At 45.3% G+C, this 60948-nt stretch overlaps 4 protein-coding genes across 4 annotated transcripts; 3 read left to right on the top strand and 1 right to left on the bottom strand.

Moving 5' to 3' along the window:
• The first annotated feature begins 27577 nt into the window (after positions 1-27577).
• LOC109732568 (small ribosomal subunit protein eS12) lies at positions 27578-29997 on the top strand. The gene is made up of 5 exons (XM_020291743.4): positions 27578-27723; positions 27828-27875; positions 28800-29103; positions 29529-29594; positions 29703-29997. Exons 2-5 carry the CDS (start codon positions 27871-27873, stop codon positions 29760-29762), a joined length of 435 nt encoding a protein of 144 aa, XP_020147332.1. The 5' UTR covers positions 27578-27723; positions 27828-27870; the 3' UTR covers positions 29763-29997.
• Positions 29998-30675: 678 nt separating this feature from the next.
• On the bottom strand, positions 30676-33164 carry LOC109732567 (accelerated cell death 11). The gene is made up of 4 exons (XM_020291742.4): positions 32829-33164; positions 31780-31952; positions 31485-31630; positions 30676-31120 (listed from the first exon to the last, which is right to left on the bottom strand). Exons 1-4 carry the CDS (start codon positions 33027-33029, stop codon positions 31014-31016), a joined length of 627 nt encoding a protein of 208 aa, XP_020147331.1. The 5' UTR covers positions 33030-33164; the 3' UTR covers positions 30676-31013.
• A 171-nt stretch (positions 33165-33335) lies between these two features.
• On the top strand, positions 33336-39676 carry LOC109732566 (zinc finger CCCH domain-containing protein 16). Its single transcript, XM_020291741.4, has 9 exons — positions 33336-33724; positions 34368-34526; positions 34630-34764; positions 34908-35066; positions 36127-36219; positions 37610-37726; positions 37920-37994; positions 38154-38380; positions 38461-39676. Exons 1-9 carry the CDS (start codon positions 33395-33397, stop codon positions 39431-39433), a joined length of 2268 nt encoding a protein of 755 aa, XP_020147330.1. The 5' UTR covers positions 33336-33394; the 3' UTR covers positions 39434-39676.
• Positions 39677-39824: 148 nt separating this feature from the next.
• Positions 39825-41375, top strand: LOC141023079 (uncharacterized). The gene is made up of 2 exons (XM_073499388.1): positions 39825-39864; positions 40343-41375. Exons 1-2 carry the CDS (start codon positions 39825-39827, stop codon positions 41152-41154), a joined length of 852 nt encoding a protein of 283 aa, XP_073355489.1. The 3' UTR covers positions 41155-41375.
• Positions 41376-60948: the final 19573 nt, after the last annotated feature.

A 60948-nucleotide genomic window follows, 5' to 3' on the forward strand; every position in this document is an offset into this window, starting at 1 on the left:
GCAGATATTTCCTCAGGGTATCATACCAGGCCCGAGGGGCTTGCTTGAGCCCATACAAAATCTTATTCAACCTGAAAACTTTATTAAGGAACTGAGAATTTCAAAGCTCGACGGCTTTCTCACATAAACTTCCTCATCAATCTCACAATTGAGGAAAGCACTTTCCACATCCATTTGATATAGCAAGATATCACTGTAATTTGCATAAGCAAGAAGAATGTGAATTGCATCAAGGCGAGCAACAGGAGCATATGTTTCACTGAAATCAATGCCTTCTACTTGTGTGTAGCCTTGAGCAACAAGACGTGCTTTGTTTCTCACCACAATGCCATCTTCATCTTGTTTGCTTTGGAAGATCCATTTGGTACCAATGATATTGTGCTTCTTAGGATTCGACCAATCGACCAATTCCCACATATCATTTAGTTTGAATTGCACCAACTCTTTTTGCATATCATTCATCCAATCAGGATCATTCATGTCTTCTTCATACTTGGTAGGTTTTGCTAATGAGACAAAAGAGAAACTGCCACAGTAGTTAGCCAAATGAGTGCAAGAGAGAGTGGTTGGTCTGTAACCTAGATTCTCAAGATCTTTGAGAATTAATGTAGGGTCAACTCAATTTGAAACTCGTGGATGAGGATTTCCTTCTGGATGATCATTTTCCTCAGTATCAGCATCTAGATTTGCATCGCCATTTCCATCGGGATTCCCATTTTGCTCGGCATTTTCATTAAGATTGCCATTTGAGTTTGGAGTGGCCTTTTCTTCGGCGGTAGCTCGACGTGTTCTTCTTCGAACAGTAGGAGTATCATCATCGGAGGAATCAGGAGCATTTCCTTCTACTGGCCTAACGTCGCAAATAGCCATCTGCCGAATAGCATCCGAAATAAGTGGTTCATCTATCACATTTGGTAGGTGCTCTTTTTGAGAGCCGTTAGATTCATCGAACCGCACATTTACCATTTCCATAACTTTACTATGATGAGAGTTGTAGACCAGATAAGTATGCGAGTTCGAGCCATAGCCAAGAAGAAAACTGATACATCTCCAATGTATCTATAATTTTTGATTGTTCCATGCTATTATAGTATCAATCTTGGATGTTTTATATGCAATTATATGCTATTTTATATCATTTTATGGGACTAGCCTATTAACCCAGTGCCTAGTGCTAGTTGATGTTTTTTTTTGCTTATTTTTGGTTTTCTAGGAAATCATTACCAAACGGAGTCCAAACGCTGCGAAACTTTTTGACGATTTTTTCTAGACAAAAGAGACCCTAGAAGCTTCGGGAGGAGACCAGACAGCAAGCAAGGAAACGACAAGGCAATAGGGTGTGCCCTATTATCTTGTGGGCCCCTCGTGTCTCCGTCTGACCTGATTCCACATCTATAAATTCTCTAAAATTAGGAAACCAACAGAGAGCCACCCAAAACACTTTTTCCGCCACTGCAAGTCTCTGTTCTTCCGCGATCCCATCTGTAGGCCTCTTTCGGTACTCTGCCGGAGAGGGAATCAATCACAGAGGGCTTCTACATCACCCTTGCTGCCTTCCGATGATGCGTGAGTAGTTCACCACAGACCTACCGGTCCATAGCTAGTAGTTAGATGGCTTCTTCTCTCTCTTTGATCTTCAATACAATGTTCTCCTCGATGTTCTTGGAGTTCTATCCGATGTAATCTTCTTTTGCGGTGTGTTTGTTGGGATCCGATGAATTGTGGTTTTATGATCTGAATATTTATGAAATTAATGGAGTCTTTTTGAACTTTATTATGCATGATTGTTATAGCTTTGTATTTCTCTCTGATCTATCTGTTTGGTTTGGCCAACTAGATTGATTTATCTTTAGTGGGAGAGGTGCTTTGTAATGGGTTTAATCTTGCGGTGCTCTATATTCCGGTGACAAAGTAGGGGACAAGGCACATATTTGTATTATTGCCATTAAGGATAAAACAATGGGTTTTATTCATACTGATTGGGTTTACTTTGTCTACATCACGTCGTCTTGCTTAAGGCGTTACTCTGTTTTTCATGAACTTAATACCATATATGCATGCTGGATAGCGGTCGATTGGTGGAGTAATAGTAGTAGAAGCAGGCAGGAGTCGGTCTACTTGTCTTGGACGTGATGCCTATATACATGATTATTGCCTTGAATATCTTCATAACTATGCATTTCTCTATCAATTGCCTAATAGTAATTTGTTCACCCACCGTATGCTATGTGTTCGAGAGAGAAGACTCTAGTGAAAAGTATGGCCCCGGGGTCTACCTTAATCATATTACGAAAACCTAAATTCCTTTGTTGCAATTCTTTTATCTTCTATTTTGTTTTGCAATTTATCCATCTACCTATACAAATATTTGATCCTTGCAAGTAACGAGTTCAAGGGGGTTGACAACCCTCTTGCCCGCGTTGGGTGCAAGTATTTATTTTTGTGTGTGCAAGTGTTGTTCATGAGGCATTTTGTGATTCTCCTACTGGATTGATACCTTGGTTCTCACTGAGGGAAAAACTTATCTCTACTTTGTTGCATCTCCTCTCCTCTTCGGGGAAAATCCCAACGTAGCTCACAAGTAGCACCTTTCAAATACATACAATGAGATACAGTGGGAGGAATGCGAGGAGACTCAGGCGACGACCGTTCAAACAACTTTGGTGCCCATTAGGGAGGTGGTGTTGGAGGCCCGGCTAAGGTCGGTGCCCCATCCCTCACCCCTCAACCATCCAGCCTTCCTTCTCATCCTTTCATAGGTATTGTCAACTCAATTGTTTTTCACGATTGGGCACTGCTAATTGATTTCATCATATGACCACTATTTCTCCCGTTGCAACACATGTGCACATTTGCTAGTTTGAATCTAAACGGTGGCATGACCTATATACAGAATAATCCCTTACATTACACAAGTACCACACCCCCTAACAATGTGAGGCAACATTGCAAATCGATGATAGGCCAAACATTACAAATCAAATTCATTATCAATTCCCGGTAATAATCATGGTCGGGACATTGCTCAATCTAATACAATAGTGGTTAGTCGCGTCCTCTTAAAATTTTAGCAGAGCCTTATTTTAGAAAAGCCTAACATCGGTTAGCCCCCCGAAATTGCGAAACGTACGGGCCAATACCCTACGGAACAGACATATGAGGTTACACCTAGAAAAAAAATCTCCGTAACAAAAAATCCGTAGGTGTAATATTACTCTTTGACACCATATGCTTCAAGCCATATGTAATTTTCTCAATTAACCTTTTTCTTCTGCAATAAACAAGTGATTATGCTAACCGCTAACGTACATGCTAACCGCTTATTGTGGGTTCCAACATCATTGTGTGCCTATGTCCTTAATGCAAGATATTACAAGGAGGGCAACATTCTGAATGCAACATGTCCGGCTAGTGGATCCTATACTTTTAGAAGTATTTTGCATGGGAGGGATTTTTCGCAAGAGGGATTGGTGTGGGGGGTGGGTGGATCACAAATGAAGATCCACCATGATAACTGGATCCCGAGGAGAGGACGTCTCCCGCCATTGGGCCAAGTTTACATTCCCGGGCTTACCGATGTTGGTGATCTACTATAAGAACAAGGGGATTGATGGGACAGAGATAAAATCGAGCAGATGTTCACGCTCGATGATGCACAGGATATCATGCAAATCATGGTGGGAGGGGTCAGCAAGGAGAATCACCTTGCCTGGAACTTTACAAAGGATGGACAATTTAATGTGAAGTCAGCCTATCATCTGCGGATGGCCATGAACCGTATGAAGGGCGGACAGCCGGGACCTTCATCCACGGTGGCAAATCATAGAGGATGGCTGAGCCTGTGGGATACCGGTGCACCTAACAAAGCCAAGATACATACCTGGAGGTTAATGCGAAATGGATTGGTTGTCGGTCTGAACTACTTCATCGCCGGATTAAGGCGGGCATTTTTTGTGCTGCATGTGGAAGAGAAGAGATCCTGTATCATAGGTTCTGGGAGTGTCCGCATTCAGCCCTGTTTTGGAAAGTTTTGCACTCAGAACTGAGAGCTCCGGTGGTGATCCCACCGGTTTTAGTTAGTTCTTAGAGTGCCCTTTGTGGCTAGATGTTGTCTTGGTGTGGCCTCAGAGGAAGAAAGAGCTGTCATGGTGCAAGGAGTGTATGAACTCTGGCTTGCTAGAAACGACACAAGAGATGGGAAAAGGATTGCTGATGCAAAAGGGATAACAAGATTGGTTATTGCCCATCTGGAGGAATGACACGCAGTGCATCACAAGGAGGCTCCACGGACAATGCAAAATCTGAAAGATCCATGGAGGAAGCCGGACTGCGGCTGGATTAAAGCCGACGTAGATGGAGCTACCTCAAAATCCGGGGACCTAGCGGCTGGGGATGTAGTGTTTAGAGACCATGAAGGAGCCTTTAGAGGAGGTGCGTGTCAAATCTTTGAACATGTCTCCAATCCTGAAGTGGCGTAGCTCCTCGCATGCGTGTTAGCAGTCAAGCTTGCATTGGAGAAGAATGTGCAACGCTTGCACATTAAAATGGACTACAAGTCTGAATCTGTTTATGAAACTTGCTATGTTTACATGGGTGCCATCATATCTTCTGTGCCTTTTTGGCTCGTGATCAGTAAGGGACTTTTGTTCTATGCAATTAGTAGATTCATGCCATGCCTTTGTTTGCTATGATCTATTCCTGTAGCATGTTGTTTGATAGCTCTAAACTTAGCAACCTGATGTTATTTCTGCCATGTCCAGTGATTTCTGCTAAGTCTGTGAAACTGTTATTATTTGCAATCTTGCCATGTCCTTTTGAGCATGCTCTAGTGATTTCTGGAGATAGCTCAGTGTTCATGTTTTGTCATGCTTTACCTGTACATCACGTCCATGCCTTTTGTTTTCATGTTGAGGTGCTGTAGCATATTGTTGTGATGCTTGCAAAATGCCTAGTTGCTGTTTTGGACAGATTGTTGTTATATCTTGTTTGGAGTGTATGTGTTGCACCGTTGCTCCGTTTTGAGTATTCTCTATATGAAACTTGTTTAGAATTGCATGTAGTTTCATATTACCTTGTTGCATCCTTGTTTTGAGAGTGTTTGCTTGATGTTTGAATGCATTTTGCATCAATGCCATGTTTAACTTGTTTTGCTCATATCTTCTAGGTCGTAGCTCCGAACTAAATGAACTTTATATGTAACTTGACTAGAATTTCATGTAGATCATCTTGGTGCATCTTAACTTGCTGTTTAACAACTTGAACATAAGGCTTATTCAGATCTGGACCAATTTCTAAATTTGCATACGAGGACTTACCGGAATTGTCATATGTTGTTTCCGGCCTCATTTAAACTTGCTTTGATGTGTTGCTCTTGTATGCATCATCTCTTGCCATGAGTAGCTTCATGTAGCTTTGTCATGCATCCGGCTTGGTTGAGCATCATGTCTTGTTTATGTGTTGTGTGTTTACCTTGTTGTTTGCTTCTTTCTGGTTGTGCTTCTTCTCGATAGTTCCTGTTTCGTTGCGATCGTGAGGATTCGTTCGTCTACGCTTGGTTCGTCTTCGTGGCTTCATCTCCTTCATGGACTCGTTCTTCTTCCTAGCTGGATTTCAGGCAAGATGACCGTTACCCTGGATCTCACTACTATCATTGCTATGCTAGTTGCTTCGTTCTATCGCTATGCTGCGCTACCTATCACTTGCTCTTGAAGCCTCCCAGATTGCCATGTCAGCCTCTAACCTTTTTCACCCTTCCTAGCAAACCATTGTTTGGCTATGTTACCGCTTTTGCTCAGCCCCTCTTATAGCATGCTAGTTGCAGGTGAAGATGAAGAAGTTTGTTCCTTGTTGGAACATGGATATCATGAACTTTGTTGGGATATCACAATATCTCTTATTTAATTAATGCATCTATATACTTGGTAAAGGGTGGAAGGCTCGGCCTTATGCCTGGTGTTTTGTTCCACTCTTGCCGCCCTAGTTTCCGTCATACCGGTGTTATGTTCCTTGATTTTGCGTTCCTTACGCGGTTGGGTGTTATGGGAACCCCTTGACAGTTCGCTTTGAATAAAACTCCTCCAGCAAGGCCCAACATTGGTTTTACATTTGCCTCACCTAGCCTTTTTCCCTTGGGAGTCGCGCTCCCGAGGGTCATCTTATTTTACCCCCCCCCCCGGGCCAGTGCTCCTGAGAGTGTTGGTCCAAACTAGAGCACCGTGCGGGACCATCCCTTGGCAACTTGGGTTACGTCGGTACCTGTACGCTTAGCTTATCCGGTGTTGCCCTGAGAACGAGATATGTGCAGCTCCTATCGGGATTGTCGGCACATCGGGTGGCTTTGCTGGTCTTGTTTTACCATTGTCGAAATGTCTTGTAAACCGGGATTCCGAGACTGATCGGGTCTTCCCGGGAGAAGGGATATCCTTCGTTGACCGTGAGAGCTTATAATGGGCTAAGTTGGGACACCCCTGCAGGGTATAAACTTTCGAGAGCCGTGCCCGCGGTTACGTGGCAGATGGGAATTTGTTAACGTCTGGTTGTAGAGAACTTGACACTTGACTTAAATAAAACGCATCAACCGCGTGTGTAACCGTGATGGTCTCTTTTCGGCGGAGTCCGGGAAGTGAACACGGTTTTTGGGTTATGTTTGACGTAAGTAGGAGTTCAGGATCACTTCTTGATCATTGCTAGTTTCACGACCGTTCCGTTGCTTCTCTTCTCTTTCTTATTTGCGTATGTTAGCCACCATACATGCTTAGTCGCTGCTGCAACCTCACCACCTATCCTTTCCTTACCCATTAAGCTTTGCTAGTCTTGATACCCATGGTAATGGGATTACTGAGTCCTCGTGGCTCACAGTTTTCTACAACAACAGTTGCAGGTACAGGTTTTGCGATGATCATGACGCGAGAGCGATTTTGCTTATTTTGGAGTTCTTCTTCTGCTTCTTCTTCGATCAGGGGATAGGTTCCAGGTCGGCAGCCTGGGCTAGCAGGGTGGATGTCGTTTGAGTTCCTGTTTGTGTTTCATCCGTAGTCGGATGTTGTTCTTATGTATGATGTATCGATGTATTCTTGCGGCATTTGTATGCCTTGTATGTATCCCCATTTATTATGTAATGTTGATGTAATGATATCCACCTTGCAAAAGCGTTTTCAAGATGAGCTTCTATCCTTGGTGGGACCTTCGAGTTCCTTTAGGATAGGGTCGCATCTTGGGCGTGACAAGAATGCCAAGGGGGCCTCGGTTCTGAATGGAGGAAGAGGATGCTTGCTGTAGATTTAAGGAATCAGTCTCAAAGTGCACTTGCCCATACCTTGAGCTTCAGCGAACTAGATTGCTTTGAGAAGAGCTTCAGTTTCTGCTTGGAGTGCACTAGCCTGGTCCCCTAGTTTGCCGGCGGCCGCCATAATTACCTCGCCTGTACTATCACGTGCGATTATACCCCAACCTCCAGAGCCCGTGTTGGGCAAGAAAGCTGCATCAACATTAATTTTAACAATATTAGGTGGGGGTGCCGACCATCTTGGGACCGGGGCATGACTGTTCTTCTCCTTCTTTCCTAGGAACTCAGACCATTCAGTGGTCAGATACCCAACACGTTCCTGGAAAGCTTCAGCCGTAAGCCTCTGCTTATTATGATTAACGTTGTTCCTCTCAGACCACCAAGTCCAAAGCAAGCAGATAGTGCGCAGCTTTACTACTTCTGGGAGCTTAAAAACAGCATCAAGCAAGTCCCTAGGAGACTCGCATAGAAGTAATTTCCTCCTGATATGCTCCAGATCATAGCACCTCCACATTTTCTTTACTTCTTTGCAGCGCAGGAATAGATGACCACCATCTTCAGATTGTCGATGGCAGAGGAAGCATCATGTGTCCAACTCAATTGTAAGTCTCTCAATATTGTGCAAAAGGGGATGGCTATTATGTGCAAACCTCCACATAAAATGATGCACCCTAGGTGGACATCTAATCTTCCAAAGCATGTTCCAGAAATTTGTGATACTCTCCTGGCCGGCTGAGCTCTCACCCACTTGACGTACTCTCTGTTGCTGTAGCAAATGCACATGTACCCTGTACGCCGACCTGACTGAAAACATCCCCTTTTTGTCAAAGTGCCACGCACCAAAATCATCGTATTGATCACATATTGGGATGCTCAGAATGGTTCTCACATCCTCGGGGCAGAATGTTTGTCGGACCAAAACCCTGTCCCATCGATTTGTACTTGGGTCAATAAGCTCAGAAACTCTAGTGAGTAGATGTCCTCCTTGGAGCGTACGGGGGCACCGGGTATCATTTGAGGGTAACCAAGGATCAGACCATATATTAATCTTTTCCCCCGACCCAACCCTCCATATCATGCCTGCCTTTATCACCTCGACGCCTTGCAGCAGACTACGCCACACATAGCTCATACCCGGTTGTGGTACTGCCGTCAGTACATCTCCGTGGGGGAAATACTTTGCTTGCAGCATGCGTGCACCCAACGATTCGGGCACTTGTATCAGGCGCCATATTTGTCGGGCTAGCATCGCAATATTAAACGAGTATAAGTCCCGGAACCCCAGTCCTCCCCGCTCCTTTGGCTGCACCATCTTCTCCCAACTAACCCACTGATGATTAGTGTCCTCCTCCTGGTTAGCCCACCAAAATTTGCAAACCATCTGACTTATACTTTCACATAGGGACTTTGTGAGATCAAAACAAGACATAGCATAAGTGGCAATGGCCTGTATCACTGCCTTAATAAGTACCTCCTTGGCTGCCTTAGAGAGGAGTTTAATCTTCCATCCTTTCAAAATCTCCCAGATCTTTTCTCTGATGTATTCAAAACACTTCTGTCTAGACTGCCCAATATAACTAGGAAGCCCCAAATATTTTCCTTGAAGGCTTTTTGCCTGTAGCCCCAAAAGGGATAGGAGTTGATGTTTCATACTGGCTGGGGTATTTTTACTAAACAAAACAGCAGACTTGTCCCAGTTGATAACTTGACCCGACCCCATTTTGTATACTTGCAGAATATGATTCACTGTTTGTATGCTCTCTGGATTTGCCTCAAGCAGGAGTAAAGAGTCGTCCGTGAACAGCAGGTGGCTCACCGAAGGGGCCCCCTGTACTAACTGAATGCCCTTAATTTGCCCCACATCCTCAGCATGTTGTAGCAGTGTAGAAAGTACCTCGGCGCACAGCAAAAAAAGGTACGGAGAAATCGGATCACCTTGTCGTAGACCACGTCCAGGGATTATTTGGTCCGTACAGGAACCATTAACTTTGAACCGATACTTCACGGTTCGTATGCATTTGCTAATCAGACCCACAAACTCTTGTGCAAAACCTAGCTGCACCATAACCTTTTCCAGAAAGCCCCACTCCACACGGTCATACGCCTTACTCATATCAAGTTTGAGAGCAATAAAAATTCCTCCCAGTTCTTTTCCTCTTCAAGAAGTGTGTCATTTCATATGAAAGGATTGTGTTGTCAGAGATAAGCCTACCAGGGACAAAAGCACTTTGATTTGGTGATATAATATCTCCCAGGATGCACTTGAGCCGGTTAGCAATGACCTTGGACACGAGTTTGTACACAACGTTGCAAAGGCTAATAGGGCGAAGATCCTTCAACTTCTCGGGGTTCTGAACCTTGGGGATAAGCACCACAAGGGTGTCGTTCCATCCCTCCAGTAGACTGCCACCATGCAACACATGCAACACCTCTCGTACCACAACGTCGCCCACCAGCTCCCAATAATGTTTATAGAAGACCGCTGGGAGGCCATCCATACCTGGGACCTTGAGATCCCCAATATCATCCAAAGCTCTTTTAACCTCCTCTGCACTGAACTCAGCAGAAAGAAATTCATTCATCTCCGGGGTCACTTTCGGAGCAATATGATTTAGTATATCACTAGCATCTGCACCTGCCACAGGTGAAAACAAAGAAGAAAAATAGTTAGTGATTAAGACCTTCATCCCTTCCTCCTCCTCCACCACTACCCCATCATCCCTTCTCAACTTCTTAATGATGTTTTTCTTTTTCCTCTCTGATGCGAATGCATGAAGAAACTTTGTGTTACGGTCTCCTTTGACAAGTCAGTTCGCATGGGCACGTTGCCGCCAAACAAGATCCTCCTGTTCCTCTAGTTTCTCCAATTGAAAGCAAAGAGTATGTTCCCTCCGAACTTGCCTATCTGACAACAGCTGCCTCCGAACTAACTCCAGCTCCTTTTTAATTTTTTTAATTCTCTTCTGGATGTCACCCAAAACCTCACGGCTCCAAGTATCCAGCGCCTTTACAACAGTATTTAGTCTGTCCCGAACATCAGTACCATGTGCACCCTCCGAGGCTTCTTGCACCACGCCATCACACATCTCTTCCAATAGCCAGCGTGCTTCAAAACGTATCAGTCGCGGCCCACCCACAGCTCGCTGCACCCTCGGACTACCATCCCTTAGCACCATCACAGGCCGATGGTCTGAATGATGGGGGTCCCCATTCATGATTTTGTATGCAGGAAAGCAATTACACCACTCCGGTGTTGCAACCACACGATCAAGGCGTTCGCGAATATACCCATCAACATGGTAATTTTTATTCCTCCAAGCGAAAATTTCACCCTCGAAACCGAGGTCATGTAGATTGCAATAGTCTAGTGCATCACGAAAATTTTGCATATATCTATGAGCACGAGGTACACCACCCTGTTTTTCATGATTAAATAGTACTTTTTGAAATCGCCAAAACACACCCACGGGAGTTGAATTTGGTGGTGCAACGTACGAAGGAGCCGCCATGTCTCAATGTAACGCCCGGATAATTAAGCTACATTAATCCCACGCTAATGATGCCACGTCACCACGGTTACTGTTGTTAACCTCGCGATGATTCGAAACCGTTTCAAAATTTAAATTCAAATTAATGTCAATAATAAAAGTTTTCAAAAATTTAAACAAAAATGTTCGGTGGGTGCCAGATATTGCACTGATAATTATTATGGAGAGAACATATTTTTAGAAAATGCCTAACTATTTTAAAATGATGTAAAACAGAAAAGAAAATAAATAAAAAGAAAAGAAAATGCAACAGAGAAAACAAACTGGAAAAAAAAGAAGAAAGAAGGAACCCCCCTCCCCCCACTGGACCCTGGGCCAACTGCCCCCCCCCCCCCCACACACTGGACCCTGGCCCAACTGGGCCAAACCCCAGGCCCAGCCGGCCGCCCCACTCCTTATCCACTTCCCCCCCCCCCACTCACCACCGACGGCCACCCACTCCCCCCCGAAATATCTCCTCCTCCCTCCCCCGATCCAGATCGGGATCGAGAGGAGACCACCGTCGCCGGCCGCGCCAGTACGTCGCCGCCGCACGGAGCGCTGCCTCGCCGGCCTGCCTTCGCCTCCTCGCCGGCCTGCTTCCCCTCCTCCCCTGCGTCGCGTCGTCCCCGACCCCCCTCCACGAGCCCCGCTGCCCCGTCCCTACAAACCTCGGTGAGGCCACGGCCTCGTCCTCCTCTCTCTCCCTCGCCCCCGCGCTCACCGCGCCCCGCGACCACCGCGGCCGCCCTGGCCACCGGCCTCGCCTCGCCGCACCCTCTGCGGGGGAGCGCCCGCCCCACGGGCCCCCCTCCATCGCCGTGCACTCGCCGACCCGGGGCCCGAACGCGCTCACCGCACCCCCCGCCTTCCCCTCCTCTCTGTCCCGCACGCGCTCCGACCGCGCGCACGCATCTCGCCGCCGGCCCACGCGCGCCTGCGTTCGGCCACCACGACCCGGCCTCCTCCCCCGTCTCTCCCTCGGTCCCGTGGCCGCGCCACCGCGCCTACCCCTCCGCGCCACTCCGACCGCACCGGCGCCACCCCTCGTCTCCACCCGCCATGGCCCCTGGCCGCGCCGGCGAGCCCCGCCATCGGTGCCCCGACGTCCTCGTCCCGCCCTGCGGGCGAGCGCTCGCTCGGGTGCGCCCGCACCCGTGGACCAAACCCGCAGTGCCCCTTGGGCCACTGCCAGGTGGGCCTCGCCCCCCCTGAGCCACTGCCCCCCGGGCCCGAACCCTCCTGGCCTATGACAAACGGGGCCCAGCCCACAGAACAAAAATAAAAAAAAAAGGAAAATGAAATGAAAATAATAATAATAATAATAATAATAAACTAGTTAATAAAAATTAATAAATAAATAAATAAAATAATAATAAAACAATAATAAAAATAAATTTAATTAATTAATTAACTAAATTAATTAAGTTAATTAATCCTGTTTAAATTAATCTAATTAGATAATTAATTAACTAAACAATAGTTAATTAGGTAACAACCCCTGACAGGTGGGACCCACCTGTCAGGTTGACCAGGTCAACGGTCAACGTTGACTGCTGACGTCAGCATGACCTCATGCTGATGTCATAAATACAAATTTCGAATTTAATTAAATAATTAATTAAATTCCAGAAATTAATAAAATCTTTAGAAAATCATATCTTTTAATCCGTAACTCGGATTAAAATATTTTCAACATGAAAGTTGCTCAGAACGACGAGACGAATCCGGATACGCAGTCCGTTCGTCCAACACCTCTCTAACCTATCGAACTCGCAACTTTCCCCCTTCGGTCCATCTGTCCGAAAACGCAAAACATCGGGAATACTTTCCCGAATGTCCCCCCCCCCTTCGCCGGTACCACCTACTGTCGCGTTAGGACACACCTCGCACTACTCATTGTCATGTCACGCATCGTCATGTTTATGTTTGCATTGTATTTACTGTTTCTTCCCCCTCTTCTCTCCGGTAGACTACGAGATCGACACTGCTGCTGCCCAGTCCGACTACGGAGTTGACGACCCCTCCTACTTGCCAGAGCAACCAGGCAAGCCCCCCCCCTTGAACACCAGATATCGCCTATTATTCTCTATACTGCTTGCATTAGAGTAGTGTAGCATGTTACTGCTTTCCGATATCCTATTTTGATGCATAGCCTATCCTTGCTACTACTGTTGTGACCTTTACCTGCAATCCTACATGCTTAGTATAGGATGCTAGTTTTCCATCAGTGGCCCTACATTCTTGTCCGTCTGCTGTGCTATACTATCGGGCCGTGATCACCTGGGAGGTGATCACGGGTATATACTTATATACTATATACATGACACATGTGATGACTAAAGTCGGGTCGGCTCGTAGGAGTACCCGCAAGTGGATCTTTGTGGCGGAGCGACAGGGCAGGTTGAGACCGCCTAGGTGAGAGGTGGGCCTGGCCCTGGTCGACGTTCGCGGTTACTTAACACGCTTAACGAGATCTTGGTATTTGATCTGAGTCTGGCCATTTGGTCTATACGCACTAGCCATCTACGCGAGAGTAGTTATGGGTATCCCGGCGTCGTGGTATCAGCCGAAGCTCTTTTTGACGTCAGCGACGGAGCGGCGCGCGCCGGATTGGACTGGAACGCCACTAGGCTAGGTCTGCTTCCGGCCGCCCTCGCAACGTGCAGGTGTGCATAGGGCGATGGGCCCAGACCCCTGTGCGCATAGGGTTAGACCGGCGTGTTGACCTCTCGGTTGAGCCTAGGTGGGGCTGCGACGCGTTGATCTTACGAGGCCGGGCATGACCCAGAAAAGTGTGTCCGGCCAAATGGGATCGAGCGTGTTGGGTTATGTGGTGCACCCCTGCAAGGAAGTTTATCTATTCGAATAGCCGTGTCCCTCGGTAAAAGGACGACCCGGAGTTGTACCTTGACCTTATGACAACTAGAACTGGATACTGAATAAAATACACCCTTCCAAGTGCCAGATACAACCCGGTGATCGCTCTCTAACAGGGCGACGAGGAGGGGATCGCCGGGTAGGATTATGCTATGCGATGCTACTTGGAGGACTTCAATCTACTCTCTTCTACATGTTGTAAGATGGAGATGGCCAGAAGCGTAGTCTTCGACATGACTAGCTATCACCCTTTTATTCTGGCATTCTGCAGTTCAGTCCACTGATATGCCCCTTTACCCATATACCCATGCATATGTATTGTAGCTCCTTGCTTGCGAGTACTTTGGATGAGTACTCACGGTTGCCTTTCTCCCTCTTTTCCCCCTTTCCTTCCTATCTGGTTGTCGCAACCAGATGTTGGAGTCCAGGAGCCAGACGCCACCGTCGACGACGACACCTACGACACTAGAGGTGCCTACTACTACGTGCAGCCCGCTGACGACGACCAAGAGTAGTTAGGAGGATCCCAGGCAGGAGGCCTGCGCCTCGTTCGATCTGTATCCCAGTTTGTGCTAGCCTTCTTAAGGCAAACTTGTTTAACTTATGTCTGTACTCAGATATTGTTGCTTCCGCTGACTCGTCTGTGATCGAGCACTTGTATTCGAGCCCTCGAGGCCCCTGGCTTGTATTATGATGCTTGTATGACTTATTTATGTTTTAGAGTTGTGTTATGATATCTTCCCGTGAGTCCCTGATCTTGATCGTACACATTTGCGTGCATGATTAGTGTACGGTCAAATCGGGGGCATCACAAGTTGGTATCAGAGCCGACTGCCTGTAGGAATCCTCCTTTCCACACTCCTTGGCCGAAGTCGAGTCTAGACATTACAAAACTTTTACTAACATGGCTGTGTGTCTTACGGGCCCACGTCGCCATTGGGTGGTACTAGGATCTTTTTACTCCTCGACCTTTACTCTGGGACTCTGAACTCTCTTCTACTCGGGTTAAACGAATTTACTAACTCTAACACTAGGATCCCGTGACCGCATTCACCCCAAAGTTGGATAAGCCATAGTTGTTTCTTAGAATAGTATTTTGAACAATTCACACAACGTCATTTGACTCCTTTGAAACGTCTTTGCTTTCAGATGGAACCCACGAGGCAGGTCGTGCGCCACACGACGGCCATTGGTGCCTCGGGATCACCTGCGGTGCTAGCTGAGATGATGACCTATCTGGGTTATCGCTGGCACCCTGAGTACACCGTCTACGAGGAGTAACAGGACTTTAACCAGGAGCAGTACCGTGCCATCGTCCACCTCTACTCGCGGGAGTATGACTCCACTACTGTGCTGCACACCGCACATGGTGTCGGTGTGACCATCGATATGGCTGTCCACGATGCTGCCTATGCTGCTCTGACACGTCTTCGTGGAGAGTATCGGGAGTTGGACACCTCCCCTTTCAGGCACATTGCTATCGCATCTGATGTTGGTGCGGAGGGATACTATACTGCTGCCTACTCCACTGTCACCCGAGAGCCCTTCTACCATCAGAACCTGGTTCTGCATGCTAATGGGCTGGATCGAGCTAACCGAGCTCTTCGCCACGAGATGTACACCACCCGTCAGCACCTTTACCATGCTCTGACGCTGCTGCACCCCTTTGTCCGATCTGGACAGCTACCGCGTACTGCGATCTACCCAGCCAGGACCTGATGCCCCACGGTGTCGGTTGGCCAGAGGTGGGAGGCTACTCTCCCACACTTGGTCCTCTTCTGCCACCTGAGCGTCGGGCTCTACACCTAAGTATCCGCGGCCCCCAGTCTGCTGATGTGGAGGGCTATCCGTTACCTCACTACCAGATGTCGGGCTACGATTACCTCCACAGTACCTCTTGGGACTGATGTAGGCTTGCTTGTAGTGTTAGATGCATTCGCCGCGAGCCTGTGTGCCGCCTATGATGTTTTAGTCTATGTACTGAACTCTATGTACTGAACTCTATGCATGACCCCTTTTGTAAGTTGTGCCGACTACTATGTAGTAGCTATCGTGCTCCTTTCATTATGCATGTTTCATCATGAATGATTCTTGTCTTTGCAAATTTCTCAATGCTGAACTATCCCTGTTATATATTAGCAGGATGGTTAGACCAGGTGGTCGTGGTCGTGGTGGCAATGCCCCACCACCACCTGAGTACATGGCTGGTATGATCCAACAGTTTGAACTGAACCGCCAATTCATGGAAAATATGATGGCTCAGTTTCCTCGCCCCAATATGGACCAGCAACCAACCCCAGTAACTCTGCAGGATTTCATGCGCCTGAACCTGTTGGAAATATGCCCTAGAGGCAATAATAAATGGTTATTATTATATTTCTTTATTCATGGTAATTGTCTATTATTCATGCTATAATTGTATTGTCCGGAAATCGTAATACATGTGTGAATACATAGACCACAACGTGTCCCTAGTAAGCCTCTAGTTGACTAGCTCGTTGATCAACAGATAGTCATGGTTTCCTGACTATGGACATTGGATGTCATTGATAACGGGATCACATCATTAGGAGAATGATGTGATGGACAAGACCCAATTCTAAGCATAGCATAAAAGATCGTGTAGTTTCGTTTGCTAGAGCTTTTCCAATGTCAAGTATCTTTTCCTTAGACCATGAGATCGTGCAACTCCCGGATACCGTAGGAGTGCTTTGGGTGTGCCAAACGTCACAACGTAACTGGGTGACTATAAAGGTGCACTACGGGTATCTCCGAAAGTGTCTGTTGGGTTGGCACGGATCGAGACTGGGATTTGTCACTCCGTGTGACGGAGAGGTATCTCTGGGCCCACTCGGTAATGCATCATCATAATGAGCTCTATGTGACTAAGGCGTTAGTCATGGGATCATGCATTGCGGTACGTGTAAAGAGACTTGCCGGTAACGAGATTGAACAAGGTATTGGGATACCGACGATCGAATCTCGGGCAAGTAACATACCGATTGACAAAGGGAATTGCATACGGGATTGATTGAATCCTCGACACCGTGGTTCATCCGATGAGATCATCGTGGAACATGTGGGAGCCAACATGGGTATCCAGATCCCGCTGTTGGTTATTGACCGGAGAGGCGTCTCGGTCATGTCTGCATGTCTCCCGAACCCGTAGGGTCTACACACTTAAGGTTCGGTGACGCTAGGGTTGTAGAGATATATGTATACGGAAACCCGAAAGTTGTTAGGAGTCCCGGATGAGATCCCAGACGTCACGAGAGGTTCCGGAATGGTCCGGAGGTGAAGAATTATATATAGGAAGTCCAGTTTCGGCCACCGGGAAAGTTTCGGGGGTTACCGGTATTGTACCGGGACCACCGGAAGGGTCCCGGGGGTCCACCGGGTGGGGCCACCTATCCCGGAAGGCCCCATGGGCTGAAAGTGGAAGGGAACCAGCCCTTAGTGGGCTGGGGCGCCCCCCTTGGGCCTCCCCCCATGCGCCTAGGGTTGGGAACCCTAGGGTGGGGGGACTTCCCCCTTGCCTTGGGGGGCAAGGCAACCCCTTCCCCCCCTTTGGCCGCCGCCCCCCCCCTTTGGATCTCATCTCCAGGGCCGGCGCCCCCCCAGGGGGCCTATATAAAGGGGAGGGAGGGAGGGCAGTAACCTACAGCCTTGGGCGCCTCCCTCCTCCCCTGCAACACCTCTCTCTCTCTCGCAGAAGCTCGACGAAGCCCTGCCGGAGACCCGCTACATCCACCACCACGCCGTCGTGCTGCTGGATCTCCATCAACCTCTCCTTCCCCCTTGCTGGATCAAGAAGGAGGAGACGTCGCTACACCGTACGTGTGTTGAACGCGGAGGTGCCGTCCGTTCGGCACTCGGTCATCGGTGATTTGGATCACGGCGAGTACGACTCCGTCATCCACGTTCATTGGAACGCTTCCGCTCGCGATCTACAAGGGTATGTAGATGCACTCCCTTCCCCTCGTTGCTAGTACACTCCATAGATGCATCTTGGTGAGCGTAGGAAAATTTTAAAATTATGCTACGATTCCCAACAGTGGCATCATGAGCCAGGCCTATGCGTAGTTACTATGCACGAGTAGAACACAAAGCAGTTGTGGGCGTTGAGTTTGCCAATTCTTCTTGCCGCTACTAGTCGTTTCTTGTTTCGGCGGCATTGTAGGATGAAGCGGCCCGGGCCGACCTTACACGTACGCTTACGTGAGACAGGTTCCACCGACTGACATGCACTAGATGCATAAGGTGGCTAGCGGGTGTCTGTCTCTCCTACTTTAGTCGGAACGGATTCAATGAAAAGGGTCCTTATGAAGGGTAAATGGAAATTGGCAAATCACGTTGTGGTCAAACGTAGGTAAGAAACGTTCTTGATAGAAACCTACAAACCACGTAAAAACTTGCAACAACAATTAGAGGACGTCTAACTTGTTTTTGCAGCAAGTGCTATGTGATGTGATATGGCTAGAAGATGTGATGAATGATATATGTGATGTATGAGATTGATCATATTCTTGTAATAGGAATCACGACTTGCATGTCGATGAGTATGACAACCGGCAGGAGCCATAGGAGTTGTCTTTATTATTTTGCATGACCTGCGTGTCATTGAATAACGCCATGTAAATTACTTTACTTTATTGCTAAACGCGTTAGCCATAGAAGTAGAAGTAATCGTTGGCGTGACGACTTCATGAAGACACAATGATGGAGATCATGGTGTCATGCCGGTGACGAAGATGATCATGGTGCCCCGAAGATGGAGATCAAAGGAGCATGATGATATTGGCCATATCATGTCACTAATTGATTGCATGTGATGTTTATCATGTTTTTGCATCTTATTTGCTTAGAACGACGGTAGTAAGTAAGATGATCCCTTATAATAATTTCAAGAAAGTGTTCACCCTAACTGTGCACCGTTGCGAAGGTTCGTTGTTTCGAAGCACCACGTGATGATCGGGTGTGATAGATTCTAACGTTCGAATACAACGGGTGTTGACGAGCCTAGCATGTACAGACATGGCCTCGGTACACACGCAATACACTTAGGTTGACTTGACGAGCCTAGCATGTACAGACATGGCCCCGGAACACGGAGGACCGAAAGGTCGAGCATGAGTCGTATAGAAGATACGATCAACATGGAGATGTTCACCGATCTTGACTAGTCCGTCTCACGTGATGATCGGACACGGCCTAGTTAAACTCGGATCATGTTTCACTTAGATGACTAGAGGGATGTCTATCTGAGTGGGAGTTCATTAAATAATTTGATTAGATGAACTTAATTATCATGAACTTAGTCTAAAATCTTTACACTATGTATTGTAGATCAAATGGCCAACGATGTCCTCAATTTCAACGCGTTCCTAGAGAAAACCAAGCTAAAAGATGATGGCAGCAACTATACAGACTGGGTCCGGAACCTGAGGCTCATCCTCATAGTAGCCAAGAAAGATTATGTCTTAGAAGCACCGCTAGGTGATGCACCAATCCCTGAGAACCAAGACGTTATGAACGCTTGGCAGCAGCGTGCTGATGATTACTCCCTCGTTCAGTGTGGCATGCTTTACAGCTTAGAACCGGGTCTCCAAAAGCGTTTTGAGAAACATGGAGCATATGAGATGTTCGAGGAGCTGAAATTGGTTTTCCAAGATCATGCCCGGGTCGAGAGATATGATGTCTCCGACAAGTTCTTCAGCTGTAAAATGGAGGAGAACAGTTCTGTTAGTGAGCACATACTCAGAATGTCTGGGTTGCACAACCGCTTGACTCAGCTGGGAGTTAATCTCCCGGATGACGCGGTCATTGACAGAATCCTCCAGTCGCTTCCACCAAGCTACAAGAGCTTTGTGATGAACTACAATATGCAGGGGATGGAAAAGACCATTCCTGAGGTATATTCAATGCTGAAATCAGCTGAGGTAGAGATCAGAAAAGAACATCAAGTGTTGATGGTGAATAAAACCACTAAGTTCAAGAAGGGCAAGGGTAAGAAGAACTTCAAGAAGGACGGCAAGGAAGTTGCCACGCCCGGTAAACCAGTTACTGGGAAGAAGTCGAAGAATGGACCCAAGCCTGAAACTGAGTGCTTTTATTGCAAGGGAAGTGGTCACTGGAAGCGGAACTGCCCCAAATACTTAGCGGACAAGAAGAAGGCCGGCAACGCCAAAGGTATATGTGATATACATGTAATTGATGTGTACCTTACCAGTACTCGTAGTAGCTCCCGGGTATTTGATACCGGTGCGGTTGCTCATATTTGTAACTCAAAACAGGAACTACGGAATAAACGGAGACTGGCGAAGGACGAGGTGACGATGCGCGTCGGGAATGGTTCCAAGGTCGATGTGATCGCCGTCGGCACGCTACCTCTGCATCTCCCTACGGGATTAGTTTTAAACCTCAATAATTGTTATTTAGTGCCAGCTTTGAGCATGAACATTGTGTCTGGATCTCGTTTAATTCGAGATGGCTACTCATTTAAATCCGAGAATAATGGTTGTTCTATTTATTTGAGAGAAATGTTTTATGGTCATGCCCCGCTGGTCAATGGTTTATTTTTGATGAATCTCGAACGTGATGTTACACATGTTCATAGTATGAATACCAAAAGATGTAAAGTTGATAACGATAGTCCCACATACTTGTGGCACTGCCGCCTTGGTCACATAGGTGTCAAGCGCATGAAGAAGCTCCATGCAGATGGACTTTTGGAGTCTCTTGATTACGAACCATTTGACACGTGCGAACCATGCCTCATGGGTAAGATGACCAAGACTCCGTTCTCTGGAACAATGGAGCGAGCAACCAACTTATTGGAAATCATACATACCGATGTGTGCGGTCCAATGAGTGTTGAGGCTCGCGGAGGATATCGTTATGTTCTCACTCTCACTGATGATTTAAGTAGATATGGTTATGTCTACCTAATGAAACACAAGTCTGAAACCTTTGAAAAGTTCAAGGAATTTCAGAGTGAAGTTGAGAATCAACGTGACAGGAAAATAAAATTCTTACGATCAGATCGTGGTGGAGAATATTTAAGTCACGAATTTGGTACACACTTAAGGAAATGTGGAATAGTTTCACAACTCACGCCGCCTGGAACACCTCAGAGAAATGGTGTGTCCGAACGTCGTAATCGCGCTCTATTGGATATGGTGCGATCTATGATGTCTCTTACCGATTTACCGCTCTCATTTTGGGGCTATGCTTTAGAGACTGCCGCATTCACTTTAAATAGGGCTCCGTCGAAATCCGTTGAGACGACACCGTATGAATTATGGTTTGGGAAGATACCTAAGCTGTCGTTTCTAAAAGTTTGGGGATGCGATGCTTATGTCAAGAAACTTCAACCTGAAAAGCTCGAACCCAAGTCGGAAAAATGCGTCTTCATAGGATACCCTAAGGAAACTATTGGGTATACCTTTTACCTCAGATCCGAAGGCAAGATCTTCGTTGCCAAGAACGGGTCCTTTCTGGAGAAGGAGTTTCTCTCGAAAGAATTGAGTGGGAGGAAAGTGGAACTTGATGAGGTGATAGTCACCCCTTCCGAACCGGAAAGTAGCGCAGCGCAGGAAAATGTTCCTGTGGTGCCTACACCGACTGGGGAGGAAGTTAATGATGATGATCATGAAGCTTCGGATCAAGTTACTGAACTTCATAGGTCCACAAGGACACGTTCCGCACCAGAGTGGTACGGCAACCCTGCCTGGAAATCATGTTGTTAGACAACGGTGAACCTTCGAACTATGAAGAAGCGATGGCGGGCCCGGATTCCGATAAATGGCTGGAAGCCATGAAATCCGAGATAGAATCCATGTATGAAAACAAAGTATGGACTTTGACTGACTTGCCCGATGAGCGGCGAGCCATAGAAAACAAATGGATCTTTAAGAAGAAGACGGACGCGGATGGTAATGTGACCATCTACAAAGCTCGACTTGTCGCTAAGGGTTATCGACAAGTTCAAGGGGTTGACTACGATGAGACTTTCTCACCCGTAGCGAAGCTGAAGTCCGTCCGAATCATGTTAGCAATTGCCGCATACTATGATTATGAGATATGGCAGATGGACGTCAAAACGGCATTCCTTAACGGCTTCCTTAAGGAAGAGTTGTATATGATGCAGCCGGAAGGTTTTGTCGATCCTAAGAATGCTAACAAAGTATGCAAGCTCCAGCGCTCAATCTATGGGCTGGTGCAAGCATCTCGGAGTTGGAACATTCGCTTTGATGAGATGATCAAAGCGTTTGGGTTTACACAGACTTATGGAGAAGCCTTTGTTTACAAGAAAGTGAGTGGGAGCTCTGTAGCATTTCTCGTATTATATGTGGATGACATACTATTGATGGGAAATGATATAGAATTCTTGGAAAGTATAAAGGCCTATTTGAATAAGTGTTTTTCAATGAAGGACCTTGGAGAAGCTGCTTATATATTAGGCATCAAGATCTATAGAGATAGATCAAGACGCCTCATTGGTCTTTCACAGAGTACATACCTTGACAAGATATTGAAGAAGTTCAGTATGGATCAGTCCAAGAAGGGGTTCTTGCCTGTATTGCAAGGTGTGCAATTGAGCACGGCTCAATGCCCGACCACGGCAGAAGATATAGAAAAGATGAGTGTCATCCCCTATGCCTCGGCCATAGGGTCTATTATGTATGCCATGCTGTGTACCAGACCTGATGTAAACCTTGCCGTGAGTTTGGTAGGAAGGTACCAAAGTAATCCCGGCATGGAACACTGGACAGCGGTCAAGAATATCCTGAAGTACCTGAAGAGGACTAAGGATATGTTTCTCGTTTATGGAGGTGACGAAGAGCTCGTCGTAAAGGGTTACGTCGACGCTAGCTTCGACACAGATCTGGATGACTCGAAGTCACAAACCGGATACGTGTATATTTTGAATGGAGGAGCAGTAAGTTGGTGCAGTTGCAAGCAAAGCGTCGTGGCGGGATCTACATGTGAACTGGAGTACATGGCAGCCTCGGAGGCAGCACAGGAAGCAGTCTGGATGAAGGAGTTCATTACCGACCTAGGGGTGATTCCCAATGCGTCGGGCCCAATGACTCTCTTCTGTGACAACACTGGAGCTATTGCCCTTGCGAAGGAGCCCAGGTTTCACAGGAAGACCAGGCATATCAAGCGTCGCTTCAACTCCATTCGTGAAAGTGTTCAAAATGGAGACATAGATATTTGTAAAGTACATACGGACCTAAATGTAGCAGATCCGTTGACTAAACCTCTCCCTAGGGCAAAACATGATCAACACCAGGACGCAATGGGTGTTCGATTCATCACAATGTAACTAGATTATTGACTCTAGTGCAAGTGGGAGACTGTCGGAAATATGCCCTAGAGGCAATAATAAATGGTTATTATTATATTTCTTTGTTCATGGTAATTGTCTATTATTCATGCTATAATTGTATTGTCCGGAAATCGTAATACATGTGTGAATACATAGACCACAACGTGTCCCTAGTAAGCCTCTAGTTGACTAGCTCGTTGATCAACAGATAGTCATGGTTTCCTGACTATGGACATTGGATGTCATTGATAACGGGATCACATCATTAGGAGAATGATGTGATGGACAAGACCCAATTCTAAGCATAGCATAAAAGATCGTGTAGTTTCGTTTGCTAGAGCTTTTCCAATGTCAAGTATCTTTTCCTTAGACCATGAGATCGTGCAACTCCCGGATACCGTAGGAGTGCTTTGGGTGTGCCAAACGTCACAACGTAACTGGGTGACTATAAAGGTGCACCACGGGTATCTCCGAAAGTGTCTGTTGGGTTGGCACGGATCGAGACTGGGATTTGTCACTCCGTGTGACGGAGAGGTATCTCTGGGCCCACTCGGTAATGCATCATCATAATGAGCTCTATGTGACTAAGGCGTTAGTCACGGGATCATGCATTGCGGTACGAGTAAAGAGACTTGCCGGTAACGAGATTGAACAAGGTATTGGGATACCGATGATCGAATCTCGGGCAAGTAACATACCGATTGACAAAGGGAATTGCATACGGGATTGATTGAATCCTCGACACCGTGGTTCATCCGATGAGATCATCGTGGAACATGTGGGAGCCAACATGGGTATCTAGATCCCGTTGTTGGTTATTGACCGGAGAGGCGTCTCGGTCATGTCTGCATGTCTCCCGAACCCGTAGGGTCTACACACTTAAGGTTCGGTGACGCTAGGGTTGTAGAGATATATGTATGCGGAAACCCGAAAGTTGTTCGGAGTCCCGGATGAGATCCTGGACGTCACGAGAGGTTCCGGAATGGTCCGGAGGTGAAGAATTATATATAGGAAGTCCAGTTTCGGCCACCGGGAAAGTTTCGGGGGTTACCGGTATTGTACCGGGACCACCGGAAGGGTCCCGGGGGTCCACCGGGTGGGGCCACCTATCCCGGAAGGCCCCGTGGGCTGAAAGTGGAAGGGAACCAGCCCTTAGTGGGCTGGGGCGCCCCCCCTTGGGCCTCCCCCCATGCGCCTAGGGTTGGGAACCCTAGGGGGAGCTTCCCCCTTGCCTTGGGGGGCAAGGCAACCCCTTCCCCCCTTTGGCCGCCGCCCCCCCTTGAGATCTCATCTCTAGGGCCGGCGCCCCTCAGGGGGCCTATATAAAGGGGGGGGGAGGGAGGGCAGTAACCTACAGCCTTGGGCGCCTCCCTCCTCCCCTGCAACACCTCTCTCTCTCTCGCAGAAGCTCGGCGAAGCCCTGCCGGAGACCCGCTACATCCACCACCACGCCGTCGTGCTGCTGGATCTCCATCAACCTCTCCTTCCCCCTTGCTGGATCAAGAAGGAGGAGACGTCGCTGCACCGTACGTGTGTTGAACGCGGAGGTGCCGTCCGTTCGGCACTCGGTCATCGGTGATTTGGATCACGGCGAGTACGACTCCGTCATCCACGTTCATTGGAACGCTTCCGCTCGCGATCTACAAGGGTATGTAGATGCACTCCTTTCCCCTCGTTGCTAGTAGACTCCATAGATGCATCTTGGTGAACGTAGGAAAATTTTGAAATTATGCTACGATTCCCAACACCTTGCTTGCGAGTACTTTGGATGAGTACTCACGGTTGCCTTTCTCCCTCTTTTCCCCCTTTCCTTCCTATTTGGTTGTCGCAACCAGATGTTGGAGTCCAGGAGCCAGACGCCACCGTCGACGACGACACCTACGACACTGGAGGTGCCTACTACTACGTGCAGCCCACTGACGACGACCAGGAGTAGTTAGGAGGATCCCAGGCAGGAGGCCTGCGCCTCGTTCGATCTGTATCCCAGTTTGTGCTAGCCTTCTTAAGGCAAACTTGTTTAACTTATGTCTGTACTCAGATATTGTTGCTTCCGCTGACTCGTCTATGATCGAGCACTTGTATTCGAGCCCTCGAGGCCCCTGGCTTGTATTATGATGCTTGTATGACTTATTTATGTTTTAGAGTTGTGTTGTGATATCTTCCCGTGAGTCCCTGATCTTGATCGTACACATTTGCGTGCATGATTAGTGTACGGTCAAATCGGGGGCGTCACACTCAACCTTTTTCTCCATATGTGATTCACCATAGATACCAGTCAACCTCCACTTGAAACCATCCTCCTCCTCCACAATCGCATCAATGTGCATACGACCCATCCATCTCACCGTAACATTTATTCCCCGTCGCCAAAACAACTTCAAACCACCACTCTTTCCATCATTATTCCTCACTGACATATGATACAAACCTAACTTGTCCCGGAAATTTCCCATCCTCCACTTATCCAATTTGGTTTCGGACAAAAAGAGAATGTCGGGGTCCTTCTTCTTCTGGAGATCCAGAAGACCACGAACTGCCGGCCTATTCCCCAAACCCCGGCAGTTCCATGCGATAAGCTTCATTGCATCTCGCAGGGCTGTCCCAGCAGCCCCGCGTTCGTCCGTGTATGCAGCTCACCCTCCTTCACCTCCGACTCTATCTTTTGCTTCTTTACCCCCTCGTCCAACTCAAGCTCCATGTCAACCGCATCGCGCTTCCTGCCACTCCCCTTTACATCTGTTATCCTCACATTCTTATCCTTTGCTAAACCTTGCCCATCTCGGCCTTTTAATTTCTTGTAGCGTCCCCCAGTTTTGTCACTCACACCTTTCTGATTGGAGACCTTCTCTACATTCCTTTCACTGTCTTTGTCAATTTGCATACCTACCTCTTGCATGGCGTCAATATTCCCAGGCTCACTTTGGCTCAGCATAGTTCCCTTGATCATATCCTCTCCCTTGGTCGTACTATGCCCATAGCCGTCAACCAATGAGAGCCATATGCGTTGCCCCCACCAAAGTTCCTCCTGAACCCGCATGCACATCAATCTGCGTGTTCTTTAGCTGCAATGCCTCGGTCGCTGCACCCTGACACCCACTCCCATCCTTCCCAAACTCCATCGGTTCTTGCTGTTTTCCTGTCACTCCACTCTCCGGCAAAAAGCCAGGCGATTCGGCATGCCCCGCCCTGCTCCAGCCCCTCCCTTCACCAAATGAGCTACCTCTTTCCTTCTCTCCTCCTCGTCAGCAATATCGCTCCAGCCTTTTGCATTCTTTCTCCAAGACGGCGCGTCACTCCCCGACAAAGATCTCCCCTTCCATTGATCCAAACCCCCGCTGCTCATTCCCCGCCCCCTCGAGCTTGACCGGCTATCTCCCCACTTATTCCTTCCTTCTACATACCCCCGCTTTGGCATGAACGCTCGCAGCCACGAGCCAAACTGTTGTCTTTCTCCCTTCTTCAGTTTTATGCCGCACACCTTGTCCACATGACTGATGATCCCACAGGTATAGCAAAAATCAGGAAGGTACTCGTACTCAAACGGGCACCAATTCTTCTCCTCCTCTTCCATCGTCACTCTATGTTCTCTAACGTCACTGCCACCTGTATCCTCCTGTCCATCATCCAATATGAAACCCCGCATGAGAGGAACTTTGATGTTCATCCTAACCTTTATCCTGAGAAATTTGCCCACCGCTTTTCCATCATCCCATGCATCCACTTCCTAGACCTCACCAATCTCCGCACCAATTTTTTCACCTGCATCTCTACACATCAGTCCTAGCGGTAGTCTCATCACACGAACCCAGATTGGGATGGTCTCAAAAGCATAATCTTCCAGCCGCTTGCTCGCATCAAAATCTTCAAACACAAGAAGATCGTTGCCAAATTCCCATGGACCTCCCTCCACCGCCATCCTCTTACCCGATTCTTGCCCAAACGTGAACAAAAAAGTATTCTCCCCAACTTCCTTACAATCCACCCCCCTGATAGGGCACCAGATCCTGCCCAGTGTCTCCGCCATCGCCTCCTCGAACACTGGTTTCTCCGACAGTAGCTTTGCTAGGGCTTGCGGCTCCACAACCCCCTCCTTCCCAGATCCAGTCCAACCAATCTTGATGCTCTTTCTCTCCTTGTCAGACAGCTTCAGGTTACGCAGAAGCCCTTCCACCTTCTCCATCGCCTCCTTCACACCTTGGAACTGACACTAGGGAAAACAGTGTTTTAAGATCGCGAGCCCTAGCACTCACGAAAGCCTTTGCGTGGGAATTGGTGATTGGATGGAAAAGAGGGTGATCAAAACGGGACGAAGGCGGCAGGGAAACCCTAGGTCGCCCTCGAAGTCACCTAGAGAGGGAGAACAAAAACGAAACCGCCACACGTGGGGCGGACAGGCCTCCCATATTTTTTTCATTTTTATATACAAATAATAAAACGAGGATCACGTCGCAAAAGAACCAGAGAGAGAGAAAAGAATAAGCAGAGATGAGGCTTCTCACGGGTCTAAAACAAGGCTTTTCGTAGAAATGGCCCAACACCCACTGGCCCAACGCACCTCTACATTCGCGCGGCCCGCCGGCAGGCCCCGCCGAGCGACAACAAAAGCCGCGACCCGTCGGCCTCCGCCCTCCTCCCCAAACCCCAGACGAAACCCTAGCCTGCCTCCCAGGAGCGCCGAGTCCCTCCGCCCCCAACAGGTGGGTGGCGGCGCTGAGCCCCTCTTCTCCTCCCAGCCTCCGCATCTCTTATCTTCCTCCGTCCGCCGTCTCGCTAATCCTCGAATCTCCTCTCCCTGTTGCAGATCTACGCGCGCGAGGTTCGGTTCGGTCTTCGGAGCTCGAGACATGGCGTAAGTCCCCCCATCCAAATCTGTAGGGGTTTGTGGCCGCGTAATCCGGCTGCAGCGCCGTGTATTTGTCTGGTCCGGCGAACTGTTGGCCGTGTAGTAGACTCTGCGGTTACTCGGCGCATGGTTGTTCGTGCTACTTGTTGCCTTACCTCGGAGGAATGTGCTGCTGTTGTGGAGAAGCTGTCTTTGACATAGCAAGTGATGTTGTTGAAGGCGGCATGTTCCTGTTTGATCGATTCCGTGTCACTGCCTCACTGCTCTAGGTGTCCATGTTTAATAGATCCTGTCTAGTTGGTTTTGGTCGATCTCGTGTAGCTTAGTTGATCTAATTTAGAGAAGAAATTGCGAACATGTCACCTGTGGTTTTAACTTTTAAGTGGGTTGAGAGGTTGTATCTGTCATGCAAAGTACCCGGTCAGGATCAACTGATGCTGATATAGTGATTACTGTGCTTGCTTTGAGTTGAAATGGTCTGTTCTGATTGCAGTCTTGCAGATCTTATGTAACATTTTCATGCAAGGTTGCATTTTATAGCTGTAGTGTAACCAATATTGTCCTTGTAGGAACACAACCGGATAGAGGATGCTATACTAACTACCTTTTTCCTGTCGTAGATTTGATTGTTATCTTACTGTATGAGTAATGTAATATGTAATATAGGTAACTATAGCATGTGTGCATGTTTTATCATGAAGTGGTCATTTGGTCATTATGTGATGCATTGCCGTCTGAGCAGTATAACAATGTGTAATGTAGAAAGATAGCTGTACATAGAGGATGTTGTGTTCAAAACTAATCCTGAGAAGGCCATTTGGTCTTTATGTGATGCCTTGCTCTCGAAGAACTATCAATTCACTGTGTGATGCAAATGCATGTGCTGGTTTGTTTTTTCTGTCGACTTAGTCTTTCCTTTATGTTGATCAGGGAGGAGAATGCCCCAGTTGAGGTTGCCGCTCCGGTTGCGGCCCCTACCCCAGTTCTTGGAGAGCCCATGGACTTGATGACTGCTCTGCAGCTTGTGATGAAGAAGTCAAGCGCTCATGACGGCCTTGTCAAGGGACTTCGTGAAGCTGCGAAAGCGATTGAGAAGCATGCTGCTCAGATCTGTGTGCTTGCTGAGGACTGTGACCAGCCTGATTACGTGAAGCTGGTGAAGGCACTGTGTGCTGAGCACAACGTTCACTTGGTCACTGTGCCTAGTGCCAAAACTCTTGGCGAGTGGGCTGGGGTTAGTATTCTTGTTCATCTGCTTAGTAATATTTACATTTCTCCCAAATTTCACCTCATATTTATCTTCATATACACATGTCATGTTCATTTGCATAGTGAAATTTGCATTAATTCAATATTTACCTCAATGAACATGTGGTCTGTTACATCTACTTGATTTCCACTAGGTATACTTGGTCTCATGTTAATGGTCAAAGCTTATGTCTGGTCATTTGCTACTCCCTCCGTTCCTAAATATAAGCCTTTAATCTCTAAAAAGACTTCTATTTAGGAACAGAGGGAGTAGCTGTTTTCCTAGTTTGTTGCTTAGCTTGTAGCTTAAAGTTGGGCATGCAGTATGATGGTTCTTCTTAGTTTGCAAAAAACCTTGTATGGAAGCTGGAACGACTTGCTGACAAATTCCATATCCTATATTTGATGCAGCTTTGCAAGATTGACTCTGAGGGCAAGGCAAGAAAGGTGGTGGGCTGCTCATGTGTCGTCGTGAAGGTAAGGATTCCGTTCTGATTGTCGTGAAAGAAGAATCCTGTTCTATTTTAGTGCAAAGAAGAATCTAATCCTAATCTAACTTTTGGCCGTTCTTTCCCCTCTAACCAGGACTACGGCGAAGATTCGGAGGGTCTTCACATCGTGCAGGAATACGTCAAGTCGCACTAGGGACAGCCTTCCAGTTTCCGGATTCTGCAGGATGCTAGTAGCTTCGTTATGATTGTGTTCCATGTCTGAAACTTGTTAGCCTAAGAAAATTATCTTGTGCGGTTTTGTCGAATCAGAGTTTCGTTTCTGGTGCTGGGACATCATGGCTTGATTGTCAGAGATACAGATCTTCCAGTTTCCATGTTGTCGGTGCTATCTCTATATTAAATATGAGAGTGTTGATTTTGAGTTTGCATGAGGTGTTGTGTTTACGGCTAAGTTTGATGAACGAAATTACTCCACGAGCGATGTTCACTGAATGATCTGCATAACCACTCTTTGATGAATTATTACACCGTCTGTTGTACCGGGTTGATAGTAGGCAGCACCCATTTGCGAATTAGCGAAAGATAAATTACCCTGGGAAGATGAATTTGATGTATTTAGAGCATTGTGGTTTATCCCACCCAGGTGAAGCAGGAAATGCATGGCCGTGCACTCACATGAAGCAGAAAACACGAATACTCAACGTTGTCCTGGAAGCAATGCTTGAAAGAAAGCATAAGGAAGTGTCAAATCAATATGATGTACTGGCAAAGCCAGTAAGGAAGTGTCAAATCAATATGATGTACCGGCAAAGCCAGTAAGAAGGGAATCGAAAGTAGATAGGGACTCCCACTGTAGATGTGGTTTTATACCTTGCTGAATTGGTACCTTATAGCATAACGAATTCCATGATTGCTAGATCGATCCATAGGGATTGATGAAGAATGAGCTGATAATGGAATTTTTCTTTGATAAACAGGAAACTTATGATTAAGATGCTCCGGAATGGAAACGAGGGAATGCCACAATACCCGGATTTAGTCAGATCCAATTCGAGGGATTTTGTAGGTTCATTAATCAAGCCTTGGCAGTTGTTCCGATCAGACTATTCTCAAAGATGCATATGGCATGCATCATAGTACATTGCAGGTAGCATTCCAGTTTAACAGCTTAGAGATAAGCTGGAATTTCATGTTGTTACATCATACATTGCAGGGTAGCATTCCAGTTTAACAGCTTACAGATAAGCTGGAATTTCAGGTTTGTAACAACGGCTCCCGTATCCACCCCGTCAAGAACCTCCACGGTAGCAGCACAGCTTATTGAATTTAGGTCACAACTCTGAACTCTCGAACTCAAACACCAAAACCAGCTACAGTTGTTTGAGGTCACAGCACACCATCTAGTTGCATTAGTACATTGGAAGTCTCTTTGTATAGGCTTTGCTCACCAGTCTAGCCCTAAATTCTTGGAGGTGAAGAGGTCTTCGACGTAGAGAATTACTGGTCCAGACGACCTGACGAAACTCTGCATTTGAGCCCTTGCCGAATTTTCTGCGAGGTTAAAAGAGGCAGTGACCCAAGATCAGAATCAAGTGACACCAAGACAAAGAAGCTAAGATAACCTATTGTGTTTTTGACATATTTTGTCCCAATCATTTTCTCCTCATGCAACCTGATCAACTTATGCGCAACATATAATTGTATATGGACTTGCATATGACCTGCTCTAATGCAAGCAAACAACTATACAAATAAATAACTAGATCAATGCTTTCTAAGGCAACCAAAAAGCAATGTGAACAGATCATGTCAGCTAATTTTGCGAGTTGCTTGCTTGGCATGGAAGTTCAGAGTAATAACATGTGTAAACTACAGGAGAGATAAATCGGTGTTCTGGAGATCAGAACACACTCACCATCTTCATTCAGTTTCTTCAAGAGCTGCGACTTGGAAGGGAGGGCATACATTCCAGCACCAACTGCTTTCCTTATGGCCCAGCCATGGTGAGGAGCAAACACCTGAGCATAAGCCTTCGACGCTGCGTCCTTCAGGGAGTTGCCTCTGAAACAGAAGAGAATGTGAGCATTCAGATAACATTTACTCAACAGACACCTAAGAGTAGCAAACTAAAGTGTTGACAACATAATATAATTTTTTTATCACAACATAATATAAGTGACAGCACTATCCCGTTTGCAGCTTGAACTTACTCTGTGACCAATATCTGCTCAAACAGAACTTTCACCATATCAATCCCACGCTTAACCCTCAGTAGATTCCTCGTATGGCTCCCCGCCTGCCTGACAGTGCCCTTCTGAATGTCAAGCTCAACCATGGAGGGCAATGTTGAAATCGTCTTGGATGCCTCCAGTAAATCATTAACCTGCAACCACGTAAGGCGAAGTAACCAGACAAGATCACCAAACAAAAGCCTTGAAAAGGGGATGCTACAATTAACTAGGTAATAAGCACGCATGAGTATATGAGGTTTCTGTAACAAGATAACATGTGAAATCGGAAATGGTTGCACACTTGGTTTGCTAAGCAGTAGTACTAAAATAAGTGCAGAGTATGCTGGAACTTCCAACAACTTAAGCATACACCAGAACAAGCATATCACAATACCAGCTGAAATAGATAATCTGATCCTTATGCGCACACAATAATTCCTGGCTTGATCAGGTTGCAAATCAATTTAGACCATCTCTGCCTAACCTCGTAGCCTTATACAAGCCTAGGGGATCACCACAATTACCTTAAAACAGAGATGTATACAATTAAAGCAGTAGTATATACTAACTCAAGTGCAGAAGTGGGTAGGATTTTCTACACCTGAAGCATACACCGCAACAAGCATAGCACACAGACACAGTAGCAGAATTAGACAGTCCGATCCCGATGAAACACCCAACTATTGCTGCCTGATCTAGCTCGGAATTCGACAGATCATTTCACCCCAAACCTCCTAGCCTCAAACTAAAGTGGACCAACACAATTACCTTCCCACGTGGATGACGCACAGCTATGCAGCGTATACCAATCAAAAATAAACTCAAAACAGAACTCACCAACTCCATCCGGTTTGAGAATTTTGAGGTCATTTCACCCCGAAATGTCCTCGGAATCACCAGAAATTTCACCACATACAAGCACACCGAAGTAGCATACCGAACAGCCGACTCGCCCTAAGCAGCAACCGGGGGAGGAATCGCGAGACGCGAGCTAGAGCAGGTAGCGGGGAAGGAGAGGGGGCGCTTGCCTTGGCGACGTAGTCCATCTCGGCGAACTTGAAGGCGATGCCGAGGCAGCCGAAGAGGACGGAGACGTTGGAGCAGGCGCGCGAGAAGTCCCCCGCCGCCATCGCGGGCTGCTGCGGCTGCTGCTGCTTCGCGACGGCCGCGAGCTGCTCGAACGACGCGCCGATCCGCCGCAGCGGCTTGTCCGCCTCGTTGGACCCCATCGGCCGGCCTCCGCCGCGGCTCGCCGCCGGCGCCGCGGTCAGAGAGGGTGGGCGCTTCGAGTTCGAGAGCTTGGGTTGGGTGGCGTTGGCGTCTGGGCTGATGCCTTGTGCTTTCGGTGGTTGTATACGCGTTGCTGTGTGAAGACTGAAGAGGGCGACGGCGATGATGGCGAGGTTGGGGTCGGTCCTGTGATGGGCCTGAAAGTGGGAACGGTAGCAGACCCATGAAGCGTAAGCATGTTTTTTTGGGCTTCTAGCTTAATTTCTTCTTTCTAAGTTAAGCTGGGCCTTGTTCGATAGAGAAAGCCCTAAAGAAAAGCCGAGAGGCCGAGGGGGCGGATCGAGGAGCTTCCATCCGAGCGTCCATGTCCACGGCGGCCGGTGATCTCCCGGCGGCGTCGACGAGGAGCGAGAGGCGGAAGGAGCGGAAGAAGCAGCGCCGCCGGCGCGCGCGCAGGGAGGCGGCGGCGGCCGCGCGGGCCGCAGCAGAGGCGCTCGCCGCCGACCCGGAGGAGGGGCGCCGCCTCCGGGAGCTCGAGGAGGCCGAGGCCGCCGCGTCCGACCGCGCGCGCCGCGCCTTCGAGGACGCCGAGCGCCGCTGGCTTGAGAAGGCCGCCGAGCGTGCCGCCGAGGAGGCAGCCGCGGCGGCTGCGGAAGAAGAGGCGAGGGCCGCCGAGGCTTCCACACGCGACAAGGTCTCCTGCTTCTCACTTACCCCAGTGCCTTGGTTCCTTCAACTGACCTAGAGTATTTAGCCAGCTGCTTGCTTGCTTAAAACTAACTACGTCCTCCGTTTCTATTGTCGATGAAGCCGCACACCTGATTCGTAATAATAGCATAATCTGCAGAACAATGGGACGGTTTGAGGTGTATGTTGTCTAACTGACATGAACAGCACTCGCAGGATGTTGGTATTGGCTACCTTCGATGCAAGCTGTCACATAACAATAGCAACAAATTATACCAGTGTTCTTGGAGATGTTTGGAATATGATTGATAACAAGAAGCCAAAGAGGATAATCAGGAAGAAGAAGAGGAAGCAAAGTTGGTAGCTCATTGTTTGGAACATTACCCCATTTCAGTTCTCCGCTGCTTGGTAGCTCATTGTTCAAGGACACTCGTGCTTGGTCCATGGCACGTGACTTTACAGATTCTGATTGTTGATTGGATATATTTATTCTCATCCTCTTGATACATCATGTATGCGTGTTGTTTTGATAACTCAATGCATGTGTTGTGTGCTTTTCATAGATTTTTTTTTTACTAGCTGGTGGAATGTTTGAGAATAAGTTACGTTCTAATGGGTCCTGATTATTGTTGCTTCTTGGGCTATTTCAGTATAACGATGATCACAGAGACGAGACAGAAGACGATGGGGAATGGGAGTATGTTGAAGATGGACCAGCGGAGATCATATGGCAAGGAAATGAGATCATTGTGAAGAAGAAAAAGATCAAAATACCAAAGAAGACAGAGGATAAACCACTAAGTCAAGAGGTCAAGCTTATGTTTGTGATAAAGTTTTGTTGTCTCTTTACTGTTGCTCAAGGATCCAGTTTTTGACTTACCATCTGAAAAGGGCATGTCCAATGTCTTGCAGGAAGATAGACCTACATCAAATCCGCTGCCACCTCAGTCTGTAGCCGTTGCTTCTCAGAGGAGAGAACCTTCCTTGTCTGCTCGAGAACTACTTGAGAAAGTTGCTCAAGAGACTCCAAATTTCGGAACTGAACAGGTATACCCCATGGTTCTCTTTTCAGCTGGACAGGGAAGGATGTACTTCTATTGCAAAATATAGGAAGGCAAACTCCCAATATCTAATCAACACATTTGCCTATATTTGCACCAATGTAAAGACTCTGTTTATTTTCTCTGTAGGATAAAGCCCATTGCCCATTTTACCTCAAGACAGCAGCTTGCCGCTTTGGAGTGCGCTGCAGCAGAGTTCATTTCTACCCTGACAAATCATGCACATTGCTCATGAAAAACATGTATAATGGTCCGGGCCTTGTTTTGGAACAAGATGAAGGGCTTGAGGTTTGTTAGAGGACAATCCCTTGCAAACAAATTGGTATCCTGAACTATTCTGTGTTTTGGCACAACTTTTTAGTATTGTTCACCCTCACTTTCATGGACAGTTATACTCATTACAATACTTATTCCTGACCTACTCACTGTTTTAAGATCATACTCGGTTTGTTAGGCTCATCTCAAAAAAATCTGAACTGTCAGTTTTGGAAGGCCCCTTGCTTTAGGAATAGGCAAATATTAAGTACAGTCACATTAATTTCTGTCTATATTTGGTTCTCAATGTGGGATCAACCAATGTATGAAGGAGGAGTGACCATGCATACTGCATTAATACATGGTCCATCACTTAATTAGGTCCTCCTTGGTTACAGTGATTTTTTAGTGAGCCAAATGGATTAAGCTTAAACTTTGTGCTGTACAATGAACAACCATAGGTAGAAATAACTTGTTACTTTAATTCTTTTGTAAGTTCTCTTCAAAGTGTTAAAATGTGCCTGTTGCTCTTTAGAAGTTTTGCTTGATCTTCTGGCTACTCTCAGACCTGCGACATAATGCATGTTCATTGATGCATTCTCCAAGAATTCCGTCTCGAGGCAAACAGTGACCAACCACCCAGTTGGTTTCATTTGATTGGGGACGCCCTGAACTTTCATCTGCTACCGTATCCTAAATTTTCATGTTGCTTGTGTTGCTGAGATTTGCTATGTTTTTAACTTTTGAAAAGGAAATATCTCCAATATTTAAAGTTTACAACATGTCTTGAGAATTATTGATGAAGCAGCTCCTTGACAGTCCCATAGTACTTGTGAGATGTTCTTTTATTGGACGTGTTGATGATCATTAGGTGACAGGTGAATGTGTTTTTAACCCCTTTAGTATAGAAAATACTTTTTGATGGTAAACTATTGCTTAAGTAGGCCCTCAGTATTACTTTTGTGTTTTCTAGTTTTAATTATCTGTTTCTCCCTTTGTGTTTTCTCCTGTGTTTACTTCATAGGTCGTGGAAGTTGCAGTTGAATGGTTGATTTGATCCATAGCTAATAAGGTTTTTTATAACATCCTCCAGTTTACAGACGAAGAGATTGAACAGAGCTATGAAGAATTTTATGAGGACGTGCACACAGAATTTCTGAAATTTGGTGAACTTGTCAACTTCAAGGTTCTTTTTTTCTTCCTACCCTACCGAGAGTAGTTGATTTTCCCTCTGGCAGCATCTCTTTGTCTGTTGCAAGAATAGTACTTTTTCACTAACTTTGTAGGGTTAGGTTAGTTGGTTATTAGTCTCCAAGGATGATAATTTGTTCTTACTTAATTGGGTTAGTGGCCTAATTCAAAAATGTTTGTATTACCATTATGTGTTTGCTACAACTATCAATCATGCACGTGCAATGCATGGTTCCCATAATTTACATTCAATGTGAACTTGTGAAGTGTACTAACATTGTGGAAATCCATATTTATAAGACCTAAGTGTACGCATCATTAAATTTATTTCTTCTCCAGTAAACTACTCAAATGAAAAAATCCTGGAGATTACATATGTTAAATCGTGAGCCATAAGCATGCATGTTTAAATCATGAGCCGTAAGCATGCAATTAAGAGATTATTTGTGTTGGTGATTAGGAGACTAATTCTGCCAGCTATTAATATGATATATGCATGGTTTGGACTGAAAGTAACCAACACCACTGTGAGTCAATCAGGACAAACAGTTTCACCTTAATTCATGTTGGTCCCATATCTCAAACGCCTTCACCTTCACTCTAATATTCATATGTACTCTGTTCGTACCCCAACTCAGCACAACAAGCATTGCCTCTTCTACTCTTACAAGTTACAAATAGAGATATAGATATGAATATGATTGATTATGGCTGACTCATACAATAGTATTATTAGGCTGGCTCTCTAATAATTTACTCAAGGTATTGTGTTGTTCTGTAGGTAGCTAGCTTGTTAACTGTAGTTGTTCATAGCGACTTCACTTTGTTGCACATGCTATACCCTAGGGACTTTTCAAATGCGGACTTGCATAGGCATTTTAACCTCACCTCCAGTTCAATATGCCACCCACCTAATGGTCTCGTGGACTACGCACCAATATTGTAAAAACTAAATACAGAAAGGAAAAAGAACCTCGGACCTAGGTCTGTGCTGGATTTATGTTAATTGAAAAACAACTGGGTGGTTTGTTAGCTTGAATTAGTACACATATTTATCTGAAATGGTTACCAAAAATGTTATCACCATTCATCAGTGGTTCCATTGCGCGCAACACTAAGAAGCAGAAATCTGTATTTAAATTTGAATTCTAAATTTAAACTAGATGACATGGTGAATTTCTAAATCCTGGTCAGAGTTGGCCCTCGGATGCAGCACGAGTTTTCTCAGGTTATGCAACTTGGCCTAAGCATTTAATCTACAGCTGAACAATTAACTAATTCAAGATTCTCGTTATTTTTCTAGTCTTCTCATGTTATCTGTTATGCTGAAATTTGGCTTCTGCGTAACATTTATTCCATAGAAATAATTCTAGATATTATTTCAGGTATGTAGAAATGGATCATTCCATCTTCGAGGAAATGTCTATGTGCATTATAAAGCCTTGGATTCAGCTCTTCTTGCCTACAACAGCATGAATGGTCGATATTTTGCTGGGAAGCAGGTGATTACTTAATTTTATTCCTCAAGTACTGTGAGTTATGTGAGCAGAACTGCTAGAGTATTCTTGTGAATGCTTTCTTACATCTCAGTGAATACTTCACCTTAGATGCTGTTCCTGGTTTTTAAATAAGAAATATGTTTCCATATGTTACTCTTGCATAAGCTTACCTTGAAATTTTTTTCCTGCTCTTCAGATAACATGTGAGTTTGTTGCTTTGACGAAATGGAAGTCAGCGATCTGTGGTGAGTACATGAGGTCAAGATTCAAGGTATCTTAAGTTTACACTGTGTCACCTGAATTCTTTGTTTTATTTGACATGTACGAAGCATATTAACATCATTCATATTTGTGAGCAGTATTTTAGTTTGAAAATGGCTAAATGATTAATACCATCTATGTGCTCTGTTTCATCTCTCTTGTTTAACAGACATGTTCACATGGAGTTGCTTGTAATTTCATCCATTGCTTTCGTAACCCTGGTGGAGATTATGAGTGGGCTGATTGGGACAATCCTCCACCTAAATACTGGAGTCGGAAGATGGCTGCTCTGTTTGGTCCCTCAGATGATGCTATTTTTGACAAGGCGAGTGATACCCCAGATTTTGAACGGTTACACAGTTCAGATAGGAAGAGACTGAGAAGTTCTGATGACAGGTACATGTTCAATTATTTTAGTCATTTAATCTATATACAGTTTTTATTATACTGAAGTCTAAAATGAGAGGATTCTGTAGGTATATTTCAAGTAGACATGGGGATGGAGGTGCACATAAACGGCATTCATCAAGAGTTTTTTCACATTCGAAGCAAGAGCAGAGCAACCATATCATGAAACATGGGCATACTCGACATAGAAGAGAAGCATCTGCAGCAAATGAGCAACGAGGCCAAGAGATTGAAGATGATACTGGCAGATACTGTTCGCCCATGGAAAATGAAAGAGTGTCCCAAGCACATAAGCATGAAGAGAAACATAGAGACGGCCATGGCGATGGAGCACGTGGATACAATGGTAAAACCAAGTCCAGGAAGCACAGATCTGAACGGCACGAAAGTCTGGAGTCTGGATGTTCTGATTGGCCTTCAGAATTTGCTGATGCAGGCACGAGCAGAAGTCCTTCAGGCAGCAAGTCCACCAACAGGTACAATAATCACAAAAGGAGCCGGAGGCAATCCTCGGATGATCCCAATCTTGAAAGGGGCTACTCCACTGCGGACAAATCATCGGGGAAAGCGCACATTGCCAAAAGTAGCTCGAGACATTACGTTGAAGATGACTCTTATGGCGAGAAAGTTAGTGGAAGAGGCAAATCTGGAAAGCACAGTGATCGTTGTGATGACCCCGACGATAGATGGCTAGCAACAAATAGTGATGTTGATTCAGATGCAGAAGCTCAATTCCCGAGGTCAAGCAGTGGAGTTGGTAAAGGTGGAAGGAATGATAATGCTCCTCCTGATGAGGATGATCGTTATCAAAGGTCCAGCAGCAGGTCTGCTAGGTCAAGAGCGAAGGATGACAAGAGCAGTAGGAAGAGGAAGAAGCATCACAGTGAAATCAGGAAGAATAGCGACAGCGATGACGGTCCCTCGGACTCTAGTGACATTAGGGATTTGAGCTCGCATGCGTGGAGGAGTCGATCAAGAAGCAGTGAGGAGGATCTCTCATTGCACAGGCGGAGGAAGGGTCGCCGTGGTCATGATTCATGATGCAGCTGAAATATCTGATCATTTGGTCACTAGACTGGCGACTTCGGTTTTTGGACGTTAAAAGAAAATGTGGTATAGATGCCAGTAGCTCAGGCAGTAGTCCTTGCCAGCCTTGCTTTCTTCTCCTTTTATTGTCTTCTCTTTGCCGATGAGGTTCTTTTTCCGGATAGAGATTTCTTGCAAAGCAGAAGGCTTGTAATAATTTTGCTAATTTAGAGTTGTTTACATCTCACCCTTGGTCCAGCCCTGGAATTCCACCGACTTTATGCTCATCATCACACTTGCTATTGAATGAAAAGGATTTGTTCCATTGCACTTCGGTGAGGGAAGGGGGAAGCTGCAGGAAGGCTTCGCTCGCTCGCTTTCAGGAGCGCCCTGTCACCAGACCAACATGAATGGAACTTATCAGTCAGTAGCTTCCTTCTCCGCAAGTTACCTTTTCACAAGAATTTGAGAAACTTCCATTGCACTTTTTTTTTTGAGAAATACTTTTTTTAGGGTTTTTTGAGAAATACTTCTATTGCACTTTATTCCAAACACGAGCCTGGCACTTTGGCCCGCTAGCTACTAGCTGGGCTGCGTGGCTTTGAGCTACTGTGTGTTCGCTACGCCTTTGGGATTCCACAGCCCAATTTCTGCATGGCCGGTGGCGTGGCATACCTACCTGTGTTCTCTCAAAAAAAAAAAACCCTACCTGCCTAAAAAAAAAACTGTATAACAAATCACTTCAAAAAAAAAAAAAAAGCATAACAAACGCCACCCATCGGGGCCAGCCTTGGCGAAAACAAACGAAGGGGGAGAAAGCAGATCGGCGCCGGCGGCGACTGCGCTGATACGTACTGTGCGTGCCTTCTATCTCTTCGATTCCTCTGTAGATACTGTACGTTTGAGAGGACGGGGTTCGGTGAGCCCGGCCGGCTAATCCTGAAGCCCGAGTTCATTCTGGAATCCGAATTCGGTGCAGATCTACCCTACCTACCGATTTGAGTCTCTGGCCGATTCCTGTGCAGATCCACAGGCCGACTCGGAGCGTGGGTGTTGTCTTCCACCGGAGCATATACACACATAAATATGGGGCGCCTGAGCTTCTACCAAATCACGTCAATTTCGCTGGACGCCATTTGCCAGTGCACATCCTCATGTCGATGAAGATCACCGATGTCAATATGGAAACAGACGCGCTAGCAAATCACATCAATCTCTTGCCAATGCACAGCCTGAACAGCTCGATGAAGGCCACCGATGTCAATATGGAAATAGAGGCGCTAGCAAATCACATCCGTCTCACACGAAGAGGAGAGGGGGAGGGTACGGATGTGGGGAACAAGAAGACCAAGAAGAAGATTTTCCGTGTGCCCCAGGAGGAGCTGGATGACATACTTTCGTTTCAGCTGCCGCCCGCTTGGCCGTCTCTGGGTAAACGCTGTCCGTCACTCGTTGGCGAGTTGGAGAAGATGAAGGAAAGCTTTTTGGCCGAGCGGGAGAAGATGAGGCGAGAGTACCAGATCATGGGCTACGCCACGTATGAAGCAGAGGTCACCGATGATGATGATGATGAGGAAGACACATTGGTGGCGATTCCAGCGGCGACATCTTTTCACGGGGAGAAGGACGATGCAGCAGCTACATCTTCTCCTTGGATTATTCCACGGGGAAGAGGCCGAAAAAGATTTCGCCCGGGAGTTGTCAAGCAAGCAAGTGGCGTTAAGAAAATAACTTAGGCCTGTTGGATTAGTTTTAGTTGTTGGATTAGTTTTAGTTTTAGTTTTTTGGTGTGTTTCATTTTTTGGTGTGTTTTAGTTTTAGTTGTTGGATTAGTTGTACCGCAGTTTATGGTACTGTATTCTGTCATGTAGTATAACTTAGGCCTAGACTGTGCAGTGATGTGTACACTGATCTTAACTGACGTGCAATCCATGTATTAGGGTGATTGTTGCTGTGAGGGTTGGTTCTACATATTATACTTCTGGTCCTTGTATCGGCTCTTCCACTCTACTCCATCCGTTCCTAATTATAAGTCTTTTTAATAGCTATAATGCAACCAGGGTTTTTGTGGGCAACCTAACAAAATGTAGAACATTGTTTAGAGTCCGCATTAGCTTAGACTGGCTCAACCGAGCCATCGATGCAATCAGACCAAAATTGATGCAAAAACCAAACACACCCTTGAAGACTATAGTACATACAGTAGAAACACAACGACGAACACTGACGACACAGAAGACTTACATAAAAAGGTCTCAGTGAGCGGTGGTGGTCAATTTTAAAATATGAACTCAGTTTGGGGAGGTATCCCCTCCATGTATTTGTAGGCGCAGTTTTGACAGTTGTCATGTCTTTATTAAGTTCAATCCATAGGGTCCATATGAGCAGCAATCAAATCTCACGAATTCAAGGCTCGACGGAATTAGTTGTACCTCTATATAGATTCAAGGCATAATTACATACGGATAAGACGTCCAATTAAAAAATAAATATATCTATCTACTACTATTATTACTTATAGAAGCACGAATTTAGTGAATCCAAACAGTCTCAGCCATTCAGCCGCATATATCCAACGTCCAACGGCACTCCAATGGTGTATCCAACACATCACATGATTTGAAAACAACATTCATTGTATTAAATGCAATTAATCTTGGAAAAGGATGAATGAGGGAAGGCCTTATTTGCAAATGTGGAGCGCCCCCCCCCCCCTTCCTAGTCCAATTCGGACTCAAGGGGGAGGGGGCGCGCGGCCTGCCCTTGCCGCCCCTCTCTCTCTCCACTAAGGCCCATCGAGGCCCATTAGTTCCTCCGGGGGTTCCGATAACCCTCCGGCACTCCGGTTTTATCCGAAACTTCTCCGGAACACTTTCGGTGTCCGAACATAGCCGTCCAATATATCAATCTTTATGTCTCGACCATTTCGAGACTCCTCGTCATGTCCGTGATCACATCCGGGACTCCGAACAACCTTCGGTACATCAAAACACATAAACTCATAATACCAATCATCATCGAACGTTAAGCGTGCGGACCCTACGGGTTCGAGAACTATGTAGACATGACCGAGACTCGTCTCCGGTCAATAACCAATAGTGGAACCTGGACTCATATTGGTTCCTACATATTCTACGAAGATCTTTATCGGTCAAACCGCATAACAACATACGTTGTTCCCTTTGTCATCGGTATGTTACTTGCCCAAGATTCGATCGTCCGTATCTCAATACCTAGTTCAATCTCGTTACCGGCAAGTCTCTTTACTCGTTCCGTAATGCATCGTCCCGCAACTAACTCATTAGTTACATTGCTTGCAAGGCTTATAGTGATGCGCATCACCGAGAGGGCCCAGAGATACCTCTCCGACAATCGAAGTGACAAATTGATAACCCACAAGTATAGGGGATCGCAACAGTTTTCGAGGGTAGAATATTCAACCCAAATTTATTGATTCGACACAAGGGGAGCCAAAGAATATTCTCAAGTATTGGCAGTTGAGTTGTCAATTCAACCACACATGGATAACTTAATATCCGCAGCAAAGTATTTAGTAGCAAAGTAATATGAAAGTAACGGTAACGATAGCAGAAGTAATATTTTTGGGTTTTGTAGTGATTGTAACAGTAGCAACGGAAAAGTAAATAAGCGGAGAACAATATGTGAAAAGCTCGTAGGCATTGGATCGGTGATGGAGAATTATGCCGGATGCGGTTCATCATGTAACCGTCATAACATAGGGTGACACAGAACTAGCTCCAATTCATCAATGTAATGTAGGCATGTATTCCAAATATAGTCATACGTGCTTATAGAAAAGAACTTGCATGACATCTTTTGTCCTACCCTCCCGTGGCAGCGGGGTCCTAGCGGAAACTAAGGGATATTAAGGCCTCCTTTTAATAGAGTACCGGACCAAAGCATTAACACACATAGTGAATACATGAACTCCTCAAACTATGGTCATCACCGGGAGTGGTCCCGATTATTGTCACTTCGGGGTTGCCGGATCATAACACATAGTAGGTGACTATAGACTTGCAAGATATGATCAAGAACTCACATATATTCATGAAAACATAATAGGTTCAGATCTGAAATCATGGCACTCGGGCCCTAGTGACAAGCATTAAGCATGGCAAAGTCATAGCAACATCAATCTCAGAACATAGTGGATACTAGGGATCAAACCCTAACAAAACTAACTCGATTACATGATAAATCTCATCCAACCCATCACCGTCCAGCAAGCCTACGATGGAATTACTCACGCACGGCAGTGAGCATCATGAAATTGGCGATGGAGGATGGTTGATGATGACGATGGCGACGGATTCCCCTCTCCGGAGCCCCGAACGGACTCCAGATCAGCCCTCCCGAGAGAGTTTAGGGCTTGGCGGTGGCTCCGTATCGTAAAACGCGATGAATCTTTCTCTCTGTTTTTTTCTCCCCGAACACGAATATATGGAGTTGGAGTTGAGGTCGGTGGAGCTCCAGGGGGCCCACGAGGCAGGGGGTCGCGCCCCCCACCCTCGTGGCAAGGGTGTGGGCCCCCTGGCCTTGATTCTTTCGCCAGTATTTTTTATTATTTCCAAAAATAATCTCCGTGGAGTTTCAGGTCATTCCGAGAACTTTTGTTTCTGCACATAAATAACACCATGGCAATTCTGCTGAAAACAGCGTCAGTCCGGGTTAGTTCCATTCAAATCATGCAAGTTAGAGTCCAAAACAAGGGCAAAAGTGTTTGAAAAGTAGATACGACGGAGACGTATCAACTCCCCCAAGCTTAAACCTTTGCTTGTCCTCAAGCAATTCAGTTGACAAACTGAAAGTGATAAAGAAAAACTTTTACAAACTCTGTTTGCTCTTGTTGTTGTAAATATGTAAAGCCAGCATTCAAGTTTTCAGCAAAGATTATGAACTAGCCATATTCACAATAACTCTTAGGTCTCATGTTTACTCATATCAATGGCATAATCAACTAGCAAGCAATAATAATAAATCTCGGATGACAACACTTTCTCAAAACAATCATGATATGATATAACAAGAAGGTATCTCGCTAGCCCTTTTTGAGACCGCAAAACATAAATGCAGAGCACCTTTAAAGATCAAGGACTGACTAAACATTGTAATTCATGGTAAAAGAGATTCAATCATAGTCATACCCAATATAAATTAATAGTAATGGATGCAAATGACAGTAGTGCTCTCCAGCTGGTGCTTTTTAATAAGAGGGTGATGACTCAACATAAAAGTAAATAGATAGGCCCTTCGCAGAGGGAAGCAGGGATTTGTAGAGGTGCCAGAGCTCGGTTTTGAAATAGAGATAAATAATATTTTGAGCGGTATACTTTCATTGTCAACATAACAACCAAGAGATGGCGATATCTTTCATGCTACACACATTAGGCGGTTCCCAAACAGAATGGTAAAGTTTATACTCCCCCTCCACCAACAAGCATCAATCCATGGCTTGCTCGAAACAACGAGTGCCTCCAACTAACAACAGTCCCGGGGGAGTTTTGTTTGCAATTATTTTGATTTGATTTGCATAAAGCATGGGACTGGGCATCCCAGTGACCAACCATTTTGTCGTGAGTGAGGAGCGGAGTCCACTCCTCTTGAGAATAACCCGCCTAACATGGAAGATACAGACAACCCTAGTTGATACATGAGCTATTCGAGCATACAAAAAAAAATTCATTTGAAGGTTTGGAGTTTGGCACATACAAATTTACTTGGAACGGCAGGTAGATACCGCATGTAGGAAGGTATGGTGGACTCATATGGAATAACTTTGGGGTTTAAGGAATTGGATGCACAAGCAGTATTCCTGCTTAGTACAAGTGAAGGCTAGCAAAAGACTGGGAAGCGACCAACTAGAGAGCGACAACAGTCATGAACATGCATTAAAATTAATAAACATTGAGTGCAAGCATGAGTAGGATATAATCCACCATGAACATAAATATCGTGAAGGCTATGTTGATTTGTTTCAACTACATGTGTGAACATGTGCCAAGTCAAGTCACTCGAATCATTCAAAGGAGGATACCACCCTACTATACCACATCACAACCATTTTAATAGCATGTTGGCACGCAAGGTAAACCATTATAAACTCCTAGCTAATTAAGCATGGCATAAGCAACTATAATCTCTAATTGTCATTGCAAACATGTTTATTCATAATAGGCTGAATCAGGAACGATGAACTAATCATATTTACAAAAACAAGAGAGGTCGAGTTCATACCAGCTTCTCTCATCTCAATCAATCCATCATATATCGTCATAATTGCCTTTCGCTTACACGACCGAACGATGTGAATAATAATAATAGTGCACGTGCATTGGACTAAGATGGAATTGTTGGAAATATGCCCTAGAGGCAATAATAAATAGGTTATTATTATATTTCCTTGTTCATGATAATCGTTTATTATCCATGCTAGAATTGTATTGATAGGAAACTCAGATACATGTGTGGATACATAGACAACACCATGTCCCTAGTAAGCCTCTAGTTGACTAGCTCGTTGATCAATAGATGGTTACGGTTTCCTGACCATGGACATTGGATGTCGTTGATAACGGGATCACATCATTAGGAGAATGATGTGATGGACAAGACCCAATCCTAAGCCTAGCACAAGATCGTGTAGTTCGTTTGCTCAGAGCTTTTCTAATGTCAAGTATCACTTCCTTAGACCATGAGATTGTGCAACTCCCGGATACCGTAGGAATTCTTTGGGTGTGCCAAACGTCACAACGTAACTGGGTGGCTATAAAGGTGCACTACGGGTATCTCCGAAAGTGTCTGTTGGGTTGGCACGAATCGAGACTGGGATTTGTCACTCCGTGTAAACGGAGAGGTATCTCTGGGCCCACTCGGTAGGACATCATCATAATGTGCACAATGTGACCAAGGAGTTGATCACGGGATGATGTGAGTTACGGAACGAGTAAAGAGACTTGCCGGTAACGAGATTGAACAAGGTATAGGGATACCGACGATCGAATCTCGGGCAAGTAACATACCGTTAGACAAAGGGAATTGAATACGGGATTGATTGAATCCCCGACATCGTGGTTCATCCGATGAGATCATCGTGGAACATGTGGGAGCCAACATGGGTATCCATATCCCGCTGTTGGTTATTGACCGGAGAACGTCTCGGTCATGTCTGCATGGTTCCCGAACCCGTAGGGTCTACACACTTAAGGTTCGATGACGCTAGGGTTATAGGGAAAGTATGTACGTGGTTACCGAATGTTGTTCGGAGTCCCGGATGAGATCCCGGACGTCACGAGGAGTTCCGGAATGGTCCGGAGGTAAAGATTTATATATGGAAAGTTGTTGTTCGGGTTTTTCGGTATTGTACCGGGAAGCTTCCAGAAGGTTCCGGAGGATTCCGGAGGGGTCCGGAGGTCCGGAAAATGTTCCACCACGTCCAATACAGCAGCATGGGCTGTAAGGGGGCGCCCTAGCCTTAATGGGCCAGGGGCACCAGCCCCCCCCCCCCAAGGCCCATGCGCATGGGAGAGGGGAAACCCTAAGGGGGAGGGCCTCCACTTGACTTGGGAGGCACTCCTCCCCCCTTTGGCCGCCCCCAAGCCCCATCTAGGGCTGGCCGCACCCCTCGGGGGGGAAACCCTAGATGGGGGGCGCAGCCCTCCCCCTCCCCTATATATATTTGAGGTTTGGGGCTGCCCAAGACATGAGAACGTCTCCTTTTTGGCGCAGCCCTACCCCTCTTCTTCCTCCTCCTCTCCCGCGGTGCTTGGCGAAGCCCTGCGGGATTGCCACGCTCCTCCACCACCACCATGCCGTCGTGTTGCTGCTGGATGGAGTCTTCCCCAACCTCTCCCTCTCTCCTTGCTGGATCAAGGCGTGGGAGACGTCACCGGGCTGCACGTGTGTTGAACGCGGAGGCACCGTTCTTTCGGTGCTTAGATCGGAATCAACCGCGATCTGAATTGCTACGAGTACGACTCCCTCATCCGCGTTCTTGCAACGCTTCCGCATCGCGATCTACAAGGGTATGTAGATTCACTCCCCTTCCCCTCGTTGCTAGATTACTCCATAGATTGATCTTGGTGATGCGTAGAAATTTTTGAATTTTTGCTACGTTACCCAACAGTGGCATCATGAGCTAGGTCTATGTGTAGTTTCTATGCATGAGTAGAACACAAAGTAGTTGTGGGCGTCGATGTTGTCAATTCTTCTTGCCGCTACTAGTCTTATCTTGTTTCGGCGGCATTGTGGGATGAAGCGGCCCGGACCGACCTTACACGTACGCTTACGTGAGACAGGTTCCACCGACTGACATGCACTAGTTGCATAAGGTGGCTAGCGGGTGTCTGTCTCTCCCACTTTAGTCGGAACGGATTCGATGAAAAGGGTCCTTATGAAGGGTAAATAGAAATTGGCATATCACGTTGTGGTTTTACGTAGGTAAGAAACGTTCTTGCTAGAAACCTATACAAGCCACGTAAAAACTTGCAACAACAATTAGAGGACGTCTAACTTGTTTTTGCAGCATGTGCTATGTGATGTGATATGGCCAGAAGATATGATGAATGATATATGTGATGTATGAGATTGATCATATTCTTGTAATAGGGATCACGACTTGCATGTCGATGAGTATGACAACCGGCAGGAGCCATAGGAGTTGTCTTTATTTTTTGTATGACCTGCGTGTCATTGAATAACGCCATGTAAATTACTTTACTTTATTGCTAAGCGCGTTAGCCATAGAAGTAGAAGTAATCGTTGGCGTGACAACTTCATGAAGACACAATGATGGAGATCATGATGATGGAGATCATGGTGTCATGCCGGTGACAAAGATGATCATGGTGCCCCGAAGATGGAGATCAAAGGAGCAAGATGATATTGGCCATATCATGTCACTATTTGATTGCATGTGATGTTTATCATGTTATGCATCTTATTTGCTTAGAACGACGGTAGTAAGTAAGATGATCCCTCACTAAAATTTCAAGAGAAGTGTTCCCCCTAACTGTGCACCGTTGCGAAGGTTCGTTGTTTCGAAGCACCACGTGATGATCGGGTGTGATAGATTCTAACGTTCGAATACAACGGGTGTTGATGAGCCTAGCATGTACAGACATGGCCTCGGAACACATGCAAAACACTTAGGTTGACTTGACGAGCCTAGCATGTACAGACATGGCCTCGGAACACAAGAGATCGAAAGATCGAACATGAGTCGTATAGTAGATACGATCAACATGGAGATGTTCACCGATGATGACTAGTCCGTCTCACGTGATGATCGGACACGACCTAGTTTGACTTGGATCATGTATCACTTAGATGACTAGAGGGATGTCTATCTGAGTGGGAGTTCAATAATCAGATGAACTTCATTATCATGAACATAGTCAAAAAGTCTTTGCAAATTATGTCATATCTTGCGCTTTAGTTCTACTGTTTAAGATATGTTCCTAGAGAAAATTTAGTTGAGAGTTGGTAGTAGAAATTATGCGGACTGGGTCCGTAAACTGAGGATTGTCCTCATTGCTGCACAGAAGGCTTATGTCCTTAATGCACCGCTCAGTGTGCTGAACCTCAGCGTCGTCTGTAGATGTTGCGAAACATCTGACATACACGTTTTTGATGACTACGTGATAGTTTAGTGCGTAATGCTAACGGTTTAGAATTGTGGCACAAGAGACGTTTTTTGAAACGTCGCAGAACATATGAGATGTTCCGAAGACTGAAATTGGGATTTCAGACTAGTGCCCACGTCAAGAGGTATGAGACCTCTGACAAGTTTCTTAAGCCTGCAAACTAAGGGAGAAAAGCTTAATCGTTGAGCATGTGCTCAGATTGTCTGAGTACCACAATCGCTTGAATCGAGTGGGAGTTAATCTCCCAGATGAGATAGTGATAGTTCTCCATAGTCACTGCCACCAAGCTAGTAGAGCTTCGTGATGAACTATAAAGTATCAGGGATAGTTATGATGATCCTTGAGCTATTCGCGATATTTGACACCGCGAGAGTAGGAATCAAGAAGGAGCATCAATTGTTGATGGTTAGTAAAACCACTAGTTTCTAGAAGGGCAAGGGAAAGAAGGGATACTTCATTAAACGGAAAATCAGTTGCTGCTCTAGTGAAGAAACCCAAGGTTGAACCCAAACCCGAGACTAAGTGCTTCTGTAATAAGGGGAACGGTGACTGAAGCGGAACTACCCTAGATACTTGGTAGATGAGAAGGCAGACAAGGTCGACAGAAGTATATTGGATATACGTTATATGAATGTGTACTTTACTAGTACTCCTAGCAGCACCAGGGTATTAGATACCGGTTCAGTTGCTAAGTGTTAGTAACTCGAAATAAAAGCTGCGGAATAAATGGAGACTAGCTAAAGGTGAGATGACGATATGTGTTGGAAGTGGTTCCAAGGTTGATGTGATCAAGCATCGCATGCTCCCTCTACCATCGAGATTTGGTGTTTGCGTTGAGCATGATTGGATTATGTTTATCGCAATACGGTTATTCATTTAAGGAGAATAATGGTTACTCTGTTTATTTGAATAATACCTTCAATGGTCTTGCACCTAAAATGAATCTCGATCGTAGTGATACACATGTTCGTGCCAAAAAGATATAAAATAGTAATGATAGTACCACATACTTGTGGCACTGCAACTTGAGTCATATTGGTATAAAACGCATGAAGAAGCTCCATGTAGATGGATCTTTGGACTCGCTCGTTTTTGAAAAGATTGAGACATGCGAACCATGTCTATTGGTATATATGCATGAAGAAACTCCATGCAGATGGATCGTTTGGACTCACTTGATTTTGAATCACTTGAGACATGCAAATCATACCACATGGGCAAGATGACTGAAAAGCCTCGTTTTCAGTAAGATGGAACAAGAGAGCAACTTGTTGGATGTAATACATTTTGATGTGTGCAGTCCAATGAGTGCTGAGGCATGCAGTGGATATCGTTAAGTTCTAACTTCACAGATGATTTGAGTAGATGCTGAGTGTATTTACTTGATGGAACACAATTCTGAATTATTGAAAGGTTCAAGTAATTTCAGAGTGAAGTTGAAGATCGTCGTGACAAGAGGATAAAATGTCTGTGATATGATCATAGAGATGAGTATCTGAGTTACGAGTTTGGCACACAATTAAGACATTGTGGAAAGTGTTTCACAATTAATACCGCCTGGAACACCATAGTGTGATGGTGTGTCCGAACATCATAACTGCACCCTATTGGATATGGTGCATACCATGATGTTTCTTATCGAATTACCACTATCGTTTATGGGTTAGGCATTAGAGACAACCACATTCACTTTAAAAGGGGCACCACGCAATTCCGTTGAGACGACACCATTTAGAGAAACCTAAGTTGTCGTTTCTTAAAAGTTTGGGGCTGCGATGCTTATGTGGAAAAGTTTCAGGCTGATAAGCTCGAACCCAAAACGGATAAATGCATCTTCATAGAATACCCAAAAATAGTTGGGTATACCTCCTATTTCAGATCTGGAAGCAAAAGTAATTGCTTCTAGAAATGAGTCCTTTCTCGAGGAAAAGTTTCTCTCGAAAGAATTGAGTGGGAGGATGGTGGAGACTTGATAAGGTTATTGAACCGTCACTTCAACTAGGGTGTAGCAGGGCACAGGAAGTTGTTCCTGTGGCACCTACACCAATTGAAGTGGAAGCTCATGATAGTGATCATGAAACTTCGGATCAAGTCGCTACCAAACCTCGTAGGACGACGAGGATGCGTACTACTTCAGAGTGGTACGTGATCCTGTCTTGGAAGTCATGTTGCTAGACAACAATGAACCTACGAGCTATGGAGAAGCGATGGTGGGCCCATATTCTGACAAATGGTTAAGAGCCATGAAATCCGAGATAAATGGATCTTTGAGAAGAAGACGGACGTGGACGGTAATGTTACCGTCTATGAAGCTCGACTTGTGGCAAAGAGTATTTCCACAAGTTCAAGGAGTTGACTACGATGAGATTTTCTCATCCGTAGCGATGCTTAAGTCCGTCGGAATCATGTTAGCATTAGCTGCATTTATGAAATCTGGCAGATGGATGTCAAAACAAGTTTCCTTACCAGTTTTCGTAAGGAAAGGTTGTATGTGATACAATCAGAAAGGTTTTGTCGATCCTAAGGATGCTAAAAGGTATGCTAGCTCCAGCGATCCTTCCATGGATTAGAGCAAGCATCTCGGAGTCAGAATATACGCTTTGATGGGGTGATCAAAGTTTTTGGGTTTATACAAAGTTTGTTAGAAACTTGTATTTACAATAAAGTGAGTGGGAGCGATACAACATTTCTGATAAGTATATGTGAATGACATATTGTTGATCCGAAATGATGTAAAAATTTCTGGAAAGCATAAAGGGTTGTTTGAAAGGAGTTTTTCAAAGGAAGACCTGGATAAAGCTGCTTACATATTGGGCATCAAGATCTATAGAGATAGATCAAGACGCCTGATGATACTTTCAAAAGAACGCACACCTTGACATGATTTTGAAAGAGTTCAAAATAGATCAGCAAAGAAGGAGTTCTTGGCTGTGTTACAAGGTGTGAGTATTGAGTAAGACTCAAGACCTGACCACAGCAGAAGAGAGAGAAAGGACGAAGGTCATCCCCTATGCTTTAGACGTAGGCTCTACAGTATGCTATGCTGTGTACCGCACATGAAGTGTGCCTTGCCATGAGTTGGTCAAGGGGTACAATAGTGATCCGGGAATGGATCACATGACAGCGGTCGAACTTATCCTTAGTAGCTAGTGGACTAAGGAATTTTCTCGATTATGGAGGTGAAAAGGAGTTCGTCGTAAAGGGTTATGTCGATGCGAACTTTGACACTAATCCGGATGACTCTGAGTAGTAAACCGGATTCGTATAGTAGAGCAATTACTTGAAATGGCTCCAAGTAGCGCGTGGTAGCATCCACAAAGATGACATAGATATTCGTAAAGCACACACGAATCTGAAAGGTTCAGACCCGTTGACTAATAACCTCTCTCACAAGCATAACATGATCAAACCAGAACTCATTGAGTGTTAATCACATAGAGATGTGAGCTAGATTGTTGACTCTAGTAAACTCTTGGGTGTTGGTCACATGGTGATGTGACCTGTCAGTGTTAATCACATGGTGATGTGAACTAGATTATTGACTCTAGTGCAAGTGGGAGACTGTTGGAAATATGCCCTAGAGGCAATAATAAATAGGTTATTATTATATTTCCTTGTTCATGATAATCGTTTATTATCCATGCTAGAATTGTATTGATAGGAAACTCAGATACATGTGTGGATACATAGACAACACCATGTCCCTAGTAAGCCTCTAGTTGACTAGCTCGTTGATCAATAGATGGTTACGGTTTCCTGACCATGGACATTGGATGTCGTTGATAACGGGATCACATCATTAGGAGAATGATGTGATGGACAAGACCCAATCCTAAGCCTAGCACAAGATCGTGTAGTTCGTTTGCTCAGAGCTTTTCTAATGTCAAGTATCACTTCCTTAGACCATGAGATTGTGCAACTCCCGGATACCGTAGGAATTCTTTGGGTGTGCCAAACGTCACAACGTAACTGGGTGGCTATAAAGGTGCACTACGGGTATCTCCGAAAGTGTCTGTTGGGTTGGCACGAATCGAGACTGGGATTTGTCACTCCGTGTAAACGGAGAGGTATCTCTGGGCCCACTCGGTAGGACATCATCATAATGTGCACAATGTGACCAAGGAGTTGATCACGGGATGATGTGAGTTACGGAACGAGTAAAGAGACTTGCCGGTAACGAGATTGAACAAGGTATAGGGATACCGACGATCGAATCTCGGGCAAGTAACATACCGTTAGACAAAGGGAATTGAATACGGGATTGATTGAATCCCCGACATCGTGGTTCATCCGATGAGATCATCGTGGAACATGTGGGAGCCAACATGGGTATCCATATCCCGCTGTTGGTTATTGACCGGAGAACGTCTCGGTCATGTCTGCATGGTTCCCGAACCCGTAGGGTCTACACACTTAAGGTTCGATGACGCTAGGGTTATAGGGAAAGTATGTACGTGGTTACCGAATGTTGTTCGGAGTCCCGGATGAGATCCCGGACGTCACGAGGAGTTCCGGAATGGTCCGGAGGTAAAGATTTATATATGGAAAGTTGTTGTTCGGGTTTTTCGGTATTGTACCGGGAAGCTTCCAGAAGGTTCCGGAGGATTCCGGAGGGGTCCGGAGGTCCGGAAAATGTTCCACCACGTCCAATACAGCAGCATGGGCTGTAAGGGGGCGCCCTAGCCTTAATGGGCCAGGGGCACCAGCCCCCCCCCCAAGGCCCATGCGCATGGGAGAGGGGAAACCCTAAGGGGGAGGGCCTCCACTTGACTTGGGAGGCACTCCTCCCCCCTTTGGCCGCCCCCAAGCCCCATCTAGGGCTGGCCGCACCCCTCGGGGGGGAAACCCTAGATGGGGGGCGCAGCCCTCCCCCTCCCCTATATATATTTGAGGTTTGGGGCTGCCCAAGACATGAGAACGTCTCCTTTTTGGCGCAGCCCTACCCCTCTTCTTCCTCCTCCTCTCCCGCGGTGCTTGGCGAAGCCCTGCGGGATTGCCACGCTCCTCCACCACCACCATGCCGTCGTGTTGCTGCTGGATGGAGTCTTCCCCAACCTCTCCCTCTCTCCTTGCTGGATCAAGGCGTGGGAGACGTCACCGGGCTGCACGTGTGTTGAACGCGGAGGCACCGTTCTTTCGGTGCTTAGATCGGAATCAACCGCGATCTGAATCACTACGAGTACGACTCCCTCATCCGCGTTCTTGCAACGCTTCCGCATCGCGATCTACAAGGGTATGTAGATTCACTCCCCTTCCCCTCGTTGCTAGATTACTCCATAGATTGATCTTGGTGATGCGTAGAAAATTTTGAATTTTTGCTACGTTACCCAACAGGAATCTGCGAGCATTCAATAAACAGGAGAAGACAAGGTAATATGGGCTCTTGGTTAAATCAACAAAATGCATATAAGAGTCACTTCAACAATTTCATCATGGTCTTCTCCTATCGACCCCCAAAGAAAAGAAAAGAAATAAAACTATTTACACGGGAAAACTCCCAACAAGCAAAAGAAGAACATGAAATATTTTTGGGTTTTCTTTTTAATTATTACTACTACAGCAAGAAAAGTAAACTAGCTAAAATCTACTAATTTTTTTTGTTTTTCTTAAGCTTTATCGAACACACAAGAAGAAAGCAAGAAAAAAGAAAATAAACTAGCATGGATAGTACAATGAAAAAGTATGAGCACCGACATCTAGCAATGAGTGTGCGAATATGAATGTAATGTCGGTGAGAAATACGTACTCCCCCAAGCTTAGGCTTTTGGCCTAAGTTGGTTTATTGCCACGGCTGGCCTGGCGGATATTCATAGTTGTAGTTGGGGTCGTACTGAGATGCAGCAGTCATTGCATCGTGGGCTGCAGCTTGGAGGCGAGCTATCTCAGCCAATTCATAAAAATCATCATTAATCCCGGCGGCTCTCAAGAAATCATCACAGGGCCATTCACACGGCCGAACCTTCGCAGTACGAGGCAGATTATATTTGGGCCTCTTTTCTTCTTCACTTTGTTTTTCCTTCGAGCTTCGGCTCGCTGAGCCCCTCAAAATTCTCTTCATCATTTTCTGAAAATTTCTGAAATTTTTAGTAACTTCAAATAAAAGTGAACCAAGATCAACAAAATTGATAGCAACTACTCATACAAGTGCCTAGAGCTCATATCATGCATTAGAACTACTTGGAACCATATAAATTTGACATGCAAGCTCAAGAACATGGTCACCTAGGCAGCACAAATTTGCAATGAATAAAGCACTAGAACAAAAACTAATTGGACCAATGGAGGAGTCACATACCAAGGAACAATCCCCGAAAGCAGTTTTGTGAGAGGTGCTTTGAACAAGGAGATCAAAAATCGCAGCAAAATGAGCTAGAACTCGTGCTTGAGCTGGGTGGTGATTTTTTGGGAGGAAGAAGTGTGTGGGTGCAGGAATAAGTGGAGGGGAGCCACCATGGGCCCACGAGGCAGGGGGCGCGCCCTGGACCCTCGTGGCCAGGTGCTTCCTCCCCCTGCTGTGTTCTCAGTGCCAAATATTCTCAAATATTTCAGAAAAAATCATATTAAATTGGCAGGGCATTTGGAGAACTTTTATTTTCGGGGTATTTTTTTATTGCACGGATAATTCAGAAAACTGACAGAAAATGCTATTTTTGCTTTATTTATTCTAAATAACAGAAAGTAAAAGGAGGGTACAAAAGGTTGTTCTTTCTAACTTCATCCATCTCATGCTCATCAAAAGGAATCCACTAACAAGATTGATCAGGTCTTGTTAACAAACTCATTCCGAATCGCATGAAACCGGAGAAATTTCAAATAACACTATGTTAACTCAACGGGGATATGCACATCCCCGATAATAAGAATATCATATCTCTTTTTGACAGTAGGAAGAGGAAATTCAAAACCTCCAAAAATAATCGATGGAATTTTTCCAATAGAGTTGATACTGTGGACTTGAGGTTGTTTCCTCGGAAAGTGTACCGTGTACTCATTACCATTAACATAAAAAGTGACATTGCCTTTGTTGCAATCAATAACAGCCCCTGCAGTATTCAAAAAGGGTCTTCCAAGAATAATAGACATACTATCGTCCTCGGGAATATCAAGAATAACAAAGTCCGTTAAAATAGTGACGTTTGCAACCACAACAGGCACATCCTCACAAAACCGACAGGTATAGCAGTTGATTTATCAGCCATTTGCAAAGATATTTCAGTAGGTGTCAACTTATTCAAATCAAGTCTACGATATAAAGAGAGAGGCATAACACTAACACCGGCCCCAAGATCACATAAAGTAGTTCTAACATAACTTTTTTTAATGGAGCATGGTATAGTTGGTACTCCTGGATCTCCTAGTTTCTTTGGTATTCCACCCTTAAAAGTATAATTAGCAAGCATGGTGGAAATTTCAGCTTCCTGTATCTTTCTTTTATTCGTAACAATTTCTTTCATATACTTAGCATAAGGATTCATTTTGAGCATATCAGTTAATCGCATACGCAAAAAGATAGGTCTAATCATTTCAGCAAAGCGCTCAAAATCCTCATCATCCTTTTTCTTGGATGGTTTGGGAGGAAAAGGCATGGGTTTCTGAACCCATGGTTCTCTTTCTTTACCGTGCTTCCTAGCAACAAAGTCTCTCTTACCATAACGTTGATTCTTTGATTGTGGGTTACCAAGATCAACAACAGGTTCAATTTCTACATCATTATCATTACTAGGTTGAGCATCAACATGAACATCATCATTAACATTATCACTAGGTTCATGTTCATTACCAGATTGTGTTTCAGCATCAGAAATAGAAATATCATTTGGATTCTCAGGTGTGTCTACAACAGGTTCACTAGAAGCATGCAAAGTCCTATCATTTTTCCTTTTCTTCTTTTTAGAAGGACTAGGTGCATCAATATTATTCCTCTGAGAATCCTGCTCAATTCTCTTAGGATGGCCTTCAGGATACAAAGGTTCCTGAGTCATTTTACCAGTTCTAGTAGCCACTCTAACAGCAAAATCATTATTCTTACTATTAAATTCATTGAGCAAATCATTATGAGCTTTAAGTACTTGTTCTACTTGAGTGGTGACCATAGAAGCATGTTTACTAATGAGTTTAAGTTCACCTTTAACTCTAGACATATAATCACCCAAGTGTTCAATCATATAAGCATTTTGTTTTAATTGTCTACCAAAATAAGCATTAAAATCTTCTTGCTTAACCATAAAGTTATCAAACTCATCCAAACATTGGCTAGCAAATTTAGTAGGAGGGATTTCAGCTTTATCATATCTATAGAGAGAATTTACCTTTACTACCTGTGTCGGGTTATCAAGACCATGAGTTTCTTCAATAGGTAATGGATTAAGATCATATATTTCTTCAATGAGCGGTGAATTAAGACCATGTATTTCTTCAATAGGAGGTAAATTCTTAACATCTTCAGCTTTAATACCCTTTTCTTTCATAGATTTCTTTGCCTCTTGCATATCTTCAGGACTGAGAAATAGAACTCCCCTTTTATTCGGAGTTGGCTTAGGAGTTGGTTCAGGAAGTGTCCAATTATTTTCATTGGTCAACATATTATTCAATAGAATTTCAGCTTCATCCGATGTTCTTTCCTTGAAAACAGAACCAGCACAACTATCCACGTAATCTCTGGAAGCATCGGTTAGTCCATTATAAAAGATATCAAGTATTTCATTTTTCTTAAGAGGATGATCAGGCAAAGCATTAAGTAATTGGAGAAGCCTCCCCCAAGCTTGTGGGAGATTCTCTTCTTCAAGTTGCACAAAATTATATATTTCCCTTAAAGCAGCTTGTTTCTTATGAGCAGGGAAATATTTAGCAGAGAAGTAATAAATCATATCCTGGGGACTACGCACACAACCAGGATCAAGAGAATTAAACCATATCTTAGCATCACCCTTTAATGAGAACGGAAATATTTTAAGGATATAATAGTAGCGATTTTTCTCATCATTAGTGAACAGGGTGGCTATATCATTTAATTTAGTAAGATGTGCCACAACAGTTTCAGATTCATAGCCATAAAAAGGATCAGATTCAACCAAAGTAATTATATCAGGATCAACGGAGAGTTCATAATCCTTATCAGTAACAAAGATAGGTGAAGTAGCATAAGCAGGATCATATTTCATTCTAGCATTCAGAGATTTTTGTTTCAGCTTAGCTAATAATTTCTTAAGATCACTTCTGTCATTGCAAGCAAGAAAATCTCTAGCAGTTTCTTCAGCCATAACATAGCCCTCAGGCACAACAGGCAATTCATATCTAGGGGGAGAATCTCATCATCACTTTCATCAATATTATCAGTTTCAATAATTTCATTCTCTCTAGCCCTAGCAAGTTGTTCATCAAGAAATTCACCAAGTGGCACAGTAGTATCAAGCATAGAAGTAGTTTCATCATAAGTATCATGCATAGAAGAAGTGGCATCATCAATAACATGTGGCATATCAGAATTAATAGCAGAAGCAGGTTTAGGTGTCGCAAGCTTACTCAAAACAGAAGGTGAATCAAGTGCAGAGCTAGATGGCAGTTCCTTACCTCCCCTCGTAGTTGAGGGATAAATTTTTGTTTTCTCGTCTTTCAAGTTCTTCATAGTGACCAGCAGATATAAATCCCAAGTGACTCAAAGAATAGAGCTATGCTCCCCGACAACGGCGCCAGAAATTAGTCTTGATAACCCACAAGTATAGGGGATCGTAACAATTTTCGAGGGTAGAGTATTCAACCCAAATTTATTGATTCGACACAAGGGGAGCCAAAGAATATTCTCAAGTATTGGCAGTTGAGTTGTCAATTCAACCACACCTGGATAACTTAATATCTGCAGCAAAGTATTTAGTAGCAAAGTAATATGGAAGTAACGGTAACGATAGCAAAAGTAATATTTTTGGGTTTTGTAGTGATTGTAACAGTAGCAACGGAAAAGTAAATAAGCGGAGAACAATATGTGAAAAGCTCGTAGGCATTGGATCGCTGATGGAGAATTATGCCGGATGCGGTTCATCATGTAACAGTCATAACATAGGGTGACACAGAACTAGCTCCAATTCATCAATGTAATGTAGGCATGTATTCCGAATATAGTCATACGTGCTTATAGAAAAGAACTTGCATGACATCTTTTGTCCTACCCTCCCGTGGCAGCGGGGTCCTAGCGGGAACTAAGGGATATTAAGGCCTCCTTTTAATAGAGTACCAGACCAAAGCATTAACACATAGTGAATACATGAACTCCTCAGACTATGGTCATCACCGGGAGTGGTCCCGATTATTGTCACTTCGGGGTTGCCGGATCATAACACATAGTAGGTGACTATAGACTTGCAAGATAGGATCAAGAACTCACATATATTCATGAAAACATAATAGGTTCAGATTTGAAATCATGGCACTCGGGCCCTAGTGACAAGCATTAAGCATAGCAAAGTCATAGCAACATCAATCTCAGAACATAGTGGATACTAGGGATCAAACCCTAACAAAACTAACTCGATTACATGATAAATCTCATCCAACCCATCACCGTCCAGCAAGCCTACGATGGAATTACTCACGCACGGCGGTGAGCATCATGAAATTGGTGATGGAGGATGGTTGATGATGACGATGGCGACGGAATCCCCTCTCCGGAGCCCCAAACAGACTCGAGATCAGCCCTCCCGAGAGAGTTTAGGGCTTGGCGGCAGCTCCGTATCGTAAAACACGATGAATCTTTCTCTCTGATTTTTTTCTCCCCGAACACGAATATATGGAGTTGGAGTTGAGGTCGGTGGAGCTCCAGGGGGCCCACGAGGTAGGGGGCGCGCCCAGGGGGGCAGGCGCGCCCCCCACCCTCGTGGCAAGGGTGTGGGCCCCTGGCCTTGATTCTTTCGCCAGTATTTTTTATTATTTCCAAAAATAATCTCCGTGGAGTTTTAGGTCATTCCGAGAACTTTTGTTTCTGCACATAAATAACACCATGGCAATTTTGCTGAAAACAACGTCAGTCCGGGTTAGTTCCATTCAAATCATGCAAGTTAGAGTCCAAAACAAGGGCAAAAGTGTTTGGAAAAGTAGATACGACGGAGACGTATCACAAATCCTAATCTCGATCTATGCCAACTCAACAAACACCATCGGAGACACCTGTAGAGCATCTTCATAATCACCCAGTTACGTTGTGACGTTTGATAGCACACAAAGTGTTCCTCCGGTATTCGGGAGTTGCATAATCTCATAGTCATAGGAACTTGTATAAGTCATGAAGAAAGCAATAGCAACAAACTAAACGATCATCGTGCTAAGCTAACAGATGGGACAGGTCAATCACATCATTCTCTAATGATGTGATCCCGTTAATCAAATGACAACTCATGTCTATAGCTAGGAAACTTAACCATCTTTGATTCAACGAGCTAGTCAAGTAGAGGCATACTAGTGACATTCTGTTTGTCTATGTATTCACACATGTACTAAGTTTCCGGTTAATACAATTCTAGCATGAATAATAAACATTTATCATGATATAAGGAAATATAAATAACAACTTTATTATTGCCTCTAGGGCATATTTCCTTCAGTCTCCCACTTGCACTAGAGTCAATAATCTAGATTACACAGTAATGATTCTAACACCCATGGAGTCTTGGTGTTGATCATGTTTTGCTCGTGGGAGAGGCTTAGTCAACGGGTCTGCAACATTCAGATCCGTATATATCTTGCAAATCTCTATGTCTCCCTCCTTGACTTGATCGCGGATGGAATTGATGCTTCTCTTGATGTGCTTGGTTCTCTTGTGAAATCTGGATTCCTTTGCCAAGGCAATTGCACCAGTATTGTCACAAAAGATTTTCA

The sequence above is a fragment of the Aegilops tauschii genome, chromosome 5, assembly GCF_002575655.3.
Source record: "Aegilops tauschii subsp. strangulata cultivar AL8/78 chromosome 5, Aet v6.0, whole genome shotgun sequence".
In the NCBI taxonomy this organism is placed as follows: domain Eukaryota; kingdom Viridiplantae; phylum Streptophyta; class Magnoliopsida; order Poales; family Poaceae; genus Aegilops; species Aegilops tauschii.

Excerpts from the sequence above, each read along its gene's own strand:
- LOC109732568 (XM_020291743.4), top strand. Across the intron at positions 29,104-29,528 it reads CTCTTGGCGAGTGGGCTGGG|CTTTGCAAGATTGACTCTGA; the intron begins GTTAGTATTCTT and ends TATTTGATGCAG. Across the intron at positions 29,595-29,702 it reads GCTCATGTGTCGTCGTGAAG|GACTACGGCGAAGATTCGGA; the intron begins GTAAGGATTCCG and ends CCCTCTAACCAG.
- LOC109732567 (XM_020291742.4), bottom strand. The coding sequence starts at position 33,029 with ATGGGGTCCAACGAGGCGGACAAGCCGCTGCGGCGGATCGGCGCGTCG. Across the intron at positions 31,631-31,779 it reads GAGCAGATATTGGTCACAGA|AGGCAACTCCCTGAAGGACG; the intron begins GTAAGTTCAAGC and ends CTTCTGTTTCAG. Across the intron at positions 31,121-31,484 it reads GAAGAAACTGAATGAAGATG|AAAATTCGGCAAGGGCTCAA; the intron begins GTGAGTGTGTTC and ends TTAACCTCGCAG.
- LOC141023079 (XM_073499388.1), top strand. The coding sequence starts at position 39,825 with ATGAATGGAACTTATCAGTCAGTAGCTTCCTTCTCCGCAA. Across the intron at positions 39,865-40,342 it reads AGTAGCTTCCTTCTCCGCAA|CCCGGCCGGCTAATCCTGAA; the intron begins GTTACCTTTTCA and ends GGGTTCGGTGAG.
- LOC109732566 (XM_020291741.4), top strand. The coding sequence starts at position 33,395 with ATGTCCACGGCGGCCGGTGATCTCCCGGCGGCGTCGACGAGGAGCGAG. Across the intron at positions 34,527-34,629 it reads ATAAACCACTAAGTCAAGAG|GAAGATAGACCTACATCAAA; the intron begins GTCAAGCTTATG and ends AATGTCTTGCAG. Across the intron at positions 37,727-37,919 it reads GATATTTTGCTGGGAAGCAG|ATAACATGTGAGTTTGTTGC; the intron begins GTGATTACTTAA and ends CCTGCTCTTCAG.